The sequence below is a fragment of the Xenopus laevis genome, chromosome 8S (genome assembly GCF_017654675.1).
Source record: "Xenopus laevis strain J_2021 chromosome 8S, Xenopus_laevis_v10.1, whole genome shotgun sequence".
Taxonomy (NCBI): domain Eukaryota; kingdom Metazoa; phylum Chordata; class Amphibia; order Anura; family Pipidae; genus Xenopus; species Xenopus laevis.
Genome location: NC_054386.1, coordinates 28,715,832 through 28,787,920, shown reverse-complemented (window position 1 = coordinate 28,787,920; position 72,089 = coordinate 28,715,832). Strand labels below are relative to the sequence as shown.

At 41.6% G+C, this 72,089-nt stretch overlaps 2 protein-coding genes across 3 annotated transcripts in view; both read left to right on the top strand.

Annotated features, from left to right (window-relative positions):
• Nucleotides 1-13,067, top strand: part of ubac1.S (UBA domain containing 1 S homeolog) — a 16,647-nt gene extending 3,580 nt beyond the window's left edge. Inside the window, 9 exon segments of the mRNA NM_001096280.1 lie at nucleotides 1-118; nucleotides 199-272; nucleotides 500-607; nucleotides 1,455-1,557; nucleotides 1,735-1,843; nucleotides 4,872-5,082; nucleotides 8,553-8,639; nucleotides 10,101-10,239; nucleotides 12,715-13,067. The exon segment at nucleotides 1-118 is cut by the window's left edge and continues 3 nt beyond it. Of these exon segments, the coding sequence (NP_001089749.1) occupies nucleotides 1-118; nucleotides 199-272; nucleotides 500-607; nucleotides 1,455-1,557; nucleotides 1,735-1,843; nucleotides 4,872-5,082; nucleotides 8,553-8,639; nucleotides 10,101-10,239; nucleotides 12,715-12,830 (1,065 nt within the window). The 3' untranslated portion in view covers nucleotides 12,831-13,067.
• Nucleotides 13,068-28,846: 15,779 nt separating this feature from the next.
• camsap1.S (calmodulin regulated spectrin associated protein 1 S homeolog) lies at nucleotides 28,847-60,369 on the top strand. 2 transcript variants are annotated; one of them, XM_041574173.1, is made up of 19 exons: nucleotides 28,951-29,203; nucleotides 34,487-34,649; nucleotides 39,035-39,297; nucleotides 42,737-42,898; nucleotides 43,662-43,742; nucleotides 44,744-44,776; nucleotides 46,917-47,058; nucleotides 47,184-47,323; nucleotides 47,407-47,503; nucleotides 48,651-48,813; nucleotides 49,027-49,118; nucleotides 49,360-49,444; nucleotides 49,654-52,003; nucleotides 53,916-54,052; nucleotides 54,377-54,591; nucleotides 55,295-55,397; nucleotides 55,622-55,737; nucleotides 57,292-57,410; nucleotides 58,473-60,369. In XM_041574173.1, exons 2-19 carry the CDS (start codon nucleotides 34,487-34,489, stop codon nucleotides 58,773-58,775), a joined length of 4,764 nt encoding a protein of 1,587 aa, XP_041430107.1. In that variant the 5' UTR covers nucleotides 28,951-29,203; the 3' UTR covers nucleotides 58,776-60,369.
• Nucleotides 60,370-72,089: the final 11,720 nt, after the last annotated feature.

Here is a 72,089-nt window from a genome sequence, read left to right as displayed (position 1 = left end):
TTCCACGGCAGCTTGGAAGATCCAAAAAGCTTAACCCATCACAGGCTGGTCCATGCCTCTTCTGAGCGGGTGCTCTCTGAAAGCAAGACGGCGGCTGAAGAGAACCTTCAAGACAATGGTATGAGCAACATGGCACCTTCTGGGCCTCTTATCCCATCAGTTTATCGACCACTTCTAAATCTCCCTCTGTCTCTCTAGATGTCCTGCTGTTGGTCAAGAAGAGACCACCGCCTCCACCACCAAAGATGGCTGAAGTCTCTGCTGAGGAGAAGGTAAGATGGCTTGTTTAAAAAGGACAGTTGTGCGCTAGCAAAATAAATGAAGGAGCAGGCACGAACAATGCCTATGTTATTAATAAACAAATCGCTGTAATGTTAATTAGCTCTATGCCACCCCCTCGCAACTTTAAATATGTAGATTATATTAGCAAACGATTGGCTGATTTTACTTATGGAATTGTTGTACAGTGTTATCTAAGGTTTTGCTTTGCGTTTGACAGAGGAAGCAAGATCAGAAAGCTCCAGATAAAGACGCCATTCTCAAGGCAACAGCCGACCTTCCGGCTCGCAACACCGACCGCACTGTGGCTCACCACAACATGAGAGATGTAATTTGTGATTTAATTGTGCATTGCTTGAAAGGAACAGCTTCACAGCAGCGGAGGAGTTAATTCACTACAGTTTAGGGTTCTGGGATTGGGCATGACTATGCACTAGCCATTTTTTTTCCTTTAAGGCCCATTCCACTTGTTGATAGGATTCTCGTCCCAGGTGACCAATGTGTAATACCTTTGCTTACTTAATGAACACATTTATGAGACACAGAAATAGTTAGCATGCTTGTTTAGGAAAGATGGGTGTTTTTATTACCTTAAAGGGACACTGTCATGGGAAACCATGTTTTTTTTTTTCCAAAACACATCTGTTAATAGTGCTGCTCCAGCAGAATTCTGCACTGAAATCCATTTTTCAAAAGAGCAAACAGATTATTTTATATTTAATTTTGAATCTGACATGGGACATATTGTCAGTTTCCGAGGTGCCCCCAGTCATGTGACTTATGCTGTCACATGACCAGGCAAAATGACCTGAGATGGCGCCTACACACCAATATTACAACTAAAAAAAAAAAAAATACACTTGGGTTAGGAATGAAATTTTACATGGTATGAATGAATTATTGGCAGCCTAAACAGTGTCATTTAGAAATATATATATTAGGGATGCACCAAATCCACTATTATGGATTTGGCCGAATCCTTCAGCCTAACTGAATCGGAACCCTAAAGGCAATCTGTCACACTAGCTACGCTACTATTAGTTTTATTGGTGGTCACCAGTGTTGTAGTTCCAATGGTGAGAAGGGGGGCCTAGGGTTTTAATAGCCCCTCCCCATTCTCACCTATGGAAGTTATGCATTTTGAGACTGATCTTTTCCTATTTGGTTCCTTTCAGTTTCAGACTGAGCTCAGGAAGATATTGGTGTCCCTCATTGAAGTCGCTCAGAAACTGCTGGCACTGAACCCAGATGCAGTTGAGCTGTTCAAGAAAGCCAACGGTAAGCACCTAGGGAGGAGCAGTGTTATTCCTGAATATTTTTATTCCAAGTGCCAAAACATTCCATGGTGCTATACAGTAGAGGAAGGGATTTTGTGGGGGTTATCCCCCAAACAACTAATGGGGGATACTAATTGAACCCTTCTGCCATTATTACCGTTAAGTGTTTTTGTTTTAGCCATGCTGGACGAAGACGACGAGGATCGGGTGGATGAAGTCGCACTGCGGCAGCTTACGGAAATGGGGTTCCCAGAAAGCAGAGCTGTGAAAGCCCTCCGCTTAAATCAGTAGGTAGTTTCAGTTTTTGTGTGACTTGCTGATTGGCCTGGCCGGCTAGAGTGTCCATTGGCCACATCAACAGGATTATTTCATTGCAACTGTTTCTGAGATCCCATGGGTAGCAGCCATCATACATATAGGAGGGAATCTCAGTGACCGTAAAGCAGCTGTTTAACAGGACACCATTCAGCTCAAAGGCAGCCCCAGTAAATCACTGGTCTATATGTGTTTGAAGTAAGGCCCTTCTCTGGATGAGATGAGATGGGATGATTGTATCTCTTTAAAGGAGAGCTAACCCCCCCCACCAAAAGTTCCCCCTAAACTTACTGGAATTGCCCCCCACTCCCTCCCGCGATGTGCATTAGTTTAAAAAAAAAAACCTTAAAAAATCTGAACCTTAAATAAGTGCAGCGGAGCTCCCAGTCGCCATCTTCCGGCTCTTCGTATTGTCTTCAGGTCTCTACGCAGACACAAACCTACGGAAACATCTGCAGTTGGGCCAAGTCAGGAATCAGCTTCAAATGCGCATGTTCAAATTGGCGCTGACCATTAAAACAATATGAAGAGCTGGAAGATGGCGACCGGGACTTCTGCTGGGCTTCTCTGCATTTAAGGGTCAGATTTTTTTATAAATAGGTTTTTATTTATTTTATTTTTTTGAAGTCGCACTGCGGCAGCTTACGGAAATGGGGTTCCCAGAAAGCAGAGCTGTGAAAGCCCTCCGCTTAAATCAGTAGGTAGTTTCAGTTTTTGTGTGACTTGCTGATTGGCCTGGCCGGCTAGAGTGTCCATTGGCCACATCAACAGGATTATTTCATTGCAACTGTTTCTGAGATCCCATGGGTAGCAGCCATCATACATATAGGAGGGAATCTCAGTGACCGTAAAGCAGCTGTTTAGCAGGACACCAGTCAGCTCAAAGGCAGCCCCAGTAAATCACTGGTCTATATGTGTTTGAAGTAAGGCCCTTCTCTGGATGAGATGAGATGGGATGATTGTATCTCTTTAAAGGAGAGCTACCCCCCCCCACCAAAAGTTCCCCCTAAACTTACTGGAATTGCCCCCCACTCCCTCCCGCGATGTGCATTAGTTTAAAAAAAAAACCCTTAAAAAATCTGAACCTTAAATAAGTGCAGCGGAGCTCCCAGTCGCCATCTTCCGGCTCTTCGTATTGTCTTCAGGTCTCTACGCAGACACAAACCTACGGAAACATCTGCAGTTGGGCCAAGTCAGGAATCAGCTTCAAATGCGCATGTTCAAATTGGCGCTGACCATTAAAACAATATGAAGAGCTGGAAGATGGCGACCGGGACTTCTGCTGGGCTTCTCTGCATTTAAGGGTCAGATTTTTTTTATAAATAGGTTTTTATTTATTTTATTTTTTGAAGTCGCACTGCGGCAGCTTACGGAAATGGGGTTCCCAGAAAGCAGAGCTGTGAAAGCCCTCCGCTTAAATCAGTAGGTAGTTTCAGTTTTTGTGTGACTTGCTGATTGGCCTGGCCGGCTAGAGTGTCCATTGGCCACATCAACAGGATTATTTCATTGCAACTGTTTCTGAGATCCCATGGGTAGCAGCCATCATACATATAGGAGGGAATCTCAGTGACCGTAAAGCAGCTGTTTAGCAGGACACCAGTCAGCTCAAAGGCAGCCCCAGTAAATCACTGGTCTATATGTGTTTGAAGTAAGGCCCTTCTCTGGATGAGATGAGATGGGATGATTGTATCTCTTTAAAGGAGAGCTACCCCCCCCCCACCAAAAGTTCCCCCTAAACTTACTGGAATTGCCCCCCACTCCCTCCCGCGATGTGCATTAGTTTAAAAAAAAAACCCTTAAAAAATCTGAACCTTAAATAAGTGCAGCGGAGCTCCCAGTCGCCATCTTCCGGCTCTTTCGTATTGTCTTCAGGTCTCTTCGCAGACACAAACCTACGAAAACATCTGCAGTTGGGCCAAGTCAGGAATCAGCTTCAAATGCGCATGTGCAAATTGGCGCTGACCATTAAAAAAATATGAAGAGCTGGAAGATGGCGACCGGGACTTCTGCTGGGCTTCTCTGCATTTAAGGGTCAGATTTTTTTTATAAATAGGTTTTTATTTATTTTATTTTTTTTCTTCTTTACTAATGCACATTGCAGAGAGGGGAGGGGGCAATTCAAGAAAGTTTAGGGGGGTTTAGTTCTCTTTTAAATACCAGAAACGGAGAGATAGCGAGAACAAGAAGGACAGTGTGCCTGAGAAAGAGAAATAGCTGGTGCATATATGAAGCGCTCATAGCCTTAAAGGTACGGTTCAGTGTAAAAATAAAAACTGGGTAAATAGATAGTATGTGCATAATAAAAAATGTTTCTAATATAGTTAGTTAGTCAGTCAAAAATGTCATGTATAAAGGCTGGAGTGATTAACATAATAGCCAGAACACTACTTCCTGCTTTTCAGCTCTATAACTATTAGTTAGTCAGCAACTTAAAGGGGGGCCACATGGTACATAACTGTTCAGTGAGTTTGCAATTGATCCTCAGCATTCAGCTCAGATTCAAAAGCAACAGATATGACCCATGTGGCCTCCCCACTCAAGTCACTGGTTGGTTACTGCTTGTTTACCAGGATAACCAATCGGTGGAAACCAAGAGAAGTAGTGTTCTGGCTATTATGTTAGACATTCAGTCACTCCAGCCTTTATACATAACATTTTTGCCTAACTATATTAGAAACATTTTTTATTTTGCAGTCTGACTATTTACCCAGTTTTTATTTGTACACTGAACTGTTCCTTTAATAGGAGTTTAAAAGCTTATGCAAAATGAAATTCATGTAAAGCAAATGATTTATAGACACAGCGGGAGCAGTCAAGCTGCCTCGTGATCAATACGAATAATACTTGGTCTTTTAAGCGTAAGATAAGGGTAAATGGAACTAGAACCCATGACCCCTTTTTGCCGTTTCTCCTCATTATATTTGTATGTCAAATTCACAAAGGCAAGGCACCCAAAATACTGTGTAAAAAATTCACTGACATGGTTTCCTCTCTCCTTAGCATGTCAGTAACGCAAGCCATGGAGTGGTTAATTGAGCATGCCGATGATCCCACGGCCGACGCACCTCTCCCATGCGAGAATTCCTCGGAGGCTGCAGGGGAAACAGAAGTGAAGCCAGTGCTTGGAGCCAGCGCAGACGACCCCAAGGATGAACTCACAGAAATATTTAAGAAAATCCGCAGGAAAAGAGAGTTCCGTCCAGACCCTCGTGTAAGCAAGTGTGTCAGTGCCCTGCGGGAAACATTCATGGGTTGGATATTGATCATTCAATAGCACGAATAATTGCAAAATGCACCACTATCAAGTTTTATTGCTAGAAGACATTTTCAGTCACCCAGACTGCCCAAGAAAATTGGGGCATGTAACTGCCAGCTGAAATGGTAGAGTAGACAGAAAAACATTCCCTAAGTAAGACTTCTTTGTATGTTTTTATTTATTTAAATGTTTTTATTTATTTTTTTTACTCTTGCAAGCAAGTCACTTACAGATATATGATTAGTCAAATAGCAATTGCAATAAAACCGATACAGATTGGGAGTTCAGTGTTGTAGGAATTTCCAGACAGGTACTTATCCACAATTCCAATTTTATATCCAATATCTTATCATGTAGCTTTCCAGGATCTCCTCTTGTGTTATGGGGATTCCAACTGCTCTTGTTGCGTCGGTAAGAGGTGGGGCTTAGTACAGTCTGTAAAAAGTTAGAATGTCGTGAATAGTTTGCTGAAGGGGCTTTATCGTCTGAGTAGAGATCAGTGTTAAATTTGCGGAACATCTCTGCTATCTTTAACGTGTCTTTTGTGATGTGTCCCTTTGAGTCACATATGGCATGTATAGAATGCTCTGTGTTGTAATCTCTTCGTTTCCTGGGCTAGCATAGTGTGGGGTTTATTTGCATACTCAAAATACTTCTGTTTAGTTCTATTTAAGGCGAATGCAGTTGGTTTATTCGGTGCAGGTTTGCTGGAGTGGGGGTTTGTTTATGTTGGACTGTCAGAGTGTGTAATTCCTCTGTTATTAATGATTTGTTCTTTTTTGGCTCTTGATGCTATATCTATCAATACTCCCCTCACAACCACCTAATGGGCTTCCCATCTAATGGCTAAAGAGGTATCTTTGGGGTTGTTGTCTCTGAAGTAGTCTGTCAGGACCGTTCTTACGGTTGTACATTTAAAAAAAAGTAGCCTCTCCCTCTTATTGCGTCCCAGAGCTCAAAAATAGCCTCTACCATGATCTGACCATGAGTCTGACACTAGAGCTATCTGGTTTGAGTTGGTGAATAAGAAGTCAATGCGTGAATATGAGTTGTAAACTGTAGAGAAGTATGTGTAATCCCTGTCCAAGGGGTATTTTTCCCTTTCATATGTCCACCAGTGCCATATTTCTTACGTGTTTTGTCAGCTGTTTAGTATCGGATGAAAGCTCTGGGGTGTGCTTTGCGGATATCCCTACATCTATTCAGGTTGTTGTGCAATATTGTGTTGATATCCCCCCCCCCAACTGCCTTCTCTCAGCTTTGGCAGCTTATCCAAAAAAAATGTTGTCTTGTTTTTTGTTTGGTGCGTAAGCTGAGACCATAATGACAGTTAGTTTTGTAACAATCCTGGAACTATCACATAGCGGCCCTTCTGGTCTACAAGTTTTCTCTGCAGTTGGACTTTTAAATGCTTGTGGATCAGGATTGGATTTTGTGTCACCATTAGAGAAATAACAATTGGGGTATCCTTTACTCATGTATTTCGGATATGAGCTGCAGGAAAAATGGGTCTCTTGTAGTAGGACCTCGTCTGGTCTCATTTAAGCATAGTCAGTAAGCGCCATTTTCCTTTTATTTGGGCAATAAAGCCCTGTCACATGTGCGATAACACTTTTCAGTGAGATGCGTGAGTCTGTTTATGGCCCTGGGTAGGGATGGGGTTATAACCATGACATTTCCAACTTTTGGTAATGTGGGGAGGGACCCTGAGTTTTACAGTATGTCAGGGTATTGTGGTGCCCAATAGTGGGGTACAGGTTAGTTTGCATCCCCAGATACAGTGGTGAGGCTAGTAGGCTATCAATTGGGTAAGCCCAGCCCCGATTGTAAGCAAAAATAACCATAAAAACAAAAATTAAAATAATTAAGAAACGGAAAGATCTAACTAACACGAATGTCTTAACTGATAGATCTGGAGGTCTACCATGTGGGTCTGAAGTATCTTGCCCAGTGCCTAGATCTCTTGTCACTGGATGGGCGGATGGGGTCTGTTTCCTCAAGAACCTTATTGTCAAGGGGATGGTGGGGCCTTTGACGTAGAGTCCTGCAGTTCTCTCTTTTTTGTGCTCACAATAGCTTTAATTGGCTCGCAATAGCTTCAATTGGTTTACCGTCCCTCAGTTTGCATTTCAGATTTAGTCCTTGTCAAGTTCGGCTGTTGGGGTGGACTCAATGGCTGTAGAGGTGAGGTCTTGGCTATGTTTCGTCTTCTGCTGTCGCTTCCTGTTGCCCTTCTTGGTGATGTCTGTCAGGTCTCTCATCGTATATGTGATACTGTTGCAGGTGAAGATGAATTTGAAAGGGAAGCCCCACTTGTAGGGAATGTCTTTGAGGCGTAATGCCTCAGTAAGTGGTTTCAACCCTCGTCTCTTTTATAAGGTGAATGGTGCTATGTCCGTGTAGAGTTGAAGTTTGGTTCTGTCCAGTTTAATTGGGCTTTCTCTGACCACTTTAAGGATTGCTTCCTTTGTGTGGAAGTAATGGAAACGCACGATAATGTCCCTGGGGAGGTGCATTGTTCTTCGGTCTCGCTCTGAGTGCTCTTTGGTCGCTTCCCTGCAGGTTTGGTAGTAATTGTTTAAAGTACCCTTTTAGGAGTCCAATTGGACTGTTTCAGGGACGTTTCAGATGCGTACATTGTTCCTTCTGGAACGGTTATCTAGATCTTCTTGTGACTCTTGAAGCTCCTTGAGTTGTAGTTGCAGATCTTGAATTAGTGCTTTTGAGTTGACTAGTCTCTCTTGGATGTCCCCGTGGTCCTGGGTAACTGTCTGGAATCTTTGATCCATGGAGGAGAGTTCGGAGGTAATCTCTGTCAGTGAGTTTCTGAGTTCTGCCTGGAATCCGCACTGTTTTAGCTCTTGGATGTCTTTCGTTGTGCAGGGGCATTAGTCGACTCTTGGTTTGGGCTCCCGTGGGTTGTTTTTTGTTAGTGGCTCTGCTTTTAAAAAAGTCTGTGCTTTACTCAGCAGAGTTTGCTTTATTTTTGCTTCATTCTGGCTGTAGTGGGATTCTAACCTAGTAGAGCGCTGAATATCCAGGCTGTTATCCCTTCCTCCACCACGATAGGAGACTTGTGCTCTGTGCTGCTCTGGTTGCTGCATGGATCGGGCGGGGTTCGGCTCTTACCCCTACATTTGTCAGGGTTGCTAACTATGTCAGGGACTTCCGCTGAGTATAGTAATGTTGTGCTCCGTTATCCACTTCTGCTCTTCTCTTGAGTCTTTCTGTTTCAGGTGCGTTGACCCTAGGTCTTATATGTTTGTTTGATGCTGATTATAGCTCGTTTGCTTGCATTTTGGGTTGAGGGGGAGTGGAACTACCAGGTTATGCTGCCATTTTGTTCAGCGTTCAAGCCACGCCCCCGACTTCTTTGCATGTTTGATACCAAAGCTGCCACTTACATTTCTGTCTTCTTCCTGCAGGCTGTTGTTGCATTAATGGAGATGGGCTTTGATGAAAACGAAGTTATTGATGCCCTGCGAGTGAACAACAATCTGCAAGACGCCGCCGTACGTGAATAGATGTTTTGCTATTTCCAGTGACTATAAAACCTAATATATAGAGCAGAATGAGAAAAATTGGAAAATAGGAAGGAAATGTTTTGGAATGTGCTTTTCCTCTTGTTTTTTGAGTCTTGTTTTATTTTAAAGGAACAGTAACACCAAAAAATTAAACTGTTTTAGGGTTAGGCACTGACAGATTTGGGGAGATTAGTTGCCCCAGCCACAAATCTCCTCTTCTTCAGGCGACTAATCTCCCCAAACTGCCTCCAGCCGGCTAAAATGTCAATCGCTGGCGGGATGGCGATCAGGGCGATTCGTTTTCCGAAGTCGCCAGGGGAGGCAGTTTTGGGAGCTTAGTCGCCCCGAAGAAGATTAGATCTCCCTAAATCTGTCTGTGTGCCCTGACCCTTAAACTAATGAAAATATATTGTACTGTTCTCCTGTGCTTGATTGGCTGCCCCCATGGCTACACAGCAGCTTGTTTATATACACAATAGCCATGTTTCTGAACCACAAAACAATTTTAACAATGCAGGGCAGTAGTTCATCTATTTTCATTACCTTAAAGGAGAACTAAACCCCCCCATGGCGATAAGTCCCCACCGGCCCCCTCCGCTGCCCCCCTCCCTGCCTCCCCCTTAACCCTGAATTCTGTCCCTTCTAGAAATAGCCACTGCACATGTAGAGTGAGCACGGCGGAGCTCACGGGCGCCATCTTCTTCAGTTAATCTTCGTGTCTTCTTCCTCTCTTTCGGCGCATACGCAGTTGTCACAAACCACAAGATTGCTCCAAATGCGCATGCGCCAATATGCCACTCACTTCACGAAGATTAGAGAAGAGAAGAAGATGTCGCCCGCGAGCTCCGCTCTGCATGTGTGGTCGCTATTTCTAGAGGGGACAGAATTCAGGGGTAAGATTTTGCTGAGGGAGGCAGGGAGGGGGCCAGCAAATGGGGGGCAGTGGGGATCACCATGGGGGGTTTAGTTCTCCTATTAAAGCACTTTTCATTTTTTTGATGTTACTTTTCCTATAAGAAGGTGGGATGATTAGGGTATATGCTGTGTGAATGCTTTATCATTCTATTAGCCAATATCCTTTTGTGTGTCTGGACAACTAGCTTCCAACTCTGGCTGAAGTTATAACTCCCAAACGGCCCCATGACTCCTGTGGGTTCAATTGAATTGGCCATGATCTCATGTGCAGAGAGTAGATTCATTTCATGGAATTAACCCACTGGTACCCAACTGCATACACACACTGAACACCAGGCTATGTCCAGCGCTTCCTGGGCAACTACATTACACTACTTACACCTGCAGGACTGCTGTCTTTAGACGTGGTAGTGCTTGTGGGTAGTGCGTAACAGTTGGACTCATGCTGTGATTAACATACAGAGCAATGTATCTGCTTTTGGGAAACAGACTTGTGGGGGCAGAAACCTGTCTAACCAGCGTTTGTTGCTGCAGTGTGAGTGGCTGTTGGGTGACCGGAAGCCATCGCCGGAGGACTTGGACAAGGGGATTGAAACGACTAGCCCGTTATTTCAAGCCATTCTCGATAACCCTGTAGTACAGCTAGGCCTAACTAATCCTAAAACACTGTTAGGTAAGTACCGCTTTGTTAACAGTATTGCTTGTTTGTTTTCTTCCACCTAGTGAATTGCCCATCAGCTGTGTAAGGTCAGAGGTGTAGACTGAGATAGGGACACTTCCACGGCCCCAAGCAGAATGGAACACTGAGTAGTGGGTGTGCCAGGTTGACTCTCACTATGTTGAATGGGTGTCAGGAGATCATTTCATACTGTACCTCGTGAAAGGATCAGGCCACTGATGATGCAAGCGAGCGTCTTAATCAGAGTTCATGTTTCATGATGGGTAAAAATAAATGTAGTTGGTCCTGGAGCTGTGCTGTATCATACATGTCCTTAATGGGGAACTTGTCTAAAGATCGGCTTTTCACTTGCTTTTCTGTAAAGTGAAACTTTTTGTGCTATCTGGTTACATAAGGTCACAGACCCTAGAAACAATGGTTCACCACGTCAGTTATTTTATTGCTAAGCAGTTTTATCTGTAAGCCTAACAACAAGGGAGAGGGGGGGGTCCTTGGCATAGTGGGGCTCAATACAAGTGTACCCACTGCCCTGATGACATAGTCTAGAATTTGGTTAAGGATTCAGCCTTTTTCAGCAGGATTCAAATCCTTGTGCCTGGCCAAACCGAATCAGAACCCTATTATTCATATGCAAACACCCCGGGCTGGTGCGACTATCAGCAGAAAACTGCACCGGCCTGAGGTTCTTCCAGCGAACACCACCAGTGATCCTCTTCTTCTTCCAGCTTGCGGCTGTGCATGCACAATAGAGCGAAAGTTCGAACTTTAGCGAAAAAGTCATTATGCTGCAAATGCGTCTGAAGAGGATCACCCCGTGCTGTTTGCTGGCAGAACCCCCGGGCCGGTGCAGGTTTCTGTTTTTGGCACCCCCAAGTATAAATTGCCTTTCCTTCTCCTTTAATGGCAAGAGTGCAAGCATCAGAAAGAAAAATAAATATCCCCCTGGTTGTACTTTTAGCAGGTGAGGTGTATGTCTCATTGAGGCTGTCATATTGCAGTACCACGGCCAAAGCAGGCAACATGGAAGCTCCTGTACATAAAGTCTAAATGCAAATACAAACGGAAGCTTTTCCCAAACCGTATTATTTTTGGAACTACTGCACCCGATATTCATGGCCTGACAAACTAGGCAGCTCTGAGCAAGTCCATCTGCTTCTTTTTTTTGCCGTCCTATCCCTTAACCTGGAAACACACAAACCAAAGGTGACATTACCATGGGCCCAAAGTCAAGGATTAGATCCAGATTCGAGTGTGCGGCTGCCGGACCAATATGTTAACCTAAAGGGGACCAGGCCAAAGGCTGAATTATTTATAATAGGCCAATGGGAATTCACCAAAAAAACAGCCGTTATCCAGTGTCACTTAGCTGGTCTCATGCAGCAGATATCTGGTGTCCAGTTAATCCACTGCTATATATACTTTTGCAAGAGAAGTGACCGAAGCCCCCAGCTTTCTCCCTAAACATAAAAGCCACTGACCCTGCCACCTTTTGGCCTCCCTAATCCTTAGCATTACAACTGCCAAGTCAAAAATAGAGACACTGTATATCATGTCTTGCCCTTCTTTGTGGACGCCTGTTAAAGTGTTTTGTTGAAAGATGGTCCAACAGTGCCAACAAGTACAGTGCTGGGCTAAATGGGTATAGCTGTTATTTTAACTCTGACCACTAGGTGTCAGGCTCTGTAAAGATAATAATCTATTTCCCCGTGGTGTCCCTGTTGTGCCTTCACTTTACACTCTTCCTACCCACTCTTTGTATTTGGAGCACTTAAAGGGGATGTAAACTCAAAAATTAAATTTATGCCTAATAAAATTGTTTTTTAGCCATTGTTGGCCTTTAAATTAGCTTTAGGTATAAATGTAAATATTAAACAGACCCAATAGGCTGGTTTTGCTTCCTGTAAGGATTAATTATATCTTGGTTGGGATCAAGTGCAAGCTACTGTTTTATTATTACAGAGAAAATGGAAATCGTTGTAAAAATTTGGATTATTTGGATAAAATGGAGTCTATGGGAGACGACCTTTTCATAATTGAAGCTTTCTGGATAACAGGTTTCCGGATAACGGATCCCATACCTATATATAGATATATAGTGAATAAAGTACCCCCTCTTGTAAAATATAAGGATATTATAAGTTACCAAGGAGTTTCATGACCATATAAAAACACGAGGCCGAAGGCCGAGTGTTTTTATACAGGTCATGGAACTCCGAGGTAACTTCTAATATCCTCATATTTTACAACTGGGGGTACTTTATTTATTATAATACACAAATTTCAGTGAGTCATGTGACAGAAATGACATCAGAACTAACCGTTTATAACTGATGACATCAGAACTCACCGTTTATAAGGATATAATTTACAGGATATTCATGGCTTTTGTGTATTATATATATATATATATATATATATATATATATCCTGTTTTATTCCTAGAATAACATTTCTGCATTCCTTTGGCAGCTTTTGAAGATATGCTCGAAAACCCATTAAACAGCACTCAGTGGATGAACGACCCAGAAACGGGCCCTGTGATGCTTCAGATCTCTAGGATTTTCCAAACCTTAAACCGCACATAGGACACTTCTCGGTTTTTGTTTTTCTACCACCCCCCACCCCCGACAAAATTAACAGCTTTATTGCCTCTTGGACTTTTTGGGGGAACTCACTGATGGGAGGGGAGGATACCAAAATCTTGCTGAGGGCCCTAACCAATAGTCACCTTTAGAGATGGAGAGGGAATACATATCACAGGACGGAGTGACTTAAAACAGCATTACTGTTTAAAGGGAAAGTAAACCCTGTTTTCAATACTACTTAAACTTGTGAATTTAGTTGCTTTTTTTGTGAATTTCCTTTCCTTTAGGTTGGATGGCAAGATAACCCCCCACTAAAACGTATTTAGGGTTGTGTTGCTACTGTTATGCTTTCTTAAAACGCAACAGGCAAGGCCAGAAAAACATGTTTAGAATGTGGTATTTAAATCCCCCAAGCATGTTGGCTGAGAGTTCTGTGCAAGTCACCAGCTTATCCAAGGGCACCGGGCATCCATGGGTTTGCTACTAATATGCTCCACAGTTTACTGGACAAAACAAAAACGGAATCAATTTATTTATTGTATCGATTTTATATCGTTTTTATCCAAGAGATGAATAATACAACTGCGCTCCTGCTGCGAGAGAGCAGACTTTTAATATTTTTAGTTTTTATGCAAATTCTTTTTCTGAGATCTATTCAGGAAAGGTTCTATTTTTATGGGAGGGAAGTGCATGGCACCAATCAGTTCCTCTGGGTTACACATCGGGTGAGACTGCGGTGCATTGCTGCCGCTTTCCTTAAAGGAACAGTAGCACCAAAAGTGCTTTAAAGGAATGACAATGTAGTGTTTCCCTGCCATTCAAGCACAGGATACACAGTAGATAACAGATAAGTACTACTATAGTTTATATAGACAAGCTGCTGTGTAGCCATGGGGGCAGCCATTCAAACACAGGATACACAGTAGATAACAGATAAGTACTACTATAGTTCATATAGACAAGCTGCTGTGTAGCCATGGGGGCAGCCATTCAAACACAGGATACACAGTAGATAACAGATAAGTACTACTATAGTTTATATAAACAAGCTGCTGTGTAGCCATTGGGGCAGCCATTCAAGCATAGGATACACAGTAGATAACAGATAAGTACTATTATAGTTTATATAAACAAGCTGCATGTTTAGCCATTCAAGCACAAGATACACAGATAACAGAGAAGCTCTATAGAATCTCATTGTGTACTACAGAGCTTATCTGTTATCTACTGTGTATCCTGTGCTTGAATGGCTGCCCCCATGGCTACACAGCAGCTTGTTTATATAAACTATAGTAGAGTTTCTGAAGCAAACACACCAGTTGTACCAGTGCAGGGCAACACTACATTATATTTTTATTACTTTAAAACATTTTCAATGTTTGGCGTTACTCTTCCTTTAACTACAAATGCACAAGTTCCGAATTCTTCCTCAGAAAGAAACTTTTTAAATTCTGCTACTGCACCAACCTTGGTATTGCTAGTCCAAATGTTCATCTTTATGTGTGTTACATGGAAAATAAAACCCCTTTATGCAAAGGCGGCTCTCGTTTTTATGCTTTTTCTTCCCTTCGTATACGTTGTGGGAAAATATTGTGTTATCCAGAATACTCGGGACCAGGGGTGTAACTACAGAGGAGGCAGATCCTGCTGCTGCGGGGGGGCCCCATGAGGCCCTTATTAATGAGCCATTTCAATAAATATTGGTAAAAAAGGACAACCTCTGGTTATATTGGGGGCCCTTAAAAGAAATTTGCTGTGAGGCCCAGTAACATCCAGTTATGCTACTGCTCCGGACCTGGGGTTTTCTGGATAACGATCTTTCCGTAATTTGATCTTCATACCTTAAGTCTACTAGAAAATCACTTAAACATTAAATAAACCCAATAGGCTGGTTTTGCCTCCAATAAGGATTAATTATATCTTAGTTGGGATCAAGTACAAGCTACTGTTTTATTATTACAGAGAAAAAGGAAATCATTTTTAAAATTTGGATTATTTCAATAAAATTAGTCTATGGGAGACATCAATTCTATTATTCAGAGCTTTCTGGATAACAGGTTTACACATAACAAATCCCATACCTGTACTTATAAGAGCTCTCTGCCATACTGATCTGTGTTCATGTCTCTGTGTCCCTTGGAACAAAACAAGGTGGATGAAGACAATATTTCTTCAGATATAATGATCCAGTTAGTTCAGCTGACTTTTTTTTTTAGCTGTTAATATTCTAATTCTATGAAATGCCTATAAATGGAATAGAAGGTGACGTGGATTATTGAGAGGCTGCCTGTGCCCAGCTAAGCCCTACAGTGTTATGGCAGGCTGGATAATTGTTTGTTCAGAGCTGGAGGCGAGTGCCGAGTGAGATCTCTTGGCAAGTAGGAGGTGAGGTTTATCCAGAGTAAATCTCATTAGGAGATTGAAGATTTGGGGTTACAAGGCCACAGGGTGGAATCTTACGTTCTTGATACTTGACAAAAAAAGTGTGTAGAATAATATTGGAAAAGAGTAATATGTCACTTGTTTGATGAGAAGGAAGAGTATGAGCCACTCGGGTATTTTAAAATATATTGTATGTGAAAATGTAAATTATTTCTTACTGGCGTAAAGGGCATGTAAAGGCAAAAATATAAAATCCCATTTTTACTTTCTTTAATGAAAAAGAAATCTATCTCCAATTTACTTTAATTAAAAAATGTGTACCGTTTTTATAAGAAACCTGACTGTATGCAGTGAAATTCTTCCTTCATTTACTGCTGTGGATAGGAATTGTCAGACTGTCCCTAACTGCTCTGCAGGGAAACAATCATACTTATGAACAGCAGGGGGAGCCTCCGCCTTACTTCCCAGCCATGCAGAACTCAAGCAGCTTTGTTTTTTTCCCTGTTATGACGATCCCTAAGCAGCCCACACCACACTGAGAATGTGCGTAATCTTGGTCTTGCAAAGATGTTTTACAAAGTTACAAGATGGTGACCCCCTGTGGCCAACTTTGAAAGCATAAATCATTTGTTTGATTAGGCTTGTGGTGCAGTAAGTTCATGTTTATGTTTAGTATACAAAATACAGTATTTCTAGCCTTATTCTATTTTAGACTTTACTTTCCCTTTACTTTCCCTTTAAATAATGTAATGATACATTTTTTCAGAAAAATATTGAAACTACAGTTAATGTGCCACTAGACAGCCTATCCCACCTGGCCTTCTTCATAGTTATGGCCAGACCAGGACTGGCCAGAGGGGCTTCTGTAAGATACCAGACAGTAGCTAGTTATTGGGGCGTGGTTTGGAGCTGCCAAAGTAGGAGCTGTGGCAAAGTAGGAGCCGCCACTGAAGTAGGAGCCGTACCAAAGTAGGACCTGAGCTGTGCTAAAATAGGTGCCGCCACTCAAGAAGGAGCCAAGCCATGCCAAAGTAGTAGCTGATGCTAAAGTAGGAGCTGAGCCGTGCCAAAGTAGGAGCTGTAGCTGAAGTAGGGGCTGAAGAGGGAGCCGTGCCAAAGTAGGAGCTGCAGCTGAAGTAGGGACTGAGCCGTGCCAAAGTAGGAGCCGAGCCGCCGCCGAAAGCTGCAGAAAGGAGCTGAGGCGGAAGAAAGGTCAGTTCCACTGAATTTATATGGTCTTTTTTTTTTTTTTAAATCATTGGGCACTAATTTTTTTTTTCCACTTGTAGGGGGGGGGGACCCTGGCCACTGATTTTTTTTTTAACTTGGGGGGCCCTGGTTACCAATGTTTTTTTTTTAAATAAAATAAAAAAAACTTGTAGGGGGGCCACACCACCAATGTTTTTTTTTTTTTACTTGGGGGGGGCAGAAAATTTAGTTTTTGCGAATTCTGCAGTATTCAGTTGTGCTGAACCTCCAATGTCTTACTCACTACTTGCAAATTACAGAAACCATCTGTTCCTGATCCAGAAATCCGTGTACTTATGGAATGCGCAGGAGTAAACCCATACTGCACATGGGCAGACTGAGTGCTCATAAAACATATAAAGCATAAAAACGATTGGTTATTCTGTTTGAATGTCTGACGGGTGCCAGCTTGCAGAGATAGTATATGGGTGACTCAATAGAAGCGAATAGGGAGAGACTGTTGACACAATGTAGATGTTTTCGTAACTAAAAGGTACCGCTAACCAATTATTAAAGCTGTGGAAGTGAATGTTCTGCTCAGGAGCCTTTATGTTTGTAAGGGGCCACATCTGATTTCTACGTGTCACATTCAATCACTGCTACTGAAATGGCTTCCTTCACATAATTCGCTGTACCTCAAGCTTGATAACCACAATCCACACAGTCTACATCTACATGATCCGGGCACTGGGTGTATCAGTGCTTGAGCATTGCCAAATACAGGTGTCATATCAGTGGCGTTCTATTGTATTTTCAAATTTACTTGTTTTTCTTGATCCTCTGCTCTGGTATAACCAAGCCAGCCAGGTGTGATTGGGTCACAGGCAGGAGTCAGACACCTTCTCAAACACGCACTAAAAGATGAAATGTTGCAATAAAACCTGATTTTGTTGTTTCATTTAAATCCGTGCATACACCTTAGCCTGCAGCGAAACAACCCAGTTACATCATGCACACACTACAAATACTTCACAACAATCTTACTAAGTGCGTGCCCCATTTATAGTAGCCATTTCTTTTGGGTAGAATGTTGTCAGTTGAAGTTGGCCCTCACACCCTCACTGGCCACCTCCTGTATGGAGTACAACAAACAAGTGTTGAGTGCACTCTGAAATCCAAGATGTTGGTCACAACATTTTTCGACAAAGCTGGTGGCAACAAAGTGAATGCAGAAGAAGACACAGACTGCAAAAAAAAAAAAAAGATATATTAACATGGTTTCTTTTCAATCAGTGTTGGACTGGAATGCCAGGGACCCACCAGAAAACCTTAGAACGTGGACCCACCAGAAAACCTTAGTCCATGGGCCCACCAGAAAACCTTAGACAGTGGGCCCACCAGAAAAACAGAATCAGATTACCTTAGACTGCGGGGCCACCAGAAAACTTTAGACCGTGGGCCCACCAGAAAACCGTGGACCCACTTTCCAAACTTTCCGTGCCCTCCTCCTTCTCACTTTGAGCCACTTTGAGAAATAGTTTGTACAAGGAAAATATATATTATCATGGTTTCCTTTCAATCAGTGTTGGACTGGCATGCCAAGGGCCCACCAGAAAACCTTAGACTGTGGACGCACTGGAAAACCTTAGACCGTGGGCCCACCTGAAAACCTTAGACAGTGGGCCCAAAAGAAAACCTTAGACCGCGGTCCCACCAGAAAACCTTAGGCCGCAGGCCCACTAGTAAAGCCTTAGACCATGGGGCCACCAGAAAACTTCAGACCACAGAACCACCATAAAACCTTAGACCACAGAGCCACCAGAAAACCTTAGACCATGGGGGCCACCAGAAAACCTTAAATTGTGGGGCCCCAGAACTTAGACCTTGGACCCACTATCGAAACGTTCCGTGTCCTCCTCCTTCACATGTTGATGCATAAATGACACATGCTCGCGCCACTTCTGTGTTGTAACGTGAGCGATGCGTCTGATGTCACCGCACTTGGCGCGCAATCCAAATATTTAATGGGGCCGCAGCCAATAATCCAGTGCCCAACAGATTCTGTACTGCGCTACTGATGTGTCTGACCTGGCCTGTGACCTCAATTACCCTCTTGTCTCCTTATTTGGTACCGCTCTGCCAGATTGGTGTTCTGCCTGTTCCATGACTACGCTCCTAGTTCCCTGTTCTTCCACTTTCAGACCTGGCGGCATCTGAGTAGCGGAGGGCTCCTCTCAAATAAAAAGGCAATGTTATAGGCAGAAGTGTGAGTCGAGGCCAGGACCTTGGGGTTTGTTCTAGGTCTGGGATTCCATACGTAACACCTGGTCTTTTATATCTACTTACTATATTCTTCCATTATTACACTTTTTTTCTCCCATAAAGAAATAAGTAAGGACCATGAAATAGGCAAGAGGGTCCACTGATACGTGGGCCCACCGGGAGTTATCCTAGTATCAGTCTGACACGGCTTTCAATCTTTCGAATTATGTATCTATTTCTGAATGTTTAGATAGTATTTAGGCACCTTTTTTTTTTTCATAAACCCAAATGAATGAGCTCTTGTCAAAAAAGGGCGTATATTTTTCTTTTTTAAAGGGGAACTATTGTGAAAATGAAAATTTAATATAAGCTTCGGCATACTGAAATAAGAAGTTTTCTAAATATACTCAATTAAAAATGATGTACTGTTTCTGAAATAACGAAGTGTATCTTCACTATTCCTCTCTCAGCATCTAATTGTCAATGAATATCTGACACCCAACTCCTGAATGAAGAGAGAATGAAAAGAAACAGATGCTGAGAGAGGGATAGTGAAGATAAACGTTATTATTTCAGAAGCAGCACAGAATATTTAATTGATTGTATTTAGAAAGGTTCTTATTTCAGTATGATGAAGTTTATATTACATTTTCATTTTCACGATAGTTCCCCTTTAAACAATATAAATGGGTAAGAGATGTCATTAGTCTTTAATAAAAAATGTATTTTAATTTATGGCCACTAGAAGCACTATTGTTTACATTGTCTTGGACACAAGCTCTTTTACAAATGCAACTGCATGTGCTCTGATGAATAGATTGCAAAACTGACGCTAGGAACCCCAAAAAATGCCAGCCACAACTTGAGTCCGATCATCGGAAACACTCAGACTTATTAGGGGGCGTTTAAGTGCATCGCACAGTATCTAATGGAAATTAAATTTAGCCTGTAGCAAGAGAGAAATCTAAAAATAAAATAAATTTTCTTTAACTAACTACACTGCTAAAGTCTATATTTATAAGAGGACCCCCAGTGGTGGCATAATCTGCCAGGCATCAGTGCACTAACCCTGATTATGTGGGCACAGTAGGCCAGGTACAGGTCATATGACACGCCACTTATGCAGCAAAATGTAGCTGAAATTTCTATGTAAGTTATAACTTTTTGGGTACAGTAGACCATTTATTCACAAGACTTGCTGAGACCATTGAATAGCCTGTAATAGTTATTTGGGATTGTGACGTCACAAAGATATTCTGCACATTCTCAGGTCCAGGCAGAAAGGATTAGTCATTCAGCCAACTCAGCGTGACCGTTGGAGTGAAGTGGGACAGCTACTGAGTATTAAACAAATGGGCCATTAATATTTATTTCTTCCTGCTTGCCTCTGCACAATGCACATGTGAAAATCAATGTGGGCATAGAAACATTGTCTCTGCAAACAGTTTAGGAAATGTCAATATGCTGCGCCGACTCCGGCTCTGCTCATTAATGGAAATGAGCAATTAGGGATGCACTGAATCCACTATTTTGGATTCGGCCGAATCCATCTTGGAAGATTTAGCCGAATCCCGAACTGAATCTGAATCCTAATTTGCATATGCAAATTAGGGGCAGGGAAGGAAAAAGTCGGAAAAAAAATTTTACTTCCTTGTTTTGTAACAAAAAGTCATGTGAAATCCTGCCCTCCCCACAATTTGCATATGCAAATTAGGATTTGGATTCGGTTCGGCCAGGCACAAGGATTCCTGGATTCTGTGCATCCCTATTAGCAAAATACTGTGTAATAAGGAAACATCTCCTCTTACCACTGTCCAGTGTCATAGTGTGAACTTCCCTATCCCAGGCCTTGTAAAGGAAATCTGTAACGAGAATAAAAGCAGGCGATTAAAAGCAGGAGAATAAAAGGCATCACTAACATGAATATAATTGCCAGACTCTAAGATCTTGGAATTTTTCCCCCTTAATATATTGGTTGGGAATGTAGCCCGGATCTAAATCAGCATTGTCCGCATGCAGCTATCAAGGAGTTGCTGCGTTAGAGTATCGCTGAGAGACCAGAAGTATGAATAATGCAGAATGAGAATATGAATTATCTGACTTTTTTATGTTATGCCAACATATATATATATATAAATATATATAAATATATATATATATATATATATATATATATATATATATATATATATATATATATATATATATATATATATATATATATATATATATATATATATATATATATAGTCATATGATTCACCGGCACTCACCCTCAGTTGATCAAATCCCGGGTGCTCCTCAGAGGAAAGCAAATAAATAGAGTTAGGAGCACTCACAGGTGTAGTGAAAAAGAACCGTTGTCAGGATTGAACAACCCCTTTAATAATGGAAGACTATAGTAAGTAGATATAAAAGATAAGGAGAATAAAGAGGTTGAGTGAGGAGAGGAGGAATAATAGTTTGGAAAGTGGGGCCACGGTCTAAGGTCTAGCATTTGTGATAATGGGAGTAATCTTAGGTTTCCGAGCAATGTACAATATCTTCATTCATAAAATACTGCCTGGTTGCTAGGGTAACTTAAATCTTAGCAACCAGGGAATTTAATTTCCAAAATGCAGACCTCCATGGCAAATTATTTCATTACAACAGAATTTAAAAAAGAGTCCGTTTCCAATCACTGTCATCAACATCATAAAATTAAATTTTAAGGTAAACATCAACTTTAAGGTCACTTATTTCCTTGCCCCAATATTTTTTTTTTTTTTAAGTGATAGTACATTAATTATACATGAGCTAAAAAATTGTAATTGAAGTTTAATAATTCAGAGAAACAGTTGCATTGTGGCCCGAGTCCGTCCTTGCTTAATGCTGTAAAACCACGGGATATGAGCCGAATAGGCAGGTCGGCACTGAATATTATTTTTGCTATGTCACGTTGGCTTTGAGGAGATCAATTACTTGGAGCTGTTGTTGGCTTTAAGTAATGCCGGCAGTCGAAGGTCTGGTAACAAGAGTGTTAACCATGTTTTTATTAAATTGGGCTGATTTCTGTTGCCCACTGGGTGACTGGTTCCTTAATGCCTCATTGACTCGCAACCCTCCCCGACGGCGGAGCTGTCAGATAGAGGAATGCTTGACAGAGCAGATGGCTGCTTTTTGTTTGTTCGCTCAGCTGGTCAAAAATCAGATCTGAATATGCCAATGCCTTCACTTAAAGGTGATGCTAGTGCAAGGGGCTCGGATTGCCAGAGCACCCCTTCAAAACCTGAAACATATTGTATCAACATTCTGCATGGCTATAAACCTCTCGCCCGCTACACTGGTTTCTGTACTGCCTGGCGAATGCAAATACACTTTGTGCCATTTTCTCCTTTTCTCCATGTTCGGTTTCGAAATGACAAGGGTGCATCCGTAGTCATACACCGATCTAAAGGACCAGCAGGTTGTACTAGTATCTGTAAGGTGCACACTGAATCCAACCACGGTGGGGAACATTATGCAGCTTTATTACTTTGAGCCCAAGGGAACACTAGCAGAGCTGGTGATGCACTACCGTCATTAAAGTTGATCGTTAAACATCACTGCAAAGGCAAAAGCATAAGCATACATAGGGAGATGGTGTATAACGTAGGGAACGCTATTCCAACAGGAATTTGTATAATTCTCTATTAAAAGAACAGTAATACTAACAAATGAAAGTAAATTAATGACAATATAATTGCCCTGTTGGCCTGCGTTGTTACAATGGGTTTGTTTTCTTCAGAAACTCTACTATAGTTTATATAAACAAGCTGCTGTGTAGCCATGGGGGAAGCCATTCAAGCACAGGATACACAGTAGATAACAGATAAGTACTACTATAGTTTATATAAACAAGCTGCTGTGTAGCCATGGGGGAAGCCATTCAAGCACAGGATACACAGTAGATAACAGATAAGTACTACTATAGTTTATATAAACAAGCTGCTGTGTAGCCATGGGGGAAGCCATTCAAGCACAGGATACACAGTAGATAATTGATAAGTACTACTATAGTTTATATAAACAAGCTGCTGTGTAGCCATGGGGGAAGCCATTCAAGCACAGGATACACAGTAGATAATTGATAAGTACTACTATAGTTTATATAAACAAGCTGCTGTGTAGCCATTGGGGAAGCCATTCAAGCACAGGATACACAGTAGATAACAGATAAGTACTACTATAGTTTATATAAACAAGCTGCTGTGTAGCCATGGGGGAAGCCATTCAAGCACAGGATACACAGTAGATAACAGATAAGTACTACTATAGTTTATATAAACAAGCTGCTGTGTAGCCATGGGGGAAGCCATTCAAGCACAGGATACACAGTAGATAATTGATAAGTACTACTATAGTTTATATAAACAAGCTGCTGTGTAGCCATGGGGGAAGCCATTCAAGCACAGGATACACAGTAGATAATTGATAAGTACTACTATAGTTTATATAAACAAGCTGCTGTGTAGCCATGGGGGAAGCCATTCAAGCACAGGATACACAGTAGATAACAGATAAGTACTACTATAGTTTATATAAACAAGCTGTTGTGTAGCCATGGGGGCAGCCATTCAAGAACAGGATACACAGTAGATAACAGATAAGTACTACTATAGTTTATATCGCCATAGCAGGCAGCCCCATTCAAAGCTGAAAAAGGAACCGGATACATAGCTGATAACAGATAAGCTCTGTAGTATACAACAGGATTCTATAGAGCTTATCTGTTATATACTGTGTATCCTGTGTTTGAATGGCTGCCCCCATGGCTACACAGCAGCTTGTTTATATAAACTATAGTTGTGTTTCTGAAGCAAACACCCCAGTTTTACCAGTGCAGGGCAACACTACATTCTTTATTCAACACTTCCATTCCATTAACATGGAACCTCTGAGATTTGAATATATAATCCTGAATTAAGGAAACCTTTATCATTGTTCTATAAGTGGCACTGGTGGGTGGCCCCGCTCTGGGTAAGCTCCATAACAAATGGCAAAGTAATGTCTCCGGTATCAAAAATGAAGGTTTGGCAAGAGGTATTGGAGACCATGACTCAGGGGCTAATATATTCTATAGGGATGCACCACTATTTTGGATTCGGCCGAACCCCCGAATCCTTTGTGAAGGATTCGGCCGAATACCGAATCGAATCCGACCCCTAATTTGCATATGCCCCCTCCACAAGCTGAACCCGGACATAAATGAGAACTGTCCCATAAACCAGGGGGGGGTTTGATCAACTTTCCTTCACATCCCTCCGCCCACAGATTCTGGTCTATGGTCACACAACAGATCTGGGGCAGACTAGACATACCAATCCCCCTAGACTCGACAAACTTTTGCTCAATCAAGTTGAAGAGCTGTCCCCAAGAAAAGCAGTCTAAACCCTTCTATCCCTGCTCTGTATGTATGCGAAAAAAACATTTGCATGAAAATGGACACTCCCGAGGGCCCAACGCAAGCTTGCACTATGGGAAGACCTCATCCCCAAGGCCGCTCCACTATATAAACTGACATATGTGAGAAGAGGCTGTCCACAAAAATTCGAAAATATCTGGGGCCATGGCTGGGCCTGGAGGATGATGGATGAGGGCTCGTCCCAAGGTATTCTCTTCTTGCACCCTACACATTGCATTAGACACAAAGGTGCCCTATACAACCACAGCTCCTAATCCTAAAATTCTAATAACACAACACCCCATGATCCTGGGAAAGAATGACACAGCAATGTAGATTGATTGTACTCTATGCTTATTTTATTGGTTTTCTTCATTTACACATACGAACAAAATGTATCACAATAATTGTTAAGATATACTTTATTTGAGATTTCTTCAATGAAAGAATTATTTAAAAAAAAGACTTTCCTTTTATTCTGCATCATTTGAAAGGACAAGAAACAAAAGTATCTAAAGGTTTAATCCTAAACAGCCACCTCAGAGAGACTCAATATGCTCCCAACCCTGCCAGTCTGCAGCAATAGCTTGACAATGGACTACAGTTCCTGTCTACCCTATGCTTTGTGGATGCTGGGAGTTGCAGCCTTCAAAAAATCTTGTATTGACTGCAAGACTGTAGTAGAAGAGTTCGTTCTCTAATTAGCAGCCATTAATCATGCTGATGAATGTTCTGTGCATTTCTCTCTCCCCGCCCCCTCTCCTAAGTGTGTGTTACTGCTCATGGGCCCGACCCTTAGCATCCTTTTGTCTTCCTATGATGTCATCACACCAGGCAGTCATGATGATGCAGACACTGGTTGTTGCCATGGAGACAAGGGGCTGGTTTCTCAGGCTAGATACAAACATTTGGCAGCAGATATCCCGTAAATCACTGTGTATGTGCTAGGGTGGCTGAATGGCGTAGCATTAGGAAGCTGCAGAATGCCGTACACAATGGATGTGATCCTTGCCTTAAAAACCCATGCACTCAGCAGTTACATTTCCCCCTAAACTTGATTTGCGAGCCCTGATGAGGGAGCCCTGCACCATCATCCTTCCCAAAAGGAAAATAATCCACAAATGTACAAATTTACCTGCCCGTGCTATAAATGTTACCCCTAATATCTAGTAATTGAGTTAACACTCTATGTTGAAAATGAACATAGAATGGTGATTGGATCTGGCTGCTAATGCCACTAATATAATTACTATAAATGCTTTGAATGGCTGCTCACTGAGAAGTATGTTTCCTGTAATGATGGTGCTGCAGTAACTGAATTAAATGTATTTAGGGATTGCCCTGAACATAATGTACTTGTCATTTATTCATCTGAAAGTATTTTACAGAACAGCACAGGGTGAAGCTGGAGTCAGAAATGACAAAACAGGACATATTGTAAAGGTATATACAGGTATGGGATCTATTATCCGGAAACACGTTATCCTGAAAACTCAGAATTACGGAAATCTTCCATAGACTTCATGTTATCCAAATTTTTACAAATTATTTCTTTTTTCTCTGTAAAATTAAAACAGTACCTTGTACTTGATCCCAACTAAAATATAATTAATTCCAATTAATTCTTATTGGAGGCAGAACCAGCCTATTGGGTTTATTTAATGTTTACATGATTTTCTAGTAGACTTAAGGTATGAAGATCCAAATTACTGAAAGATCCATTATCCAGAAAACCCCAGGTCCCGAGCATTCTGGATAGCAGGTCCCATACCCGTACCTTTATAATGTCTTATGGTCTTATCAAAGTCAAGTATTTTGGAAGCAGTAAAGCTGATTTCTTCATGCCGGCTGTATTATACACAGGGCTGCTATTAGAAATCACGGGGCCCCGTACAACAGCATTTTCGAACCCCGCCCACACCACAGTTAAAAGACCACACAGACATCAGTGATAAAAAAGGTAACCCCCCACACATACAAGTTATAAAAAGCTATTGATGGTCAGGGCCCCTTTATAAGTTAAAAAAAACTGTGGCTCCTGGGCCCCCCATAAAAGTTTTTTTTTAAAAAGTGGTGGTCAGGGCCCCCCTTCAAGTTAGAAAAAATAATTGGTGACCAGGGTCCCCTATAAATTAAAAAAAAAAACATCGGCACCAGGGCCGCCCATAAAAGTTTTTTTAAAAAAGCATTGGTGCCAGCCCCCCCCTTACAAGTTAAAATAAAAATGCGGCCCAAGAGAATATTTTTCAAGAAATCATTGGCGCTAGGGCCCCCGAGAATATTTTTTAAGAAATCATTGGCGCCAGGGACCCCCTTACAAATTAAAAAAAATTGGGGGCCCCAGAGAATATAGGCAGGGACCTATAGAGTATTAAAATAATACATTGGTGGCCACGGGATTAAAAAAAGAAAAAAACACACTTTGGTGTTCAGTAGAATTGAACTTGTGGCTTCGGTACTTCAACTTCACCTCCTTTCGTGACTTCGGATCTTTTCGCCACTTCAGAACTTCAATTATAGCTGTTTTTGTGACTTCTGGTCTTTTCGTTCCAGACTTCGGCTGTTCAGCTGTACGCGAATCAGGAGAGGCGAGGCGATGTGGCACTGCGCTGTCAAGGGGGGCCCGGCTATTTCGAAAAGTGCCCAGTACAGACAGTAGTACTCCCTGTGCCCCCCTGATGGTGGCCCTGTATACACACTGCAATATCAAGATGCCACTTGCTTGGGTGTTCATGACAGTGTATTTATCTGTGGAAATAACTGAAAAACAAATGTAAATACCAGACTGTAAATAAAAAAAAGGCAACTAATAAAAGTCCACTTAACCTATAGAGCCTGAGAAGCTCTACATTCATATGTTTCCAAATGGCACTTGGGTTTCTCAAAAAATCTTCAAGGGCAACTAAAACCCACAAAGGAGGAGGGGAGAATTGTGGCTACACTTGCCCAGGCAACAGTAATATCTGCCAAACTATTAATGGGGGGTGTGTATGGCAAGTCAATAAGGCCAAAGCGGACAGAATAAAGCCCACGGAAGTGAGGGGCAAACTAAAAATCCAAAACTAAAGATAAATTAGAAATGCATTTAAAGGAGAAATCAGTACTGGAGTTGTACAAAATGCATGATATCTTAAAGGAGAAATCAACCTGTTCTGAAAAAAACCCGTACCCCCCCACCCAGGGGCGGAACTACCGGGGGAGCAGGGGTGCGAGCGGGCCAGGGCCCGCACCCCCTCAGGGCCCCCCGGCAGTCTGTTCGCTGCTGAAAATGCGGCCAAATTCGGCGCTACGGAGGGGGGCGGGGCCCGGCTGCGAGTCACGCACCAGGGCCCGCCCCCTCAATGAACGCTACTGCCCCCACTCCAGGTAGACCCCCCTCCCTCCTCCCCCCAGACTAATTACCCCCCCGGGTAGATGCAGATTCTTCCAGCGAAGTTCCACCTGTCCATCTTCTGCATCCTCTGTAAGCTGACTGGAAGATCGGTATTTCTGCGCATGCGCAGTTGGAGCACTTTGCTGGTTTGCGCAACTGTGCATGCACGGAATTACACGGAAATTGCTGATCTCGCAGTCATCTTACCGAGGACGCCGAAGATGGAATCTGCATCTCCCAGAGGGGGGTAGTTAGTCTGGGGGGAGGAGGGAGGGGGGTCTACCTGGGGGGCAGTAGCGTTCATTGAGGGGGGCGGGCCCTGGTGCGTGACTCGCAGCCGGGCCCGCCCCCTCCGTAGCGCCGAATTTGCCCGCATTTTCAGCGGCGAACGGACTGCCGGGGGGCCCTGAGGGGGTGCGGGCCTTGGCCCGCTCGCACCCCTGCTCCCCCGGTAGTTCCGCCACTGGGTGGGGGGGTACGGGTTATTTTCAGAACAGGTTGATTTCTCCTTTAAGATATCATGCATTTTGTACAACTCCAGTACTTATTCATAGACCAGTAATATCCAAGCCTCACGTGTCCTCTTAAGTCACTGAGGGGTTCTGTGACCATATAAAGGCACAAGTTTGCAGGCTGAGGTATACAATGAACTGAGTATCACTCATGTATTATAAGGGATAATGTACCCCCTACTGTAAATGATAAGGATATTAGAAGTGGGGGTCATTTATCAACACTGGGCAAATTTGCCCATGGGCAGTAACCCATGGCAACGAATCAAATTGCTGTACTTGTTGTTCTACTTGCAGCTGACTTTAAAAAGCTAATCACTGATTGGTTACTATAGATAACTGCCCATGGGCAAATTTGCCCAGTGTTGATAAATGAGCCCCAAGGGTTCTGTGACCATATAAAAGCACAAGGCTGCAGGCTGAGTTATACAGGGAACTCTGAGTATCACTCATGTATTATAAGGGATAATGTACCCCTACTGTAAATGATAAGGATATTAGAAGTTACTGAGGGGTTCTGTGACCATATAAAGGCACAAGGCTGCAGGCTGAGTTATACAGGAAACTCTGAGTATTACTCATGTAGTATAAGGGATGATGAACTAAAATGGCACAAACTGCAAGAAGTGTGACTGGGAACAAGCAGGGAGGCGGGCACTCTTCAAAAGGCGCGGCGCGGGAAGCGCATCATTCCACAGCGCAGGTAAAGGCTGTCCTTTCTGCACATGCGCCGTTGGCCTGTTAGCAAGAGCTTTAGTGCTGTTCTGCCCATGCGAATGCCAGAAAGCGGACATCGTGATGCGCATGCGCCCTAACGCAAGACGGATTCCCCATCTACAGCAGTAGGAACTCGACACGCATGCGTATTTCAGTGGCCAGAGAATCCTTGTATGTTTCTGTCTCCGTACCCGCACCTGAGGGAGGGGAAAAAGAAGAAGGAGGAGGGTCGGTGGCGGCGGCGGGGGGATTGGGCGGGAAGGGTGGCCCTCTACCCAGCACGGAAGGGTGGCCCTCTACCCAGCACGGACTGTGACAGGAGCTGCCGCTAAGGGGGAGGAAGAGCCCCGGTGACAGGAGGGAGGGGTCTCCGGCTCCTCCCCGCTCTGCCCCTGGCGGCCCTGCCGGCTCGGTGTGTGTGTGTGTTTGGGAGCAGCCGGTTGTCATGAAGGCCACCCCGGCCGCCCCTGTATTGATTTGATCCTCACCGGCACCTGTCCATTCATTCCCCGGAGAGGTAGGTAGTGGCACGGGCTGTGTCTGTGAGGGGATGACAGGTGGGAGGGATGTGCTCTGTACCCGGGGGCTGTTGGGAAACCTCTGCATCTCTCTGTATTCACTCCCTTTATCTTCTGTACTAACTGCTGTTTGCCAGGGGAGGATGCTGGGAAATGTGGCTGTTTTTGCTATAGCACGAGCCCGTGTATATGTGACTATTATATCTGTGTGTGGGCAAGGCTAGGCCTGCTGGCTTCTATAGCAGGGCATGTTGGGAGCCCTTTGTGTGTATGGGTGGCTATTACTTACCTTTGGTGATTGGCAAGGGCTGCTGGGAGCTCTCTTTGCCTCTATATTACAATGGGGGTGGCAAGGGCACTGGGAAGCCAGTGGTTACATCTTTATATTTGGGCAGTGCCAGGTCTGGTCTGGAATTCAAAATAGGCCCTGTCATTTCAAGTACACAGAGGCCCAAATAACCCCCCTCCAGCCCATTTAAGTGAGTGTCTATGGCATCTTACAGCAGCCCCTCTGCCATTTGCCACAATCCACAGATCGCCAGTCTGGGCCTGGGCAGTGCATAGTCTGGGGGATGGCAAGGGCCACTGGAAAGCCTGTAGATATATTTAGATATTACTTTCCCTGGGCAATGTCTGGCCCTATGGGCTACTTGGGCCTCTGTGTACATGAAATGCCAGGGCCTATTTTGACTCTCAGTCCGAGCCTGGCTCTGTCTATATACACAGGGCTGCAGTTGTTCCTTTTTTAGTAAGGGCCTTTTGGGCTTTCCCACTCCTTGGGATGCAAGACAATATTTGGTCCCTGGCAGTGGCAGTACCCACCCACTGCCTGGGCATGGGGGTGGAATTCCTGCCCTATGTATTCTGCATAATGTATTTATATACTTATTGGTGTTATATGGCCTAGGCTATAAAATGGCTCTAAGAGCTGGGCTTTGCTTGGACCTTTTTTTGTGTGAACCTGTATATATGGCATTGCATAGGCTGGCTAAGTAGCACATTTCATCTCTTTTTATATGTGGACATTGTATAGGCTGTTGCTTGGGGGTAAATGAATACTGAGAGTGTTTGGAATTCTAATGAGTGTTAGGTTTATTTTGGCATATCTAAAACTAGGAATATTTGGGTACAGATCCCTATGTTTATGCATGCATAGCAGTGATGGCAGGTCGACAAAGAGCTGGTACTAAGCCAGTTTGTGTGTGTATATTGTACTTGTTTTGGAATGCGGTGGGCATACAATATATGTAGGACAGGTTCAGTGAAATTGATATGTGAGGTGGCAGCATCTGTTTATAGATACATATAATGATGTGAAATCCTGCGAACTGGGCCTTTAACAAGTTGCAGTTGATACTTACCCACAAACTGACAGTTGGACTTGTCAAGCGCCGGCCTAAATGTCACCCCCCGCTGTGCTGCACTGTCTCTTATCTGAGTATCTGTATTTCCCAGAAGGCCTTGTGCCAGTCTTGGCTCTGCCAGATTCACTGCTAAATGATGCCAGCTTGTCTGGATTTCCTTTCTGTCGGAATTCAGGCATGGCGTCTGTTAGATTTTTGCAGGCAAGGCCAAACCTTATGCTGTGATGGGCATGGCAGGCATTACGGTGGCTAAACTTGTTCCCCCAGAACGGTTCTTCTCTGTGCTACAAAAATGTACCCACCTAGGTATATTGCCAGCAACGACATCTTTGGCCTTTCAACTGTTTAGGATGAAGCACAGTTAGTTATAGGGGATCATGCATTTGTGTAGTAGAAATGATAAATCTTACTATACTGTGTTAGGAGTATACCCCAGGCCAGACGACCACTACATGGGCTGCCATTGTAGCCACTGGGGTGCCTAACTTTTAAGCGCTGTGATTTTCACTCTTCTTGTTCTTTAAAGGAGAACAAAAAGTGGAAAAACTCTAAGGGTAACTTAAAGGAGAACTAAACCCGCAATGAGAAAAACCTCATCCCCTAGCCCCCCCCATAGTCCCCACTCCATGCCTTCTCCCCACATAGGGCATTATTGCACAAAGTGTCCCCAAATGTCAATCGCACTTCTTCATGCAGAGTAGTGCAGCGGAGCTCCAAGGCAGTGTTCACCTTCCAAACACTTTTTTCAGTTCAATTGTTTTCAGATTGTTCACCAGAAATAAAAACTTTTTTCAATTACTTTGCATTTTTTATTTTTTACCGTTTTGCCAAAAAAAAAGGTGTAAAAAAGTGTTAAAATCTGGCAGCTCAGTAATTCAGGGGCAGACTTAAAACTGTTATAATTTTGCAACATTAGTTAATACATGTCTCAGCAGTATCTGTAGAATATTAGCAACTATTGTATCAATTCTAACAGCTGCCTTTAATGAAACTCAGGGATTCTGCTCAGCAGGGACAAAGAGAAGAAATGGACCAACTAAACAGAGCCGGTCCAATCCGGGCAGACGCCCCAGGCAACCTGACCGGTCACAGCGCGTGCTCGAGCATGCATGTGCAAAACGACGTGCACGCATGCACAGGTGGACATTTACGCACAAACTAGCAGCAGCAGTCGGGGAGACACGGGACTGGACGTGGGGTAGGCGACAGAGCAGGTACGTGCCTGCCCCCCCCAGCTTTGCTCCCTAGGCACGTGCCTACCCTGCCTACCCATTGTTCCGGCCCTGCAACTAAATGTATCAATTTAGAACAGTTCACAGGGTCGGCGACCCCTCCCCAGAGCTGCTTTAGAAGGTGAAAAATTAAACTTTGCACTTCAATATTAGAAAAACAGTCACACATTGAAAGTAATTGGGAAAAAAAATTATTTCTGGTGAACTGTCTGAAACCAACTGAACTGAAAAAAGTGTTGGAAGATGAAGCACCTCTCATTGACTAAAGTTAATGACTGGCCTTTTTCTTTCAGGGAGACGCACTGTCATGTTTTAACTTGTCCCTGGCACCCCTGGTACCAATATAAACTGGGTTCATGGGAGCACACTACAAAATTTTGTTTGTGCCCACACAGGGATAAAACCTGTAACATGTTTTTTTAAAGAAAAAACTGCTAAAAGGTCAGCCAGTTGTTGGGCATCCCCATTGATTAAAATGACTGACCACCTACCCTCAGCCTGGGGGACTTTTTAAATATGATGATATAAGATGTGGACATGCACAGTAATATCCAATGAGGTGCTATGGTGGCTCAAGGGATACCTGGGACAAGATTAAAGATGGCAATAAAGTGCCCTATAGGCTAGGGTTGAAACTTCTCTGTTCAAATAGGCCATGGAATTTAAGGTACACAGAGGTCCAAACAGCCCCCCCACTAGTCCAATAAATAGTGAGTGCCTATGGCAATTTAAAGCAGCCACTCTGGCATTTGTCAGAACCAACAGATTGCCAATCTGGATCTGACTGACACCCCCGGCGGATTTTTTTTGTCCTTTAATTCCACATTCATAATTAATTAGAGATCCCGCTGTGGCCTGTACAGGAACTAGCCAGACTTTGTGCAGCGTGAGGGCCACAACAGGATGAAGATCAGGACACTGTTTATGTAGGAGGGGGCCCTGGATTTAAGGAAGGGTGCTGATACAACCCCGAGGTGGAGACGGGTGGGATTATCTGCTTTGCCTGTGTCAGCAACTGCCTTTGTATATTTGATGTGTGGGAATAATCTGTGAACTCAGGCAAAACACACAATTATCTTGCAACACAAGCCAATCCCCACAAAAGATGCTGCCCCTATGAGGATTTGGGGCTATAGACAAATATGTGCTGCTGTTGGTGTTCCTTTTTTTAAAGAAGATTTCAGACCTATTAGCAAGAAAAAGAGGCTCAGCCTTTTGTTATTCATTGTATTGAGCCGTGTCTCTTCTGCCTTTTGTTAGTGTAAGCTGTAGGTGGGAATTTGGAGGGGTGGGGGTGAAAAAAAAACCCTTGTTGAAAAGATTAAATTTTTTTATCATTCCTACTTCTTTTTGAGCTAAGATGAGTATATATTCTAAGATCCAAACAAGGGGATCTTTAATTGATCTGACCGCCAATGCCATGGCTGTAAATCAGGATGTTCCTATCATTTGGCCCCAATCGGATCATTATGGAGGGCCCATGTAGGACTGTCGGGAGTTGACTGCATCAGCCAGAACCTCCTGAGGGCCTCATGCACATTGGATCATTATGGAGGACCCATGTACGACTGTCGGGAGTTTACTACATCAGCCAGAACCCCCTGAGGGCCTCAAGCACTTTGGATCATTATGGAGGGCCCATGTAGGACTGTCCGGAGTTGACTGCATCAACCAGAACCCCCTGAGGGCCTCATTCACATTGGATCATTATGGAGGGCCAATGTAGGACAGTCGGGTGTTGATTGCATCACCCAGAACCCCCTTAGGGCCTCATACACATTGGATCACTATGGAGGGCCCATGTATGACTGTCTGGAGTCGACTGCATCAGCCAGAACCCCTTGAGGGCCTCATGCACATTGGATCATTATGGAGGGCCCATGTAGGACAGTCGGGTGTTGATTGCATCACCCAGAACCCCCTTAGGGCCTCATACACATTGGATCACTATGGAGGGCCCATGTATGACTGTCTGGAGTTGACTGCATCAGCCAGAGCCCCTTGAGGGCCTCATGCACATTGGATCATTATGGAGGGCCCATGTAGGACTGTTGGGAGTTCACTGCATCACCAAGGACTCCCTGAGGGTCTCATACACAGGCTGATAAACTGCCAACTCCCTGGCAGCTTTTATTGGTCCATGTATGGCCAGCTTTAGCTATCGTCATCGGAGGGGTTAACACACTGCCAATGAAAATTAGGAAATTCGGATAATTTATAACCTACAGAGAACTACAATGACCAGAATGTGCTGTTGCTGTTGGATTATAATGTACATAAAAAAAGATTCTTTTGGGCACCTCTAAAGGCCATTGCCATTCCCATAATGAATAAGCAATACTCCAATAGTTTATTTGTAAATTTAATTGCTGTTGAAAGCAGTATCCAGGTGGATATATATATATATATATATATATATATATATATATATATATATATATTCTCTGCACTGCTGGTCTTGATACATCTGTAGTGGAAGCTAGCTTGCTACATTTTTTCTAGAGTCAGAACCATAGACCAGAAAAGAATAAACAAGTACCGTTTTCAACAGCACCCTGCAATTTGCCGTAAGCTTGTGTCAGAATGCGAGCCTTTGCTTTGTAAAGGTGTGATTTGAGTTATGGTATGGAATCATAAGATTGCAGACTGTCCCTAATATGATTTCCCATGTCACTCTTTATTGCAGATGGTGGACATTGGCCTTAGCGCCTCCGGTGACAGCACCAGAAGAAAAATGGAGGCCTTCGCAGACTGTGCTGTGGAAGTTGTGCCACTTGATCTGTACGACTCCTTCAGGGCTAAGATTGCTGCTAATTTACAATGGATTTGTGCTAAAGCCTATGGAATAGGTAAGAATGTGCTCTGTCTGGCTGGCTAAAATGCTAAGAATGTTCACCGGGTTTGTGTATACGGGAGGTCAGCCACCCCTAATCAGTGGGTTGTGACTAAACAGAATAACCATGCTTCATGAGGGTTAATCAAGAACTAGGCTTTTCCAATTTGCAGATTTAACACTTTAATATTTATAGATCCATCATTTGGTGGTAGAATATTGCTGTAGGAACGATTCATTGTATCCATGTGCCATATATCTGATCGCACATCGACCCGGACTGACTGCCAGCCACAGAAATATGAACTAAAGTTATGTCATTCCTGGTTGATGTACAATAAAATGGTCCTGTGTGCCATTGCTCTTATTAGCGCTTTCCATGGACCCTTTCTGGTCCAGTTTAACTGCAACCAGGCCCGGACTGGCAATCTGTGAGTTGTGGCAAATGCCCAAGGGGCTGCTCTTAGCTGCCATAGACAGTCCCTATTTATTGGGCCTCTGTGTGGACTCTTTGGTCCTCTGTGTACCTGTAATGCCAGGGCCTATGTTAATTCTCTGTTCAGACCTGATGGCAACACAATAGGATAATGTAAGTAGCCAATGGCAACACAGTAGGATATTGTAAATAGCCAATTGCAACTCTGTCTTGGCAGAGGTAAAAATAAATGGCAGTTGCCTGTCAAGAATTCAATAAGAATTGGAATGGCTAGGTGCCGTTTTTTGGGGAAAATTTTATTAAAGCAATGCAATGGCAACACTTTATTCTTCCCACAAATATTGTACGTGGGTTTCACAGTGGTAAAAATACTTTATGCATTTGGTTCTTTGCAGCCATGCATAGGGCAATTTGGCTGTTATGGGCACTTTCATTGTCCCAAATCAAGAGCATACAGCTGGTGTCTTGTTTTTTACCATTTAATGTGATGGCTAGCAGGCAGGCTGTTATATGTTGGGAGACTTGCTGGCAGGTTTCCTTTGTAAGCAGTTAATCAGAGCTTGATTGATGGCCTATGCTATCCATTTAGGGTGTCCCCAACCTTTTTTTTTACCCATTTTTTACCCATTCAAATTACATTCAAATGTAAAACAAGTTGGGGAGCAACACAAGCTTGAAAATAGTCCTTGGGGTGCCAAATATGATTGGCTATTTGCTAGCCCCGATGAGGACTGACCGCCTACAGGAGACTCTGTTTGGCAGTACACTTGGTTTTTATGCATCAAAACTTGCCTCCAAGTCTGGAATTCAAAAATAAGCACATGTTTTGAGTTCACTGGGAGCAACATCTAAGGGAACGGGGGGCAACATGTTGCTCATGTGCCACTGGTTGAGGATCACCTTTAAATTGTAGGTGGTGGCTTAGTGGCGTGATGTTTTGCACTGCTATCTTTCAGGGCAGGTTCCTGGTTTGATGCCAGCCAGGGCATCTGTAAGGAGTTTGTATGCTCTCCCCATTCTTGTGTAGGTTTCCACCCACACCCCAAAACATATACAGGTAACTTAACTGGCTCTTGCTAAAATTGGTCCTAGTGTGTGTGTGATAGGGACCTGATAGATTGTTCCACTGGGCAGGAACGGATGTGAGTGATGTGTAATCTCTGTGCAGCACTGAGCAATAATAATAAATATTTGGCACACCATAACCAAATTTTAACTTTTAGGGGCACATTTACTAAGCTCGAGTGAAGGATTCAAACTAAAAAAATTCGATGGTCGAAGTAAACCAAAAAAAACTTCGAAATTCTAATAGGCTACTACGACCTTCGACTACAACTTCGATTTGAACGATTCAAACTAAAAATCATTCGACCATTCGATAGTCAAAGTACTGTCTCTTTAAAAAAAAACGTCGACTACATACTTCGGTAGTTTAAATCTACCGAGGTACAATGTTAGCCTATGGGGACCTTCCCCATTACTTGTGTAAGGTTTTTTTGATCGAAGGAAAATCCTTCGATCGATTAAAATCCTTGAATAGTTTGATTCGAAAGATTTCATTGTTCCTTCGATCATAGGATTTGCGGTAAATCCTACGAATTCGATATTCGAATTCGTAGGATTTTACCTCGAGGGTCGAATTCGAGGGTTTATTAACCCTTGATATTCGACCCTTAGTAAATGTGCCCCTTAAAGAAAAAAAAGAGAGACAAATAAAAACCACTACTGCAACAACTGGCATTTACGGAGGTTTATGGCAGTTTGGGTAGACAAAGTTGCCAGACCAGGAATTGGCCCCTGTCTCGCCATTCAGTCTAGTAAACAATCATGAAACAAAGAACTTCCTGACTCCCTGTCATTTTAAATGAAAGGATGAACATCTTCTGGCAGCTCCACACAAGTTAAGCTGGCCATAGATGTTGAGATTTTTAAAAGATCAGATCCTGTTCGTGAGACCACGATCTTCTCAGAACGATCGTACGATCGTACGAATCTACCATCAACTAAAAAGACCAATTTACCAGGAAAACAAAGGGGAGCTGCCTGCTTGGCCCTGCAAACATAGAGAGATTGCACTGGGACCGACAAAGATTTTTTGACCTGGCCGATCAATTTCCCGACAGATGTCGGCCGAAAAATCGTAAGATGTACGATCGTTCGAATACCACTAACCGCACGATAATTTCGAAGGATTGGTCGGGCTTCCCTAAAATCGGTCGTTCGGCAAGAAGAATCGTCGCGTCTATGGGGACCTTAAGTCAGGATAAAGCGCTCTGCAAATCTATAACAGACCATGTTTGTTTGAACTGTGTTAAAAGTTTAATATAAGGGAAGGTCCCAGCAAGCTGTGTCCTCACAGCTGTCAGCTCAGGTAATTTCACCTTGAAATCCCTCCAAATACGTGCAAACACAGCCACAGGTCAGCAAGGACACAAGTGACTACTTGCATCTATTTGTTGGTCTCTGCTCTGCTGGTTCTGACTGTTGAAATAATGTAGCAGAAAGCAACTCCTAAACCAGTGGAAAGCGTCCAAGGCTACATGGTTTCAAAAGGCAGAACCAGCAGTGCAGACATCTGTGCCTACAGACACTACTTCCAGTATTAGCACATAGCTGTATAAACCCAGTGAGAGTGAGGAATGAATGGATAATGATAATCTGCTCATGGTTATGTTCTCTTTTCTTAGGCAGGATTTTACATTCGGGGTTACATCACCTTTAAAGTTATGAGCTTGCATTCTGTATATTGTTTGTCAGTTACCGCCATCTCCTCTCTATGGCAAGGACAGGAGGATGCTGACAAGACTTTACTATAGATGCTGAAATGGTTTGTCGCGGGAGCTCGCACGTTGTTGACAGTCGATGCAGAGCCATAATGTTCTAGCTCCTAATGGCGTGTGGTTAATTAAAAGCAATTGGTCGAAAGGCATAAAAAGATTCTCAGCCACATTGGCAGAGCATCATCACATGGCACCGCCAATCACTCTGTTTGTTTCATTCAATCAAAGGCCTCACTTTCCCATGATTCCCTGCAGGTCTCACCCATCCCTTTGTCTGTCTGTCTGTAGCCTCTATGTACCTCTCCGGTGCGCAGCATCCAAATTATTCGCTTACTTTATAGCAGGCAGAGAGCAGTCTTACAGGTCTATATTTCCCAGCATCCTCCGTTCTGGATTTTTACTCCAACAACAGAAACACTTGGTTAGTTGTAAGGTGCCACAGTTACAACATGGGAATAACTTTGAGACATCTGTCACCCCTGCAATTAAATTTGCCATGCTGAATTCCGTGGGGAGTTTGCACCTTTACAACAGCAGCTCAGATGATAAATTGCCATTTTATTTGTATAAAGAATTAACATTACCCTTTCCTTCCACCGCCCCACATCACTGTGTCATCTTGTTGTCTCAGCTACACAAGTACAGGGGCAGCTTGCAGTTAGTCTTGTTTATAATTTTAAATGATTTAACTATTTTGTGATTCCTAAGGCAACCAAATAGAATTAAAGCCTATTGTAAAGTTGCTTAGCTTTTTATCTTCTTTGGAAAACATTTACCTTGCTTGTCCTCGTTCTCTGATGGGACTCAGGGTAAGAATTCCCAAGCTTCGCTCTATTGTCTTTTTTTCAAAGAGATCGGTGTCATTATATCCTTAAGCGACTAACAGATGCCAGCCAGTCCACGTGTGTGTGTGTGTGGGGGGGGGATATGTAGCAAATTTACATAAAAGATCTCATCTGCTCAGGCTATTAACTGCTTCAAAAGAATGAAAAATGGCTGTTTCCCTTATAAATGTCTGTTACAGGGCCTGTACAGTGCACAAGATTCAGGGGGGACATCACTACATAGAACAGCATTCATTTTATTTCCATTTGCAAGGGAAGGAAGGTTTTTTTTTCTTATTCCTGGGGTCTTTAATTTCCTGTTGTATTCATGCCTAACTCTTATTTATTTGCTTTGTTCCAGATAATGTCCCAGAGGAGCTGAAGGACCCTTTCTATACAGATCAGTATGAACAGGAGCACATTAAGCCACCTGTCATCAAGCTGCTTCTCTCCAGCGAGCTTTACTGTCGGGTCTGCAGCCTCATTTTGAAAGGGGATCAGGTGGCCGCCTTGCAGGGTCACCAGCCCGTCATTCAGGCTTTATCTCGGAAAGGGATTTACATCATGGAGAGCGATGATGCACCTGTGTCCGAATCCGACCTCAGCTGCTGTCCAATCAAAATGGTCAGCATTGAACCATGGATGCTGTTTGCTTCATGTGTCATGTTCTCAGACTATCACCCCCCCCAATTTGTTTCATTCATACTTCCCAAATAACCAGCATTATGAAGCAAGTTACATAACCTTACGGCAAAATATTTTAGGGCACTGTCTCCTGTCTGTATTGCTTGTGCTCTGGGTGCAACTGGATGGCAGTTGCAGTCTCTGGCCAATCAATATCTCCGATAGAATATAGATTGGCAGTACTGCAGCCAGTGTCTCAGCTGCAGGGCAAGCTAAATTAGACAGTGGAGGGGGGAAATGATATTTTATAGAGTTGCTTATAAATGCAGTTAATGGGGGACGCCACCTGAACAAAGATTTTTGCATATTGAAAGTCACATTAAGAACTTTCCAGCCGTTCTTTACATAGTGGGATTCGTTTGGCTGTTTACATTCCCTGCACTCCTGGTTCTGACTGCTTCAGAGAACAGATTTCTGCTGCAGCGTTTCAAAATTCTCCGTTAACAGAAAAGGATAAACAAATACTGCTTTCAACAACAATTACATTATCTTAGAACTGACACATTAGAAAAGTATTAATTTCACTTCAATTGATTTTCTTTTTAAACTCAGGGGCGGTTAAAGGGGTTGTTCACTTTTGAGTTAACTTTTAGTATGAAGTAGAGAGTGATATTCTGAGACAATTTGCAGTTGGTTTTCATTTTTTATTATTTGTGGCTTTTGAGTTATTTGGGTTTTTATTCAGCAGCTCTCCAGTTTGCATTGATTATCTGGTTGCTGGGGTCCAGATTACCCTAGAAACTATGCATTAATCTGAATAAGAGACTGGAATATGAATAGGAGATGTCTGAATAGAGACATAACTAATACAAAGTAGCAATAACAATAAATGTGTAGCCTTAAAGAGCATTTGTTTGTAGATGGGGGTCAGTGACCTCCTTTTGAAAGCTGGAAAGAGTCAGAAGAAAAATGCAAAATAATTAAAAAAAACTATGAAAAATGAATTATGAAGACCAATTGAAAAGTTGCTTAGAATTACTATGACATGCTAAAAGTTAAATTAAAGGTGAACCACCCCTTTAAGAGAAACGCCCACTATACAGCATTTGCTGTGCATTTATTTTTTTCACTCCGCTCCCTCGCCTTATTTGACATGTTGTGGGCCCTGCAGCAATAAAGCATTAAGAGTTATTCATGTGCAGTATCAGCTATAGTTTGCTCTGTCACATGGTGTCAATGCTGTTTCTCTGAAGGGCATAGAAGTGACCTTTCATATCTTATCTACTCTTGTATGTTAGCTGTTTAATTCTTTTGTGACCTCACTATGACACAATTAAAGGGCAAAATAAAAATTTTGACTTCTAAAAAAAAACATAATTCCAAACAATATTCCGATATACATTTATTAACATTTTTCAGTGCTTTTAAAGTTATAAGTAAAAACAATTGCTATTGACAAAGACGTGTCTGTTAATCAGCTGCCTTGTCTTGCATTGTATCAACAGTCTGAGCCACCAGGGCAGTGAAAAGAAAGGGACAGAAAAAGCCTGCTTTCCTAGTATTACATATACAAATAACTTAGAAAAACATAGAAAATTGTAATGCATGTATATTGCAAAGTTGTTTCTAATTATGTTTTCTGTTATTAGGCAAAATTTTATTTTGGGGTTGACTTGCCTTTTAAGCTCTAGCACAGGCGTGGTAAACTGGCCTCGGCATCCCACCCACACCCGAAGGATGTTGGCATTTGCACTGAAAGTTGTAGTATGAGAATATCTGATGGACCTCTTGTATTAAAAGAAGAGTAAACACCTACTTTAACAACAGTGGCTCCAGCAGACTTCTGCAGTGAAATCCAATTCTCAAAAGAGAAAACATATTTTTTTATATTCAATTTTGAAATCTGACATGGGGCTAGACATATTGTCAGTTTCCCAGCTGCCCCCAGTCATGTGATTTGTGCCTGCACTTTAGGATGAAACTACTTTCTGGCAGGCTGTTCTCTCCTACTTATATAACTGAATCCGTCTCAGTGGGACTTTTACTATTGAATGTTGTTCTTAGATCTACCAGGGAGCTGTTATCGTGTGTTAGGGTAGGGACACACTGGGCGATTTGGGGAGATTTAGTCACCTGGCGACTAATCGCCGCGACTTTCCACGACCAATCTTCCCCGAATGCCTCCCCTCACTCTGCGTCTGGATAAAATGAAAAATCGCCTGCGCTAATCACACGCGGCGATTTGTTTTCCGAAGTCGCCCGAAGTTTCCTCGTGAGGCAACTTCGGGCGATTTCGGAAAACGAATCGCCGTGTGTGATTAGCGCCGGCGACTTTTCATTTTATCCAGGCGCAGAGTGAGGGGAGGCATTCGGGGAGAAAAGTCGCTGCGATTAGTCGCCAGGCGACTAAATCTCCCCAAATCGCCCAGTGTGTCCCTACCCTTAGGGAGCTGTTATCTGGTTACCTTCCCATTGTTCTGTTGTTAGGCTGCTGGGGTGGAAAGGGAGGGGGTGATATCACTCCAACTTGCAGTAAAGAGTGACTGAAGTTTATCAGAGCACAAGTCGCATGACTGGGGGAAGCTGGGAAACTGACAATATGTCTAGCCCCATGACAGATTTCAAAATTGAATATAAAAATCTGTTTGCTCTTTTGAACAGTGGATTCAGTGCAGAATTCTGCTGGAGCAGCACTATTAACTGATGTGTTTTGAAAAAAACATGTTTTCCCATGACAGTATCCCTTTAAGGTGGCCATAGACGTTACAATTACAATCTTTCTTGGAAAAGATCATTCCAAGAAAGATCTTTGGATTCAATACACGCGTGTAGAGCTGAATTGTCCGATATACAGGTAGTAATAATAGAATTCTAACTGTATCTGACGATTCAGCACTAAGTGGCAGACGTTCGAATGCCTTCAAAGGCACCTGATCAAAATTTTCCGTCTGGGCCGATCAACAAGCCGACCAAAAACCAAGCCTTCTGCCAATATCGATCGGCTCATCTTCTGCTATACACGCACCGAATATCGAACAAAAATTAGTTTGTACCTCCTCAACAGGCCTTTGTAGGGCTCAGTGCATGATCCAGTCATTGGCCTCAGGGAATCAGCCTGATTTGGCCCAACACGTGGAGGCCTGGACTGGCAGTCTTTATATTCTGACTATGATCTGACAGTGTATGGTCTTTCTTAAGTTTAGTCCCTACTTTTGATTAAATGCAAACTTTTTATGTACTAGAAGCCAGTACTTCACATCGGGATAATATTTGCTGCTAACAGCACTACAGTTTTATCATCGCTATGACCTTGTTTGCTTGTTACCCAGAGACACAGGATACAGACACAGCAAATATAAATTAATAATCTCATGCAATTTGATCTGGAAATAACAAGCTAATCTTCCTGTTCTAACATTTCCCTTTTGTGTTTGGCCAGAGTGCCCACATGTCTATGATCGATGCCCTTATGATGGCGTACACAGTGGAGATGATCAGTATTGAGAAAGTGGTCGCTAGCGTCAAGCGCTTTTCTACATTTAGTGCCTCAAAGGAGCTGCCGTATGATCTGGAAGACGCTATGGTTTTTTGGATTAATAAGGTGTGTATGTATAGGTTTCTGCACTGGTGTATATTAAAGTCTGTCCAGAACATTCCTTCTTTGTATTTTTGTATTAATACATATGGGAGGAGGGAGGTGCCATATTGTTCACATAGACACAGGGGCGTAACTACAGAGGAAGCAGACCGTACAGTATGAGGGTATAGCTTATTGTGTGCCCAGAACATTCCTTCTTTGTATATTTGTATTTATACATATGGGAGGAGGGAGGTGCCATATTTATTCCCTTAGACAGTACAGTATGAGGGTATAGCTTATTGTGTGCCCAGAACATTCCATCTCTGTATATTTGTATTTATACATATGGGAGGAGGGAGGTGCCATATTGTTCACATAGACAGTACAGTATGAGGGTTTAGCTTATTGTGTGCCCAGAACATTCAGTCTCCTGCACTTGTTGGCTAACAATGTATTTACGTGTGTATATCTTTTATTGTATTGTATGGGTGTTTATATTCATCACTGAACATTTTAATAGTACAGGCAGTACCCTTAATAAAAAAGTAAAATACGATATACAGTGATACATTACAGTGATAAGGTGCAATGAGATAATAAATGGGTCTTACCTGTAGAGCTTGCAGTCTAAATCAGTTTTACACTTAGTCTTCCTGTGTTTTATTCTTGTCATTCTGCTGACATTGCCTTTATATAGAGGGCAGTTTTTTTTTTGTAAAATCTACATCCTAACATTGCATCTTCTTCTTTTTTCATTTTCATATTTTTTTTTTAATTTCCACAGGTGAATCTAAAAATGAGGGAAATTTTGGAGCGAGAACAAAGGATAAAACAACAAGTTATAGAAAGTCCAAGCCATCCAAAGGTAAAGGCAACAATTTATAGTGAATGGTTATGCAGGACACAAGGTGAGAGACACATATAGTTTACATGCTTAGTAAAGGAACAGTATCACAAAAAAAAAACTGTTTTAAAATAATGAAGTATATATGTCCTGTTGTTATGCACTGGTACAACTAGTGTGTTTGCTTCAGAAACACAACTATAGTTTTTATAAACAAGCTGCTGTGTAGCCATGGGGGCAGCCATTTAAGCACATGATACACAGTAGATAACAGATAAGCAACTTAGAATCACATTGTTTATTACAGAGCTTATCAGTTATCTACTGTGTATCCTGTGCATTTTTTTCTTTTTTCAGCTTTGAATGGCTGCCCCCATGGCTACACAGCGGCTTGTTTATATAAACTATAGTAGTACTTATCTGTTATCTACTATGTATCCTGTGCTTGAATGGCTGCCCACATGGCTACACAGCAGCTTGTTTATATAAACTATAGTAGAGTTTCTACTAGTACCAGTTGTACTAGTGCAGGGCAACAGGATATTATATTTTCATTAATTTTAAAAGATTCATTTTTTGTTTTTTTTTCTATTCCTTTAATTAAACCCATTATTTCTGCTGTAGGCCTATGTGTACACCAGTCAAGACAAAGTTTAAGTATGGGCTTGTAGTTCTATGTCAAGGCAGCTGCCGTAGAGCGTTAAAGCTTGGCAGTGTCTCTTTAACTCCCTCCAGCTGCCACTTTAATAGGGAAATATGTGATTTATGAACTGATGCAGCAAGATTAATCCTTGTGTGAGAATCCTGTGATCTGCCCAGCATTTCCCATTCCAGAACTGGACATTGGGAGATGTATTCCTTACCCCTTGGATGCTTTTTGTATTTGCTTGAGCATGAAACGGTTTGCATAATGCCCCCTCTAATAACCTGCACCTTTAACGTTATTCCTAGAATGTGCTTCAAAACTTCTCCTTACTCTGCCTATTTTCTTCTCCTTGTTTTCCCTTCCCCGGAACAAAAAGTCTCCTTCAAAATGGTATTGGAAATTAGTACCTGTAAGTGAAATGCTCCAACACCTTTTGTTTAAATCATCTATCCATCTGACCATGGCGTATTTCCATTGTAGCCTTTATTTCTGTATTTCCTTATGTGTTTAGCCCATAGTGGGTTGCCCACCCATTATCAGAGTCATCACGGCCAAACTGGACAACGTCCTTCCATATCCCCAGGCCATGGTGGCCTTTGTGTTAATCTGGCACCTTGTAGAAAGTAATATTGAATTCCGTCTGCCCAGTTTGACTTGATAACGTAGAACTGCCCAAAAAGAAGCAGAATTCTGCTCCTGTCTTTGCTTTTGGGACATTTGCAAATGTGAAGATGTTGTCCATTTGTTTTCATCCATGACATGACTAACCATCATTTGTTCGCTGTTTTATGTCTTCGTTGTCTTCATATTTTATTGCACACCCGCCCAATGTAAAGCCTGATCTAATGCACGCACTAGCCCACTGCATGAGGGAACCTGCAGAATATTCACGTGTGGTACAGTATATTCTACCTTAAGTAGAAGAAAATATGCAAAGCTTTCTTGTGTTTGGGAACGCCTTTGTTCAGGTGCGAGCAGCTTGTAGCCCTTTAAATAACAGACTACAACTCCCAGCATCCCTTAATGGCTAAATGTCTTCTGCTGCAATTCCCAGAACCTCATGACACCCTTCCAACTACATCTAGAAGGCCACAACCTGCTCGTCCTACTTCTAGCTTGTTGTGTGTGTCTCTTGCTAGTTGGCCGAGCACAGCATATTTCCTATGTAGAGGTTAAAACACTGTAAAATGTCTTGATATGTTTTGAAAATGCTTCCCCTCCCCTCTCAAAACCCAACCCCGCCACCCCTCCTGCCCAAAAGCAGTGCTTACTCCAAATCAGCTTCAGCTTGCATGGTGGAGATTGAATTTGTAGTGTTTATTATCAATGGGGAGATAAACCCTGCAACACATCTTACTGTAAAATTGCTGCGAGATCTCTTCTGAGCACCGTTGCAATTTCCCCCCCTCCCTATGGCTTTGATAATATTGGTAGTCTGCCAGACAGAACTTCAAAAGCTTATAGGGGGTGGTTCACCTTTAAGTTAACTTTTAGTATGTTATAGAATGGCCGATCTAAGCAATTTTTCAATTTGTCTTCATTACTTATTATGTATAGTTTTTGAATTATTTTCCTTCTGACTTTTTCGCTGACCCCATCTTAAAAAAAAAAAATGCTCTGTAAGACTACAAATGTATTGTTATTGCAACTTTTTACTCCTTTCTATCCAGGCCTCTCCTATTCATATTCTAGTCTCGTATTCAAATCAGTGCATGGTTTCTAGGGGAATTTGGACCTCCGCAACCAGATGGCCGAAATTGCAAATTGGAGAGCTGCTTAATAAAATGCTAAATAACTAAAAACCCACAAATAATAAAAAATTAAAACCAATTGCAAATTGCCTCAGAATATCCCTCTCTACGTCATACTAAAAGTTAATTCAAAGGCGAACACTCCCTTTAATATACTGAAGCAGGAAGCATCCCCTGACACTTCTTTCCTCCGTTCCTTATGACAATGGATTAATAGAATTTAACAGAGATCTGCCTGGAGACTCTTCCTGCTTGAAAACAACAGGGGCCCATGTGTTACTTATTCAGTATATCGACATTGGTTGACTTATAATATCATGAAAACCACAGGTAAATTGCTCATAAGAGCACATATTGAAATCCCAAACTTCCATTTATAGATTTTATTTTATTAGTTTTCATTTATATTGGTTTTGTAGCTAATGTTATATAGGTCTTGGAGTGTTGGGTAGTTTATTTTCCCTGTCATGGCTCAAAAAAAAACTATAATTATCTTAGGGGATGCAAGAATTATGCCAAAGTTCCAAAGCAGACCTAGCCAAAGACCACAGAAGCCCCATGTGCCGTTAGACCAAGGGCTAAAAGTGATTGGATAAAATATTTATGAGTAGGTGCACTGTTTTTGTAACTATTGGCTGATCCCGGCCCCCAACCAAACTACCTCACCCCAAAGGCCTTGAAGTTGTGAAACTCCTAATACTCCTTAGAAAACAACATAGATTTATAAAATTGGGGGGGGGGGGGTTTGCTCTGTTGCAAATAGAACTGTATGTTGATGTATACTATTGTTTCATTTAGGTACGTTACCGGAGAGACCATCCCTCAAGCAGGCATCTGCCTTACTTTCCTATACTTGAAGATCTAACGAAGGACATTAGCGACGGGGCGGCACTTCTCGCGGTGATACACTTCTACTGCCCTGAGCAGATGAAACTGGACGGTAGGCACCAGTTATGCACCCTAGTCTGAGGACCACAAACTGGAATTTCATTGTAATAACCATAGGGCACATGGTGGTAACCAGTTGCTCTATTGACCGTGCTGTGTTTATCTGTATCCTTATAGATATCTGCTTGAAGGAAGTTACGTCAATGGGCGACAGTGTGTACAATATTCAGCTCCTTAAAGAGTTTTCTAATGAATATTTAAACAAATGTTTCTATTTAACCTTGGAAGACATGCTGTACACCCCGTTAGTTCTGAAGGTAGGTACTCTCTAGTGCACAGGCTTTGTTATCGAGCATTTCTTGCATGTTGCCAATGGTATGCTCTCTGTCTTTTATTTCAGCCCAACATCATGGTTTTTATAGCAGAGCTTTTCTGGTGGTTTGAAAATGTAAAGCCTGAATTTGTTCACCCCAGAGACACGCAAGAGCTGAAAGAAGGTAAAGTTCATGTTTGCTGTTATTCCTCTTATTGTACAGGTATGGGATCCATTATACAGAAACCCATTATCCCATAGACTCCAATATAATCAAATTTATTAACATAATCAAAATGATTATTTTCTCTGTAATAATAAACGAGTAGCTTTTACTTGTTCCCAACTAAGGTGTAATTAAACCTTATTGTAAGAAAACCAGCCCATTGGGTTTATTTCATGTTTACATGATTTTCTAGTAGACTTAAGGTATGACGATCCTGGATAAAGGTCCCATACCTGTACCAGGATTCTGCATGGGATGGGGCCTTCAAGTTACTGATGTAGAAAGTATCTCCTGATGCTTCTCTGCTCAGTTGTCACATTAGGCGATAGAAGTTGGCAGTCCCTGCCTCAGTAAATTACACTTTTGCCGTTCTGTTTGGACCCCACCTGTATAAAGCAACAGAAGGCAGGAACAGAACTTATTTGCTGTAACCAAAAATCTTTTTTAGGTCCTCATCTTCAGCACTTTGCAGGGAATATTCTCTTTACCATGTAAATTTCATGTAATTTCAAATTGGGTATCAACTAGAACTCTGAAGCAGGCCTCCTGCCTATGGGTCTGCTGTCTGTATTATAATGCCTGTGCACACAGGCAGAAAGGTTTATATAAATACACCAGAAAACCCTCAAAGTAATGCTGCTCTGAGTCCTCTGTCAAAAGAAACACAGAATTTCATTCCTTCTATTGTGTTCACATGGGCTTCTGTATCAGACTTCCTGTTTTCAGCTTAAACCTCCAGGGCTAGGGCTTGAGCATGCTCCTCTCTCCCCACTCCTCCCCTCCCTGCTGTAATCTGAGCCCAGAGCTATGAGTGTGCAGGGAGACTCAGGCAGGAAGTGATGTCACACCAAGCTAATATGGCAGTTGCTATCCTAAACAAACAGAGGGAGTTTGTAGAGCTGTTTACTCAGGTATGGCAAAGCATTTTACAGAATAAATATAGTGTTATAGTTGCACTATTCTTCGGTAGCTTTCCGTCTCCTTCAAATACTCTGGGTTCAATTTGTGGACCCCTGTTTTATGTTTCTTTTCTCTTTGAAAAAATTTTATTTCTCTGTCTAGATATTAACTTAATTTCACTTTTTTTTGTTTTGTTCTTGCGCAGCTAAAATCGTGATGCATCCAAAAACCAGTCGGCCCCAAGTTCCAATTTCTAATGCAACAAAGCGCAGCTTTCTAGCTAGCCCGGGCAGCACAACTGATTCTCAGGCAACGGCTGCATCCGAATCTTGCAGCAGTAATTATCTACAGGCTGAGGATGCAGAGAAGTATGTTTTGTTAAAAACTAAGCATGTCTTTCATGGCCCTCTACCCCCTCTGCTAACTATAGTATAATAAAACTCAAGGCACACAGGGGGAATGTTTGTTAGTTAAATTGGTATACCGTAATGACTCTGAATTGACAACAAGTGTATTTAACGATAATATATTTGATAGTATATGTACAATAGTTGCCAACTAACCCTTGTTTTAATGTATAGTGGAAAGGGATGTGCAGTCTTCAGCCCATCACACCCATTATTGCCTTTGAGACAAAAGCAGCAGAAGTCTGTCAAGCCAGAAGAGAGTTTAAGTAAGTACGACAGCATAGTAATATATGGTACTGTAACTCATAAGTGAATGCATACTCCTCCTCCCATTGCTCTTTTAGTATTATATTGATCTTTGTTTCTTAACCATGGGTCCCTAGATGTTGCTGGACTTCATATCCCCAAACCAAGTAACTTTTCAGTCAGTGTAAAGCAAGTTGACATAGTTTTGGCCTTCTGTGGGGCTATTGATTCAATAAATTGACACAATTTATTTTATTTCAGATCACCGAGATCAGGCAAACTCACTGACACGGGCTGATGGACAGCCTATGGCCTCCATTATTGCCTGGAAAGAGAAAAAGCCAAGGTATGTATTCTGCAGATCGTTATCACTCTTTTGGTAGCATAGGATACTGTAAAGAATCATGCCATCAAATGAATGTATTTTTATGTCGAAATTAAACAGAAATAAATTACACGTTGTGTAAATTCCTCTGTCGTCAATACCTTTTCAATAATCTGTTAAACAAATCAATTACCATAACAATCAATTTTTTTTTTGTTTTCCCCTTTTAGACCCCTTTCCCAGACGTTTGCCCTCCACCATGCAGCAGATGATGTAGAGTCAACATCCGGGGATAGCATTAGCCTTGCTAGATCTATCAGCAAGGACAGCCTTGCCTCAAACATTGTCAACCCAACTCCAAAGCATCAGTCCTATCCCACACCTATAAAGGTTTTACCCAAGAGCCTACTGGGTAATGTTGATATCGAAGACGATGAGGAAGAACTTGTTGCATTTATCAGGTCAGATGACGCATCGTGTCCAGGAGACCTTGAGCTGCAGAGTGTTTCCTCCAGGGCATCAAGTCAAATGAGCACATCAAGGTTGAGAAGGCCGGCAGATTTAGAGAGCAAGCCAGACAGTTTCTTCTTAGAACCACTAATGCCGGCAGTGTTAAAACCGGCAAAAGAAAAACACATGGTTCCCAAAAGTGAAGAGTATGGGGAAGGAAAACAAAAAGGGTTTTCTTCAAAAAGGCAAAACGAAGGGAACCAATCATTTTCACGAAAGAAAATAATCAACAATCACACTGGACATGACTTGAATAGGACTTTTACTCCACTTTCTAGTTTGGAGTCTGACCCTTTAAGGACAGATCCTGTACAGCTTTCTATAGAGAGTGGGAATGGTAACTTCAGGCCTCTTGCTACTAGTAGTGTGGAGCCAAGTGAGCATGGTGGGGGATTCTTTCTTCATGATCTTAATGCTGATGATGATGTTGAGGACAAGCCCAGTGCGGGCAATTTAATAATGGAGGACCCTCATAAGCCAGACACCACATGGACAGTATTAAGACCAGGTTCTGAAAATTTAGATGTAGGCGGATGTGAAGAAGTTGCTGTTTCCCGCCCAGTCGGTAAATACATAGGCGAGGAAGAGTCTGTTAAGTTGCAAGAAGATCTGAAGCTTAAAGAGCATGATGACAAAGACGATGCAAGCGGACGTTCCAGCCCATGCTTAAGTACCATTTCCCAAATCAGTAGTGCGTCCATGGCTAGTGGGAGCATGCGAATGACTAGCTTTGCAGAACGCAAATTTCAAAAGCTTAATAGCTATGAAACCAAGTCTAGTACTAGCAGCTCCCAGAAGACGACTCCTGATGGATCAGAGTGCTGCCCTCCTCCACTAACGACCTGGAAACAGAGGAGAGAACAAAGCCCTGGGAGGCAAAACAGAGATCATGCCAACGTGTTGGCTTCGGAGCTAGTCCAGCTTCACATGCAGCTAGAAGAGAAGAGGCGGGTGATAGAGGCTCAGAAGAAAAAAATGGAGTCTCTATCTGCCAGGCAACGCTTAAAATTGGGTAAGGCAGCCTTCCTGCATGTTGTGAAAAAAGGAAAACCAGAAACTGTAGCTCAGCCCGTGAAACCAGAGCACGGCTTTAGGGATTACACTAAGCGGACACCCGAGGATATAGATACTGTTTCTGTAAACGCTAAAGTGGAGCAATACTTGGAGTCCATAGACCCTGGAATTGTGAGCAGCGAAGTTCAAGAAGCCTTCACAGACCCCAAACTGAAAGACCCAGCCTTGTTAGAAGCAGATATATGCAATTTAATGGCAGATGCCAATCCGGAGGATATAGACTCTGAAATTGATGTCAATGAGTGTGATCTTTCTATTGAAAAGCTGAATGAAACCATCAGCACGCTGCAGCAGGCGATAATGAAAATATCCCAGCAACAAGAGATGCTAATGAAGGCGCCCTCCATGGCTGTCCCTCCTCTCCCCAGCAGTTCCCAAGACCATAAACTAAAGCCTTCGGTGCAGTTTGTTGAACCTATATCGCCGCCAGGCATGCCAATTGTTCGTAAAACAACACGTTTCGGTCAGGGTCGTAATGCTCGGTCATTGCGAGTAACTGAGCAGAAATTGGCAAAGGAAAAAATGCAGAGTTCTTCCCGTGTGATAACCCCAACCAACAGCATAGAAACAGTACCCCATTTAAAATCTGTGCAACCCCTAAAATCCCCCAGTGTACCCACTGAAGAATCCCCAGTAGAAGTTGTGCCAGAACAAGGAAGTGCTTCCCAGGATAAACCAACAACAGGGGGGTTTAGACTCCACAATGACAATAGTCAAAGGACATTTGTTCTGTCCACTTCCAAAGATGCCAATATTATCTCTGAGCAGATGCACCGAGAGGTTATTAGCAGTTCGAGAGTCGCTGGAGTAAGTACGTCAGAAAGCTCAGGGAAAGAAAATGTTCCAGTCGATGAGCGGCATAAAAGCAGCCTTATCGAGGTGGATCTCTCAGATCTTAAAGAACCTGATGAAGGAGAAGAAGAGTCTGATCACCCTGAAAAAACCAAGGACATCATAAGCGATGACCAGAAGTCGGGTGTGGGATTTTTCTTCAAGGCAAGTATTAAGTAAAATTTAAAAAGTGTAGTTTTACCTCTTAAAAATGCTATAAGTTAAGTGTATGTGGCCAAATTCTCTTTCTGGGTTTGCAGTGAATATTTTATCAGACCAAGTGTCACTTCCCTTGAAACTGAAAGAAAATGTGTTGGCTTTTGAAGATTTCAGAGTGCTGTGCTTAAAGAGCATGTCAACCCAAAAATATAGTTTTTCCTAATGAAAAACACTATTATTCTAAGCAACTTCCCAATATACATTCATTCCTCATTCTCACTGGGTCTTTAGTTCTGTGTAACTGTCATTGTGTCTGTCACTTTCTCTGCACTGCTGCTTCTGACTCCTGATACAACTTCCCAATATCCATTCATTCTTTATTCAGACTGGGTTTATAATTCTGTGTAACTGTCGTTGTGTCTGTCCCTTTCTCTGCACTGCTGCCTCTGCCTCCTGATACAACTTCCCAATATCCATTCATTCCTCATTCTCACTGGGTTTATAGTTCTGTGTAACTGTCATTGTGTCTGTCCCTTTCTCTTCTCTGCACTGCTGCCTCTGACTCCTGATACAACTTCCCAATGTCCATTCATTCCTCATTCTCTTCTCTGCACTGCTGCCTCTTACTCCTGATACAACTTCCCAATATCCATTCATTCCTTATTTTGTAGAAACAGACATATTTTGCTACATTTGAACACCAATGTTATTTTTTCCATTTAATCCCAAGACCTTTAGGGCACAGGCCTGTCTGCTTTAGTACTGAAACTATGCAGAAAACTCCAGTACTGCCAAATTCTACACCATGTCTGCCGTAATTACGACTTCCACCTGTCACTGCTCAGATGGGGCGTATTTCATTGAGATGCCGTGAATGTAATTTATTCCAGACATGGGGTCAGGATAGGGCTGTTTGGCCGTTTTTATTACCGGTGGAATAAACACTTATTGAGACATTAGCTAAAGTACATTAGCTAAAGTGTTTACACAATGCAACCGGTAATAAGATATCCGGTATATATTGGAGGCATGCTTAGGACAAATGACACAAGAGTCGATATCAGGTGCTTTGATGCCCCTTACTTTTTGGTGCTCTGGAAGATGCACCACATTGCCTAAAATCGCTCAACTTTGGCAGCATTGTCAGGCTATTGTCTTTAAAGGAGAACTAAAGCCTAACTAAAGAAGTAGCTAGAAATGTTGTACATTATGTTTTAGGCTTCTGTACCAGCCCAAGGCATCCACAGCCCTTTAGTAATAAAGATCTGTGTCTCTGAAGATGCCCCAGTAGCTCCCCATCTTCATTTCTGTTAATTCGCTGCACATGCTCTGTGCTGCTGTCACTTACTGAGCTTATGGACCCACTCACAATATACAGTACACATCGAATATAAATGTCACAATATAAGGCTGATTAGTAAGTAATACAGATAATTACTACATGGCAGCACAGAAACCAGTTAAACTAGCATCAGAATTTAATAATCAACCTTGTAGCATCACCTTATATTACAGACCAACCTCATTTTCTGCTTGATAATTTGAGATGACCCCTAAGCTTAGCTTCTCAACAGATGTTTAGAGCCCACTGAGCATGTGAGTATTGCAGGCACTTTCCAAGATGGTGACCCCCTGTGACAAGTTTGAAGTCCTGGATCATTGCTGCTATTGAGAAGCTGAAGCTTTAGGCTGGTGCAATAAGTTCAGTATATAAAATATGGCATTTTTAGCCACATTAATTTGTAGGGTTTTGTTCTCCTTTAAGAAACACAGCAGTCCAGATTTCCAAGAAATACATCTTCTAACTGGAGGCCAACAAGACACTTAAGCCACCAGTCATTGGGTATCTGGCACAGCACGTTACCATTTGTAAAATTTTATTTTTCTGACCATTGATCCTTATCCTTAAAACCTTCAGGATGAACAGAAAGCTGAAGACGAGCTGGCAAAGAAACGCGCAGCCTTTCTGATGAAGCAGCAGCGTAAGGCTGAAGAGGCACGGCTCAGAAAGCAGCAGCTAGAGGCTGAGGTTGAACAGAAACGTGACGATGCTCGGTAATTATAATAGAAGCTCCTCTGTGTTTCACAGGTGGCATATGTACGCACTGTACATACAGTATTTCCCTCTAATAACACTGTAGACTATAGGCAAATGCAGAGATTACAGTGGGTCATAGCAGGGTATGTTTTGATTGGAGGATGAGTGCATGAGATCCTTGGATTGTAAGCAGGGCATGGGGGAACACACCATAGATGCTATAAGAAAGCATACAGTAACTTCCCTATGCTTTGGTATAGCCTGTTCATAGTTGAACATGCATGGCAGCAATAATAAAAGCATTGACCCTGATGATATTCCTTGTCTTTGACATGTTACAGTCGCAAAGCTGAAGAAGACCGAATACGGAAGGATGAAGAGAAGGCCCGGAGAGAGCTCATCAAGCAGGAGTATCTCAGAAGGAAGCAAGAACAGATTCTGGAAGAACAGGGGCTTGGCAGGCCAAAGCCTAAACCGAAATCCAAGAAGACTCGCCCCAAATCTGTCCATCGAGAAGAATCCTACAGTGACTCCGGAACAAAATATTCCTCTACGCGTACGTGCACTCTTCTGTCTCTTTTAGAGGAAGTAGTTTTGAACGTAGCACCAGATACACATTACCCCACAACCCACATAAACCAATCAAGTGTTTTCTTTCTTTATCCTCTTAGTAAAAGACTAGTGCTTTCTTTGGGGATTGAGGAATTACTATATTACTATTTGTCAGGGTTCAAAACAGTAGACGGGGCCCAATATTAAGTCTCTACTCACAGGTTAAGAATAACTGGTTTATCTTAAAGGGGATCCATCACCCAAAAAATTCCAAATCCTATGTTATCATGTTAGTCAAGCAAAATGAACTTTAATTGCACTGTATAAATTATTTGAATCTTGTTTCCATCAGTCTGGGAAATTATAGCAAGCAGGCAGGAGCCATTTTATGGATACTGTTATTAATCTTGTCTCACAATCTTGTTTGTGCACCAGAATGGGGGACCTGATGTCCATCCCCATGCCCTGGCTACACAATTAAATGGTGGGGAGAGCAGTGACATCTAGTAAGTGCTAAATGGAAAGAAAGAAATTGCTTGCCCCGCCTCTATGCCACTATTTTTTAAATGAGTTTACAACAGCTAGAAACAATTTAATAAATAAAAGACTTTGGTTTTCATGTTTAATTTGAAAAGGACTTTTACTATGCAGCTTTTTATGTCTGGATGACAGGTCCACTTTAAATTGCATTTCCTTTCTTTTTATAGCTGATAATTTAAGCAGCGCTCAGTCTGGATCAAGCTTGTCTTTGGCCTCAGGTGCTACCACAGAAGCTGAGAGTGTGCACTCAGGAGGGACCCCTTCACACAGGTATACATTAGGCTTTGTCAGCATCTGACTTTTCTTTTAGCCACACCCGGGGCCAGGGAGGGAGGGAGGTAGGAAGTCGCTTCCGGCTTTCGCGCAAGGACTGGGTCTTGGCCAGCAGGAGCAATCCGTTTTTCTCAGTCCAACACTGGGCTTTGTGCACTTTCCAGAGCAAATATCCGTTCATCCTTCTGAGAAATACAACTTTTATTTTCCCTTTAATATAGAGTTGACTGTGTGGATGCTCCATCAGGAATGGGCAGGCACCAGAGCAGGAATGCAGAACGAGACTGGGAGAATGCATCAACTGCATCTTCTATTGCATCTGTAGCAGAATATTCAGGTAAGGCTCATAATTATATAATCAAGATAATTTAGAGTAATTCTCCCCCCCCCACCTAAAATTGTAATTTCAAAACCCTATCAGCAATAGGTCACCCAATTGCCCAGTCACATTCTACTGGAGAGTTATGAAGTAGCAGATCATGACTGGTTGACTAGCGGCTGCAGACCCACACTTCACCCAATCATAATCTGCTACTCTATTCTGTACTGTTTTCCATCCGTCCAAAAAGCTGGCCGTATTGTGTTACGCAGTCGTACTCCTCTCTTTATGTGTATATGTATATCAATTTAAATAGCTGGAGGAGAGTTCCCAATAGAGGAATTCAGGGTTGGGATTTCAGTGTTAAAGGAGAACTAAACTCTTAAAATGAATATGGCTAAAAATGCCATATTTATATACTGAACTTATTGCACCAGCCTAACGCATCTCAATAGCAGCAATGATCCAGGACTTCTAACTTGTCACAGGGGGTCACCATCTTGAAAAGTGTCTGTGACACTCACAGGCTCTGAGCAGCTGTTGAGAAGCTAAGCTAAGGGGTTGTTGCAAATTATCAAGCAGAAAATGAGGTTGCCTGTAATATAAGCTGATGCTACAGGGCTGATTATTAAATTCTGATGCTAGTTGCACGGGTTTTTGTGCTGCCATGTAGTAATTATCTGTATTAATTACTAATCAGCCTTATATTGTGACAATTATATTCTATGTGTACTGTATTTTGTGAGTGGATCCCTAAGCTCAGTAAGTGACAGCAGCACAGAGCATGTGCAGTGAATAAGCAGAAAAGAAGATGGGGAGCTACTGGAGCATCTTTGGAGACACAGATCTTTACTGCTAAATAACTGTGGTTGCCTTGTGCTGGTACAGAAGCCCAAACATAATGTACAGTATTTGTAGCCTACTTTTTTAGTTAGGCTTTAGTTATCCTTTAAGGAGCCTCTAGAAAGGAATGTTTTTAGATGAGATGTGGCAATTGAAGTGGGTGCTATCCAGGATTTGCCAGGATTCACCCTTTTTCAGCAGGATTTGCCCGAATCCTTGTGTCTGGTCAAACGAAATCCTAATTTGGATATATCAGAGAGCAATATTCTGAGACAATTTGCAATTATTTGTGGTTTCTGAGTTATTTAACTTTTTAACTTCTTATTCAGCAGCTCTCCAGCAGCTCTCCAGTTTGCAGTTTCAGCAGTCTGGTTGCTATGGTTCAAATTACCCTATCAACCATGCACTGATTTGAATTTGAGGCTGGGATACGAAAAGGAGAGGCCTGAATAGAAAGATGAGTAATAAAAAGTATTAATAACAATACATTTGTAGCCTTACAGAGCATCTGTTTATTAGGTGAAGTCCGTGAACCCCAATTTGAAAGAAGAAGACAAATAATTAAAAATGTATACAAAAGAAAACATGAAGGCCAGTTGAAAAGTTGCTTAGAATTAGCCATTCTAGAACATCCTAAAAGTTAACTGAAAGGTGAACCACCCCTTTAATGATGGAATAAAACACATACAACATATGTTAATACATTGTTTCTGGTTTTTCTTTCCTCAGGTCCCAAACTTTATAAAGAGCCAAGCAGCAAGTCTAATAAACCGCTTATTCACAATGCTATATCCCATTGCTGCCTCGCGGGAAAGGTGAATGAGGCAATAAAAAATTCAACTTTGGATGTAAGTAAGCAGCCTCCATATATGTTACAATTACGATCTTTCCTGATACCAATGGTGGTAAATCTAATACATTTAAATGTACTCAAAACTGTAATGTTATCTTGTTTAAGAAAAAACTCAAAAGTCTAAAATTTGAATAAAAGTTACTAACCGATTCGAGTTTTCCACCGAAAAAAAAAACTCGAATGTCAGGAAGGCTATTAACATCTTCCAATTGGTCAACGGACCTCTGCCATGGACTTGAACATGAATTCCGCAGGTTTTAGGTGAAGATATTGTTCATATCAGAACTGTTTCCATGTTCGAGGTATGATAAATCTCACATTGGAATTTACATTCGAGTTGGTACTTTTAAATTTGTAAGTTAGTCAGTTGTCGGATATAGAAGTAGAAACAAAAGAATTCTACCTTTATCTGACAATTCAGCACTAACCTTGTTCTGACGATATCGGTCGTCTCATCTCCAGCCATAGACACACCGAATCCGTTTCATACGATATTATTGGTGCGTCTTTGACCACCTTTAGATAAGGGTTTTTTGTTTAAAGGAACAGTTCAGTGTAAGAATAAAAAATATGTGAATAGATAGGCTGTGCAAAATTAAAATTGTTTCTAATATAGTTTATTAGCCAAAAATGCATTCTATAAAGGCTGGAGAAGGGAATGTTAAACAGGACAGAACACTACTTCCTGCTTTTCAGCTCTCTAAGTTAGTCAGCGACTTGAAAGGGGGCCACATAGGACATAACTATTCAGTGAGTTTGCAATTGATCCTTAGCATACAGCTCAGATTCAAAAGCAACAGTTATGACCCATGTGGCCCCCTGCCTGGTAACCAATCTGTGGAAACCAGGAAGTAGTGTTCTTGCTATTATGCTAGACATCTACTCACTCCAGCCTTTATACTTTACATTTTTATATTTTTTTATACTATATTAGAATTTTTTTTATTTTGCACAGCCTATTTACCCAGTTTTTGTTTTTATCATGAACAATTAATTTCTTTAAGAACAAATTAATGATATTTCTCCTCTGCGGTTTTATATATATCCCCATGCGCAGGAGCTAGAGAAGTGCGACTCCAACCACTACATTATCCTTTTCCGCGACGCCGGCTGCCAGTTCAGAGCACTTTATTCCTACTATCCAGAAACCGAAGAGATCTGTAAACTGACAGGGACGGGCCCGAAGAACATCACCAAGAAGATGATCGATAAACTTTACAAATACAGCTCGGACAGAAAACAGTTTACTGTGATCCCGGCCAAAACCATGTCGGCCAGCGTGGACGCGCTGACTATCCATAACCATTTGTGGCAAGCCAAAAGGCCCGCCTTGCCAAAGAAAAATTCCTTGGGCAAGTAACACCTGCTGGGCAGATGTAGCTCTGGTTTAGAGAGCAAAACGTTTACTTTATTTTCACCCGTGGATACAAATTCTACTGCACTTTGAATGTTATTTTTTTTTTTCCCCCACAAGGGAATTTTAAGGAGACGGTTATTGCTAAATCCCACTTGCTGTTACAGACCTTTCCAGCACCAAACTGAAGGAAAGCAAAAATCAGTGTTTATCCCTCTTGTTTTTCGTTTGTCGCTGCCTCCTGGGTTATTTTTACTCCACGAATGAATGGGTAATTCTGTGCTGTGAATGTCAACATGGACAATTTACTCCATAAACGGAAGACATTGCACGCAGCAAGCGTCGCCATCCAGTGGATTTACTTTTACTTGAAGTGCCCGGGCATCTCCCGTCGGAAACAAAAATGGAATAGTCACTGCTGGGTTTCAGTCTGTAGGAGATTTACACAGCAACATTGGCACTACAATAAGCTCCTTTATATTTTAGACTTTAGGATTTAAACCAGGAATTAAACAGTACACGCATTTCTTTCTTTTTTTTCTTTAGTGCAGTGATGCTTCATTTCCGATTCATTGTCCTGAGAAATTGTGTGCTATAGAAGTAGCGGAGTGTGGGGGGGGGGAGTCCACAATACGCACGGTTCATCTGTCTGTAAACATGGCGGTGCACTTAATATATAAAATCACTGTCCTTTTTAATGGTTTTATGACGTCTTCATATGTTTATTTTATCTTCGTTGCTGTATCGTACGTGCCCTGACGCACATGGGGCAAGCCGTGAGAGAGCATGTGTGCCAAGATTTTTATTTTGGGTTGACTTATTTATTCTGAAACAAAATTATGATTCTTATTTTTTTTTTTTGATTGATCTCATTAAAATACAAGTATGATTTTGCAATCGAATATGGAGTTTTGTTTTCAAATTCCAGGAAGTTTTTTGGGCACGGTCTATGCCGAACTGATCTGTTTTAGCTCTGTTTTTTTGAGATAGCACTGACACAAAAAAATGGTTCCAAATCATGAAAACACTAATTGCTATTTTGATGTTTTTAATGCACTTTGATTTGTTTTTCTTGTTGTTGTTGTTCCGTTGAGCTATGCCGTTTTTGTTACAGCTCAGACAAAAATTGGCAACCGACAATTCACATTTGCACATTTTTATTTGTTGTCGATTATTACTTGAAATAAGGAGTTGGTACAGACGGGAAGCGCTCATGTTTCATTTAAAACAGAATCCAGCGAATGCTCTTGTGCCCTTAAGCTCTTCATGTATAAAATGTGTGGAAACGTAGGCTGATCATGGGGTCTTCCATCGCTGTTCCATCAACAGAACCTCCAATAATAATACCCTACCATATTGATCTTTAGATTGCTGCATTCGTGTGTATATTTGTTTGTCACTAGTTTTATGTAAATAACAAAAAAAAAAAAGAAGCTTTATAATTCTGAAGTGCTAAAGAGGCTAATACCACATTCGATTTTTCTGCTAAAATGCTTTTTTTCCCCCTCCACCCTTGTGCTCCCTCCCCAAATGGCGGAAATGATGTTCCATATTTATTTTATGAAAGCACTGAACTGAAATAAAATGTAACTGTATTCTTTTTCCATTTATTTTTTTTAATGTGTGCATTGTTATTTAATTATTTTTTTATCTACTTTCCACCTGTAGTGTTTTAAATTGCCATGCCTTGGTTAATTTCTTTTTATTTAACAAAAAAAATTGTCTTTTTCTGAAAAAGGTTTGTTCCAGCCAATAACATGCTTTGCCTAAATTGTGGTCCCTTTTTCTAACAGTTTCTTTGAGTAAGCACTGGGGAAAGTGAAAATTATGAATTTCAACTTTTAAAACTCCAAATTCTGACTTTTAGAGGTCCATTTATCAAAGGTTGTGAGTTTCTTTCAATTCAAATATATTCACAATTTCCACTGGGAGGAAAAAAATTGAATGGCAAATATTCGGTCAAATGGGTTCGAAACGTATTCAATACATATTCGATTTGTACACAACAAATTTTTCTCCCGGAAAAAAACTTGAATGTCAGTAAGGCTATTAACATCTCCAAATGGCTCAACGGACCTCTGCCATTGACTTGTACATGAACTCTGATTAATGCAGTCGGGAATATCCCCTTTTATTCAGCCACCAAACATCAACATTTCGGGGGGGAACACCCACCCTTCATCAGGATCCTGGGTGGGTGTCCCCCCCCCGAAACGTTGATGTTTGGTGGCTTAATAAAAGGGGATATTCCCCGACTGCATTAATCAGTGTGTGTGCGGATACGTTTTTTTATACACATCGGTTGGCCGGGTCAACTGAAGGAACGCACCACCAATTGCAGGATTGGTGAACTACAGGTGTGCGGTAGGAGAATTACATTGTACATGAACTCGGCAGGTTTTAGGTGGTGAATATTCTAATTAGGACTGTTTCCGTGGTCGAATGTGAGATAAATCTCACATTCAATTTGCATTCAAATAGGGGGACTAAAATTCAAATGTGGGAATTTTTAAACGCGAAAATTCTAATTGACTATTCTACCCTTGATAAATCTGCCCCATAATCTCATAATGATGAGTTTATTAAAAAGTCAAAATTATGTGAAATTATGACTTTAATCTCTTCTCAATTTTCAGTCAAATTTGAGTTTGAAAGTCATAATTAAGAGATTAAGGACCTTATTTATCAAAATCCGAATTTTTCTGACTATATAAATAAAAAAAAAAGTCAGACCAAACTAGAATCCACGTTTCACCTTATTTATTATTAAAAAATCAAGATTTAATCGGATCAGGGACAAACACAATCGTACAATCGTACGAATTTTCTGTGTTTTTCCCCTGAATCGCTCAATATTTTTCAGGCTTTCTCTTGAAAAGCCAGAATTTTTCTGATTTTTGCCCGAAAAGTTTTTGCAGTCTAATTCCAGTGCAGAACACAGAAACTTCCAAATAGGATAGGGACCTGACTTATATACAACCTCGGTAGGTCTGAGAAACCTCGAATTTTTCAAGTTTCTTTTAGGGGGTTAATAAATAACCCCCTAAAAGACAAAATTTCGAATTGTAAGATTAAAATTTTTGTAGTTTTAAAAAAAAAAGTTCTGACTTCTAAATGCAAAATTCTGACTTTTAATCTATTTATTCTCACTTTTCAGTCAGGTTTGAGCTTTAAAATCATAATTGAAATACCGTATTCATTGGTGTTTAGGTTTTGCCGTGTTTGTTCTATGACTCGCATTCATTTTCTGCATGTTGTTGGAACTCTTTCTAAATTGTTCTACATACTACCTGTAGCTTGGTTATGCCAACATGTCCCATCAGCAGACAAAACTTTGAAACATAATTTTCAGTGCAGAAAGCCTGCTGGTGCGGCCCCCTGACCTGGCAAACATGCCCAACTATTGGGTGGTATGGTCAAAACCAGCCAAACTGCTCAACCATAGTGCTTATGTATAAACAGCTTAACTTCCTAGGCTGTTTTATTACCAACAAAGCATAGTGATCAATCATTTTTTGCTTGATTTAATGTTAAAAAAGTGACCCCGTAGGAACCGAGAGCAGAAAACTGTAAGTTGAAAGGCTTGATCAATCGACAGTGTCGGTAAGGCCGATTGGTCACCTCAAAGGTGTAACCTTGGTCCAAATGGACGTCTAATGTCAAACATTGGACTTTGATTAATCTTTGATTAAAGCCAATTGGCTAAGCGTCCCACAGTCCTGATCCAACGCTCGAGTATCATTTACACTACATGTGGTCTGACAGCAATCTCCAGCTAGGCGTTTTCCAAGTTGGTGTTCTCCAACTAGGTGTTTTCTAAATTGTTGTTTTCTAACTAGGTGTTTTCTACCTAGGTGTTCTCCAACTTGGTGTTCTCTGACTTGGTGTTCTCCAACGTGGTTTTCTCCAACGTGGTGTTCTCCAACGTGGTGTTCTCCAACTAGGTGTTCTATTGTTCTCCAACTAGGTGTTCTCTAACATCGTGTTCTTCGGCTTTCTCTCAAAGACTATTCCCAATAAAAAATGTTGTTGTTTTTTTCCATTGCGTGATGACGATGGAGGCTGTCGATGTCTCCTGGTGACTTACTTGCTATGCTTCAGTGAATGTAGCTAAACCTTTGAAAGAGGAATGTTTGAGACTGCACGGCAAATTATAGTGAAATATAGCAAGTTTCAGCAAGCACCTCTGCCTGTAATGCCAAATCCAATAACTTTGCTTTGGTCAGTGGCGCGGATCCATCTCATTGTAAAGGAAATATATTTCACGTCTGAAATGACATAATAAATGTTGATAACTCAAAGATTTTATGTTTTGTGGGACTTCCCTTTAAAGAGGACCTCTCACCTTGAGACATGAGTAATATATAGCTTTCCCTCCTTAAGTTAAACCCTTTAGTCAGCTGTTTTTGTCTATATCCGAAACAGATAAGAAAATATCCTATATGTAAAAAGTGTTTCATAGGCGCTGCCATCTTGAAACAGGACCCCTTTGTGTTTTGTGTGTGGGCTGAGCCAAACTGCCAAATCTCATGCATGCCTAGTCATAGAGTATACTCTAAAAATGTAGGGCTATGGCGAGAATGCCCACTTTAAAGAGCATTCTTTTGGGTGATCAATATATGCCTCGACATAAATTATTGCTTATGTTTTTGTTGTGTTGTGTACATTTTTTCTGCAGGTATATTATGAAGTGAGACAGTAGCACTTGTATTGTAGCTAAAGTGACTACTGGTAGCTGTCCAACTACGAATATTAATAATAACTAGGAGCAGCTCGAAAATGAGAGGAGAAATGTAGGTATTTATTCCCAAAGCCAAATATAGTGTAAGACCTGAAATAATGCAGAATCAAGCCTTTTCTAAATAATCATCAGATGATCCGTCAAACCAGTGGAAGGCAGAATCTTCAGTTAATGAAAACGTATTTATTTTCATTTGCCTGTGACTGCATGTGGGGGGTTTGTTACTTATGGAGTTGCACCTATAAGGCAGGTCAACAGAACTCACACACACAAACTCAGGCACACACTCAGACACACACACACTCAGGCATACACACACTCACAGACTCAGGGATACACACTCAAACACAGACTCAGGGACACACAGAGATACTCTAACACGCACACACACACACTCACATTACAGGCACACACACGCATTCACATTACAGGCACACACACACACACACTCACATTACAGGCACACGTTTCACAAAAGACTGACCATTAAATCAAGGTGAACAGTCACTAACAGAGAACTCCATAGCGTAGCCTTATCAAGTCTCTAAAATAAATAAACAAAATACTGTTCACATTTCACAAAAGCCAGACCATTAAATCAAAGTGAACAGGCACTAACAGAGAGCTCCAACATAAATGAACTAAGTACGCTTCAGTCTGTCCTGCACGCCGAATACAGACACGCGTTCCAGCTAGAGGACTCAGGGCAAACGCTGTTTCCTGCTGCCTTATCTTTCTCCTCCGTGCGGGAGGTGAAATCTCACGATATTTATAGTTTTTCTCTTGAGGCTTTGCGTGCCGACTTTTAATAAGTCGGACTGGTAGAGTCTCGTGCACTCTTTGAAAACACTGCATTAGTTACATTTATTCAACAAAAAGATGCTGGTATGTGAGTATTTATAACTCTTTAATTACAGTCCTACTGTCAGCAAAAAAGTGACAGGTTTCCTTTAAACTCTAAACGTTGGGGTAGGGGAGAATTGCTTACAGCTGAATCCGCCCCCCCCCCCCCCAGGCTCATATCCATGATTAGCTGGTAGCAAGAGCTATACGGAGGCTGGTTTGCCTCCTCCCCACAAATGTATAATTTTTGGGGTATAAATCATTGAGAAACAAAGGATATCATGGATTGTGGGGTATATTTCTGTCTGATTGAGGTCTTGGGGGTCTATCTTAAAAAATTCAAGTGTATGAAATGTAATTTATACAAAGATATGTCATAGAATTCCCTTTGGCCGTACCTCATTTATGTAAATGGGTATGCAAGGTGCCAAAAGTTCGTAACCTGTCCAATAGTTAGTGGCAGAAGGTACCAATAAATGAGTACAGTTGTGTGGCTGCTGTAATAGGGTCATGCATACAGCTAATGGAACATATTACATTAACTGGAAATAGCTCTTCTACAATGGTAAGTGGAACCCTGTAGCACCCTTACGGGTTTGATTACAGCCTCTCAGTAAGACTTGAAAGGAAATTCCTCATTGCCTTACAATACCCTTATAATTAAACCCATTTTAATCTGAACTTCCCCTTTCAGCTGTTGCAAGAACATCTCTTCAGCAAGTCCAAGGGATGCGAAAATCCAAAGGGAGTGTCCGTGTAACCCTTTCTCACTACCAGGCCATACATTTTGGATCCTTGTCAGATGCCTGGAAGCCATAAAGGGGGTTTTCGGTCATCCTAATTCTCCACGTTTAACCCCGTGCTGTCCCAGCGGTTGATTTTGTGATGCTTACCCATCATTACCTAGTGACCAAAGCTATACTGCAGGCTCTATATTTCCTTGTTTGTAAAAACCTATTCCCTTCTTCATGTGTGATGTCAGTTCCTTCCATCATTCCCTTCTTCCATGAGTGAGGAGCTACTCTGAGGTTAGGAGAAGAAATATTCTTTTTGACCTGCAGCACTTGTACATTCACTCCTACATTTGTCCATCCACCCCAAATAAAGCAGCTTTGTGGATGATCCTGATGAAGTGCCGGGAGAGTTAAGGCACAAAATGCGTAGGTTTCCTCACCAACCCACGGCCAAATGTTCACTAGATGTGCACAATAAAGCCGCATTATTATTGAGCAAGGTGCGTCTCCTGTGAATCCTTCGGTCAGCGCCGTACAGCGGGTTAATCTTTGTGTAATTGTTAACTCCGGAATGAAGTGATCGGGATCCCGCGAGAGCTGCTACTGGAGGGGTGAGCTCCACTACACAGATGAGCTCCACTACATTTCTAAACCTTTTCTGTGACATTGTGGATGTTAAGTGTCTGGTGAGTGCAGCTATATGGCAAAGATTGCCCTCAGTGGTTGTTACAGCTACAGGCCCAGCAGGTCTCACAGGGAAATCAGCCATTATCACAGCAATTGGAGTCACAATACCCTATTTAGAGCAAAACCTACATATGACCAAGAAGACACAGGCAGAAGGTCGAACTCTTCCACGTTCTCATGTCTCTGGAATATGAAGGCATAATCTTTATTTTTCTTACATGTACTAGTTAATATTTCCTACTAACAATCAGGCGCTAGTGCTACGCACTACTGGCTACAGGACTTGTGTTTAATGATGGTGACCAAGAAAACGGCATACTTAGACCCTACGCTATCTCTACTTCCCAGAACAGAAACTGTGCAGTGTCCAGGAGCAGCTGAGCCAAGATGAGAGGTAAGTACCAATACATGCTTAGTGTATATAGTGAATAAAGTACCCCCTCTTGTAAAATATAAGGATATTATAAGTTACCGAGGAGTTTCATGACAATATAAAAACACGAGGCTGAAGGCCGAGTGTTTTTATACAGGTCATGGAACTCCGAGGTAACTTCTAATATCCACATATTTTACAACTGGGGGTACTTTATTTATTATAATACACAAATTTTAGTGAGTCATGTGACAGAAATGACATCACTACTCACCGTTTATAACTGATGACATCACTACTCACCGTTTATAAGGATATAATTTACAGGATATTCATGGCTTTTGTGTATTATACACAATTACTGCACTCTCATGTTCACTGTATGTGTGCAGCTTTATATAGGTATGGCACCTGCTATCTAGAATGCTCGGGTTCTGCAGTTTTCCGGATAACAGATCTTTCCGTGATTTAAATCTACATACCTAAAGTCTACTAGCAAATCATGTTAACATTACATAAACCCAATAGGCTGGTTTTGCTTTAAATTTTATGAATGGAAGCTACCATGTTGCTTGCTCAGACAAGGCTGTAAGTTTTCTGTATATGGGTGTGGGACCTGTTATCCAGAATGCTCAGGAACTGGGGTTTTCCGGATAATGGATTTTTCAATAATTTGGATCTTCTTACCTTAAGTCTACTAGAAAATCATGTAAACATTAAATAAACCCAATAGGCTGGTTTTGCTTCCAATAAGGATTAATTATTAGAAGCTACTGTTTTATTATTAAAGAGAAAAAGGAAATCATTTGCAAAAATTTGGATTATTTGGATAAAATGAAGTCTATGGGAGATGGCTTTTACATAATTCGGAGCTTTCTGGATAACGAATCCCATACCTGTACGGAAATGAGCTCTATTACTACAACCTTAGTTATCCGCTTTTATTTATTGCAGATTTCCCCCCAAACATCACATCGCTTCTTTTTATGAAAACCCTCAAAGAAATGACAACTTCCTTGTTTACGACTCTGAACATGAAGTCTGTGAAAAGGCTGACCTTACCGATGAACGGGATAGAAAACGTCCAAGCAGGTGCCTTTTCGCATTTTTGAAAGATTAAGCATTTTTGCCCTGCACAGCAGCCACCTGAAGACGATATCTCCTGCTTGGTTCCACGAGTCGGTTACGTTAGAAGACCTGAACGTGGCCAATAACAACATTGAGAAAGTTGGTCCAGAGATGTTGGCGGGATTGTCCTCGTTACAAGCGCTAGATTTCTCCAGTAACAGAATTTGTGAGATCAGACGTGGCAGTTTCAATGACCTTGCAAAGCTCTCCTTCCTTGATTTGTCCAATAACAACATTTCCTACCTGCCCAGGGATCTACTGAATCCCTTACAGAACACATTCTTTAAATTGGGAAAAAACCCCTGGAACTGCTCCTGCCCACTTTTTTTGCTGTGTTTTTACAAGGTAATAGCTATGTTTAACACCATTTTCATTCCTCTTTCTTTTTGTTTGGTTGAATCATCACATACCCAGTGTGTAAGCATTAAAGGGATACAACAGAACATTGAGCAGCTAAACAGATTGCCGCTACCTGAAACCTCTGCTGAAGGATTTGTTTGCATTACTAGGTGGTAAATGATCCAATAATCCACTGAGCATGCATAGTAGCTCACTTCAGACTTTATTCATCTCCGCTATTAATTATAAAATTGTGAAAATTCAATATTGAAACATAACCTCATAAGGCAGTGTCTTCCTGATCCTCTCATGAAGCACCCAGTGGCACGAAACGCTCCAAGAGGGAACGGCTGACATATGCAGACAGGAGGAAGACACTGCCTCTACTTCTCTAGATGCAAATATTTTCTTATTTTGCTCTTTAAAAGGGTCGTTCACCTTCCAAACAAGTTGATACATTTCTCGGCAGCATCTCTGGAGTATTAGCAACTATTGTATCAATTCTAACAGCTGCCTGTAATGAAACCCAGAGATTCTGGTCAGCAGGGACAAAGATAAGAGACGTATCAACTAAATGTATCCCTTTAGAACAGTTTACAGGGTCGGCGACCCCTCCCTCCCTGAGCTGCTTTAGAAAATGAAAAAAAGACACTTGACACTTCAATATTAGAAAAATGGTGACACATAGAAAATAGAAAGTCAATGGAAAAAGTCATTATTTCTGGTGATCTATCTGAAAACAACTACAGGTATAGGATGCCTTATCTGGAAACCCGATATCGAGAAAGCTCAGAATTACGGAACTCTCATAGACTCAATTTTATCCAAATAATCCAAATTTTTAAAAATGATTTCCTTTGTCTATGTAATAATAAAACAGTACCTTGTACTTGATCCAAACTAAGATATAATTAATCCTTATTGGAAGCAAAACCAGCTTATTGGGTTAATTTAATGTTTAATTGAATTTCTAGTAGACATAAGGCATGAATACCCAAATTACGGAAAGATCCGTTATCGGGAAAACCCCAGGTCCCGAACATTCTGGATAACAGGTCCCAAACCTGTAGTTGTTTGAAGGTGAACGACCCCTATAAGGAGAATTAAAGATGAAAATGTCTGTTAAACTTGGTTTTCATTATTTAACCCCCTAAACAGAGAATCCCAACTCCTTAAAAAATTTTTTTATGTGAAGCACTGATCATTTATTATTATTTAAATAATTGACTGCTGATCTTACATCCTTTATACATAGTATAGTATAGTTGCAAATTCTTTGACGAGCGAAAATTTTTACGCCCGCAACTTTTTTGTCTGAATTCATTAAAGGGATCCTGTCATCGGAAACACATCAGTTAATAGTGCTACAACAGCAGAATTCTGCACTGAAATCCATTTTTCAAAAGAGCAAAGAGATTTTTTTATATTCAATTTTGAAATCTGACATGGGGCTAGACATTTTGTCAATTTCCCAGCTGCCCCCAGTCATGTGACTTGTGCCTGCACTTTAGGAGAGAAATGCTTTCTGGCAGGCTGCTGTTTTTCCTTCTCAATGTAACTGAATGTGTCTCAGTGGGACATGGGTTTTTACTATTGAGTGTTGTTCTTAGATCTACCAGGCAGCTGTTATCTTGTGTTAGGGAGCTGCTATCTGGTTACCTTCCCATTGTTCTTTTGTTTGGCTGCTGGGGGGGGGGAAAGGGAGGGGGTGATATCGCTCCAACTTGCAGTACAGCAGTAAAGAGTGATTGAAGTTTATCAGAGCACAAGTCACATGACATGGGGCGGCTGGGAAATTGACAATATGTCTAGCCCCATGTCAGATTTCAAAATTGAATATAAAACAATCTGTTTGCTCTTTTGAGAAATGGATTTCAGTGCAGAATTCTGCTGGAGCAGCACTATTAACTGATTAATTTTGAAAAAAAAATTTTTTCCCATGACAGTATCCCTTTAAAGTCAATGGGCATCCAGATAATATTGAAGTGCGACAATTTTGCAAGTTACAATTTTCTTTCCCAATGCGAATTTTCGTAGCAGTTTTGGCGAAAACATTTGCCATCTGCTAAATCTGGAGATTCGTCACGAATCCTGCTAATGCCTGGCTAATAAATTTGCCCATCACTAGTTACTGTATCTACTGAGTATAAAGAGAGTGCTAGACACCTCCATCCCATTGGACATGTATCTCATAATATCACAAAGTTATCTAAGATAGTGGGGCATGTCTACTGTATGGTTTAGCCTGCTGGATGAAAAACTTTTTTCTAGCAATCCACCGAGACCAGGATTTGGTTTAGGTTTTGGCCAAATTATATCACTTTTTGGTTCAAATTCAGCCAAATCCTAACTGTTCAACCAAACGGAGTCACTTCACTTACTGAACATTAACAGATTATTCAATAGTCTGATTTTTCTCAAAATTGGTAGAGGATTAAAATAGGATAAAAAAGGAATTTAAACTATGGTATTGTTTCAGAGAAACATCCACTTTAGGGCAATGAGACATGGGGCACTTGCACGCACTGAAATTGCCCTCCATTGTGTGTTTCCTGATAGAGCTTGTTGAAGAGTGTATTGATACATTCTCACTTGAAGAGAATGCAGGATAAGGAGGGTGACTAGTTTAGCTACAAACCACAGTAGATACCAGAAACTGGACCACCGGAAACAACCTGTTTGGCATTGTCCATGTTGGAGAGGTTCACCTCTGTTTTTGTCTAGAACTAGGTGTGAATGAGCAGAAAAAGAAAAGAAGAGTGTGCAGTTTTGTGTTTAGCCTAGTTTCTTGGCATTAGTATCCTTATTGCAGAATCATTGGTGATCACCTGCTGCTTTCAGATATTGTAATAATGCAAATGCTTAGGTATGTTTTAAGGCTATTTGTTTCTTTATCATCATATCATATTATGAATTCTCATTTCTAGTTCCTATAGGGCAAGAAACCAATCTTCCCCAGATGGACCATATTGCTTGCAACCTGGAGGTGCCTTTAAAGTAAAAAAAAACTGGTAAGCTCCATCTTACCAAACTGTGTTACCTGTTGTACACCATACTATTTCATTGGCACACTGTTCCCTGGATAACTTGAGAGACGTAGACACCACAACAAAAGATAGAAACCACACAGAAAATGCATGGTATGACCAGTGAAGGTTATTGAGTCTCTTAACATGTAGATGTTTGGGTTTACGCTTTAGGATATAGGTTTTAGTCTTATGGGCCTAAGATTATGCCAGGCAAGTTTGCAACATGGTTGCATGCATCAAACACAACTCATGTTAGGGTTTGGTAACTTGCATATGTTCCAAATGACATACTTAACATTTAGTAGGGTGTAGATGTCTTATGTGTAGATAACATATGGGCATGTTGATGAGCTTGTTTGATGTTTCATTGCATGGGCAGATGCATCTTTTTCATGCCACCGGATTGTGCAGTACAATTCTAACACACTGGGCTTGCACATCAAGTGACTTCAAAAAATTGTCATAAAAGTACCCCAAAAATAGGTGAAACGGGTTTGAGACTGTAAGAAACTGACCCCTGCCTGAGTGACATGAGGCTGGTAGAAACTTCCTAACCAAACTTATGATTAGGGGAAAAACGGGTGAACTGAATCATGGAGCTTGCACTACTACCACAATTACTCCTGTAATTATAATCAGTGCAAATGCATTCACTGCAAAGATAGATGCCCCAGGACAAAAACACATCTGGGTAGGTATTGATACCAAAAATACCCAGTATTTGTTTAAGAAAAAGATACAATTTCATATGGCTGCATGCAGCTTTTTATTGTTCATCTCATACATACAATTTTGAGTTTATTTTTTTTAACAAGAATTCTGAAAACTGTACAAAACTTTAATCAACCCCCACAGTTCAATGTCAATTCTGCACTCCCATAATAGTAAAGTAATAAATCCATAATAGCAAGGCATAAAAAAATACATGCTCTTTGTTTTAGAATCTTCTCTATACACGTCAGCCCCAAGAGCTTACAGCATGATGCCGTGACTCTTTTAGGATGGGGTGGGTTTAATAAATATTGGCTATACACACTGGTCTGGTTACAAAAGAGTTGTCAGTAAAGGTGTACGAAAGGCAGGCTTGTAGTCAAATATTATTCTAAAGTCAAATGTTCTTTTTGTATCTCAAATCTTTTGTGTCTCAAACCTGAGACAATGGTCACACCAGAGCAGTCGTTCCACCTTCAACTGACCCAAGTCATTTGGATTCAAGAACCTCTGCAGGTTGCACTTCCTTGATCTAAATGCATTAGATGAGATTTAAGAGCAGGTCATGCAGCAGATCATTAGAACATATTCTATAGTTGAGATGGCAATCCAAACATGATGTAACAAGATTACTTTAAAGGTGAAGGAAAGCTACGGATGCATTTTATTGCCAATAGATTTGTTGCTATAGTGCAAGTTAGAATGCTATATTTATTCTGTAGAATGCTTTACCAT

What these genes read in the sequence shown, in the direction of transcription:
- camsap1.S (XM_041574173.1), top strand. Translation starts at nt 34,487, where the DNA reads ATGGTGGACATTGGCCTTAGCGCCTCCGGTGACAGCACCAGAAGAAAA. An exon ending in CACGCAAGAGCTGAAAGAAG is followed by an intron (nt 47,504 to 48,650) that starts GTAAAGTTCATG and finishes GTTCTTGCGCAG; the next exon opens with CTAAAATCGTGATGCATCCA. An exon ending in CAGAAACGTGACGATGCTCG is followed by an intron (nt 54,053 to 54,376) that starts GTAATTATAATA and finishes GACATGTTACAG; the next exon opens with TCGCAAAGCTGAAGAAGACC.